The 71,342-nt window shown below is 39.4% G+C and overlaps 7 protein-coding genes and 5 pseudogenes across 11 annotated transcripts in view; 11 read left to right on the top strand and 1 right to left on the bottom strand.

Annotated features, from left to right (window-relative positions):
- The window catches only part of pank4 (pantothenate kinase 4 (inactive)), a 17,401-nt gene extending 12,511 nt beyond the window's left edge, over nucleotides 1-4,890 (bottom strand). For 4 of the 5 annotated variants that reach the window (XM_042089425.1, XM_042089426.1, XM_042089427.1 and 1 more), the window contains exons 1-6: nucleotides 4,745-4,889; nucleotides 3,885-3,967; nucleotides 3,039-3,247; nucleotides 2,445-2,628; nucleotides 2,230-2,322; nucleotides 610-763 (exon numbers count right to left, since the gene is read on the bottom strand). In XM_042089425.1, coding sequence (XP_041945359.1) covers nucleotides 610-763; nucleotides 2,230-2,322; nucleotides 2,445-2,628; nucleotides 3,039-3,247; nucleotides 3,885-3,967; nucleotides 4,745-4,865 — 844 coding nt within the window. In that variant the 5' untranslated portion in view covers nucleotides 4,866-4,889. Of the gene's footprint in view, nucleotides 1-609; nucleotides 764-2,229; nucleotides 2,323-2,444; nucleotides 2,629-3,038; nucleotides 3,248-3,884; nucleotides 3,968-4,744 lie in introns of all 5 variants that reach the window. The other variant, XR_006031243.1, reaches the window with a different exon arrangement.
- Nucleotides 4,891-13,170: 8,280 nt separating this feature from the next.
- LOC121707398 (transcription factor HES-5-like) lies at nucleotides 13,171-13,933 on the top strand. Its single transcript, XM_042089931.1, has 2 exons — nucleotides 13,171-13,251; nucleotides 13,363-13,933. Exons 1-2 carry the CDS (start codon nucleotides 13,189-13,191, stop codon nucleotides 13,765-13,767), a joined length of 468 nt encoding a protein of 155 aa, XP_041945865.1. The 5' UTR covers nucleotides 13,171-13,188; the 3' UTR covers nucleotides 13,768-13,933.
- A 4,193-nt stretch (nucleotides 13,934-18,126) lies between these two features.
- On the top strand, nucleotides 18,127-18,784 carry LOC121707475 (transcription factor HES-5-like). Its single transcript, XM_042090081.1, has 2 exons — nucleotides 18,127-18,207; nucleotides 18,319-18,784. Exons 1-2 carry the CDS (start codon nucleotides 18,145-18,147, stop codon nucleotides 18,721-18,723), a joined length of 468 nt encoding a protein of 155 aa, XP_041946015.1. The 5' UTR covers nucleotides 18,127-18,144; the 3' UTR covers nucleotides 18,724-18,784.
- A 4,056-nt stretch (nucleotides 18,785-22,840) lies between these two features.
- LOC121706999 (transcription factor HES-5-like) lies at nucleotides 22,841-23,360 on the top strand. Its single transcript, XM_042089193.1, has 2 exons — nucleotides 22,841-22,913; nucleotides 23,025-23,360. The coding sequence occupies exons 1-2, from the start codon at nucleotides 22,851-22,853 to the stop codon at nucleotides 23,358-23,360; spliced, it is 399 nt and encodes a 132-aa protein (XP_041945127.1). The 5' UTR covers nucleotides 22,841-22,850.
- Nucleotides 23,361-27,414: 4,054 nt separating this feature from the next.
- Nucleotides 27,415-27,934, top strand: LOC121706998 (transcription factor HES-5-like). The gene is made up of 2 exons (XM_042089192.1): nucleotides 27,415-27,487; nucleotides 27,599-27,934. Exons 1-2 carry the CDS (start codon nucleotides 27,425-27,427, stop codon nucleotides 27,932-27,934), a joined length of 399 nt encoding a protein of 132 aa, XP_041945126.1. The 5' UTR covers nucleotides 27,415-27,424.
- Nucleotides 27,935-31,989: 4,055 nt separating this feature from the next.
- Nucleotides 31,990-32,568, top strand: LOC121707310 (transcription factor HES-5-like). The gene is made up of 2 exons (XM_042089781.1): nucleotides 31,990-32,052; nucleotides 32,164-32,568. The coding sequence occupies exons 1-2, from the start codon at nucleotides 31,990-31,992 to the stop codon at nucleotides 32,566-32,568; spliced, it is 468 nt and encodes a 155-aa protein (XP_041945715.1).
- A 4,299-nt stretch (nucleotides 32,569-36,867) lies between these two features.
- Nucleotides 36,868-37,513, top strand: LOC121706997 (annotated as a pseudogene).
- Nucleotides 37,514-41,564: 4,051 nt separating this feature from the next.
- On the top strand, nucleotides 41,565-42,204 carry LOC121706996 (annotated as a pseudogene).
- A 4,077-nt stretch (nucleotides 42,205-46,281) lies between these two features.
- LOC121707516 (transcription factor HES-5-like) lies at nucleotides 46,282-46,877 on the top strand. The gene is made up of 2 exons (XM_042090160.1): nucleotides 46,282-46,362; nucleotides 46,473-46,877. The coding sequence occupies exons 1-2, from the start codon at nucleotides 46,300-46,302 to the stop codon at nucleotides 46,875-46,877; spliced, it is 468 nt and encodes a 155-aa protein (XP_041946094.1). The 5' UTR covers nucleotides 46,282-46,299.
- Nucleotides 46,878-56,567: 9,690 nt separating this feature from the next.
- Nucleotides 56,568-57,207, top strand: LOC121707649 (annotated as a pseudogene).
- A 3,985-nt stretch (nucleotides 57,208-61,192) lies between these two features.
- On the top strand, nucleotides 61,193-61,875 carry LOC121707647 (annotated as a pseudogene).
- Nucleotides 61,876-67,011: 5,136 nt separating this feature from the next.
- On the top strand, nucleotides 67,012-68,412 carry LOC121707645 (annotated as a pseudogene).
- Nucleotides 68,413-71,342: the final 2,930 nt, after the last annotated feature.

Below are 71,342 nucleotides of genomic sequence, written 5' to 3'. Positions count from 1 at the left end.
AGATATTCACAGAAAACTGTGTCTGCCCTACCCTCCTTTCGGGGGGTGCAGTCCAGCGGGGGGGCTACAGATCAAAACGAAAAACGATGGTTCCATGTTATCCATATGGGGTTACATGCCCACCAAGTTTCGTCTACCCCGGTCTTTCAGTGTCCCGGGAATCCTTGACGGAAATTTGGACATGCGAAAAAGAAAAATAAATAAATAAATAAAAAATAAAATAAAAATCTGACTAAACCTATATGACCGCCGCTTCGCTGCGCGGCGGTCATAATAACTTTACATGACCAGCAACTAGTTTGGCTGATTTATGGTGTTTTATGGAGTGGACAACTGCTTTGGTGCAGTTTGGTGCTGTGAGTCTGTGCTCTGCTGACTCTATCATAGCCCTACAAGTGGATTTTTATGGGTATTTTCTACTTGAGTATTTACTATTATACATTAATTACTATTAATGTATAATATTATTACATATTACATTACTATATACATATTCACAATATAGTAATATATAGTCATTTTCTATATTCTTACAAAGTAAGTCTACCTTTACTTGAGTGCAGCTTTTGCTTACTCTACCCATTATGAGATTTAAGAATCCAGACTCACGTTTGTCTGTAGTGGCTGATTTCCCAAAGCTGCTGGCGATGAGGTCACCAGTTAAGCCCAAGGACTCGTAGGCCCCCCCATAGATATCCTTGACCAGCATGTCCACATTGGAGTGCTGCCCTTTGGATGCCAGCTGAAGCAGCTCGTCAAACCTCTGGAGGAGGGGGGGGGGGGGGGGGGGGGGAGATAGAGAGAAAGAGAAATTGTGTCATGGTTGAATGTCGGCCTGGACAGGCTTGGGGGAAATGCATAGTTAAGCCAGTTTGTATGCCAGAGGTGGTTCACAGAGTACCGAAAAAAACAATCTCCCACCCACTTCATTCTTTCTAATACAATGTAGACCATATGACAAAAAGATTACATAAAAGACACAGGATATCACACAACTAGGCCGTGCAATACTACATTGATATAATTTCATTTAGCAGATGCCTTTATTGAATCGATTTACAAAATGAGGACTAACATTCAAGCTACACTGCAAGGATACCTCAGGGTAACAATATATAGTAGTAGAAAAAGATGAGAGGTAGTGCATGGTAAGTGCATTTTAGATGTGTTGGGTTATTAGATGTGTTGGATACGTGTTATCAAGAGGAAGAACTCCAGGAACAGTTGAGTCTTCAAGACCTTCTTGAAGATAGAGAGGGACAGCTGGTAGCACCTTCCACCTAGCCTGACGAGCCAGACCCACATTAAAATGTAGGGTCTGGGCACTCACCGTTGGCAGTGCTCAGTCCGAGGGGCGGGATAATCGGTTGTCTTTAAAATTCCCTCTGCACGCAATAGTACAGCGCTATGAGTCCCATGCGTTTTCCCACCAGCGGAGCTAGTTGGCTAGTTCAAACTTTTGCTAACTTAAAAAAAGCTTAACTCGTGTCATGCTGTTCGCCAACAGCAACATCCATCTTCTTAGTTTTGAAGTAGCAGGGAATTCAAGCCAAACCGTTGCAACTCTGCCATCAATCATTATGTTAAGCCCGCCTAACGTCTCTATGCACGATTTGATTGGCCTGATAGAAGTTTAATGAAGTTTAACGGAGAATTGCTAGACTAGCCCAAATGTAATTTGCTGCCACTAGGGTGCGTCTAGATTTCTAGGCTACCTTCCACCACTGGGGAACTACAGATGAAAATAATCTGGATTGCCGTGTGTGTAGGGGCAGCAGAGCCAGACAATGCTCCATGGAGGAACGCAACGGTCAAGGGTAACATAAACCTTTGAGAGATCGTTAAATAAGGGGGAGCAGACCCAGCACTTTGTAGGCAAGAATTTGATGCAGGCAGGTAATAGTAGCCAATGGAGTTCAATGAACAGCGGGGTAACATGTGCCCTTTTGGGATGGTTGAAAAACAGTCAGTCAAACTGAAAACCTGATAGCTGCCACTTTCTCAGGGAAGACTGTGTGTCAGTGGAAACTTACAGAACTGCAATGCATCATATTAAAAAAAAATGAAACACTGGTCAAGGTCAGAGCAAAAGGCAATAAAACCCATAATGACATAGCTTCCTTAGAGTTAAGTTTCAGATGACCATGAGCCAAAAACAAGAAATAATTTTAACCCAAGTCATATTAAGATGAAACCACAGCAAATAGATGTAAGTGTCGAGTCAGTTACCTTTGTTTTGGTGAGCAAGGCCCCAAGTCCCCAGAAAGTCCCCCCACCAATGGAACTTCCTCCTATGCGCTCAAATTTGTCTTCCGATTCCACCTAAAGCCAGTCACAAACACACACCAAGATAAATAGTAGTAAACTGGACACCAAGATATATGCACAGGCAGTAGCCTAGTACTTACCTAGGTATCTTTCAGTATATAAAGAAAGCTGGTTACCTTAACGATGGACACCCCTGAGCCGATGTTGATAAGCAGGTAAGGGAAGATGTCGGGGTGTGTGTTCTGAAAGCGGAACTCTGGGTCCGCATGTTTGGCGTAAACAAAGGCCTCATGGGGGATGTTCTTCAGGACAAAGTTACAGCCTTTGATCAGGCATGTCATTTCATCCTCTTTGTCAACTCTTGATACAAAAAAACACAAAAGATTAGCCTACACCTACAAAAACAAGACACTTGTTTATCCATTTTTTAGATGCCACTACCATTCAGGTTGCTAAACATTCATGTTGCTAAACATTGCTAAACAAGAGCCTCTGAGAAAAGAAAAAAAATATTGGGTTTTGCAATCAGCAAGTAAACATTGCATCAGAGTCAGACAGACTGTTGTAATAAGTCTGGTGAATTCCTGAGAAACAGGCATCTTTGAATTTCTGGGCAATGCTCAAAGGCCAACCCTGGCAGGACTTACGGTAGAAGGAACTGTAGACTTTCAGCAACTTAACCTCATCTAACTGAAGAATGTTTCAGTTAAAATAAAACAGGGAAACACAACTGCAGGGGGTGGGCTACGTGTTGCATTGCATGCTCTCACTTGAGTTTGAGCTTCTTCTCGATCAGATCCTTGAACTTGTACGCTCCTCCACCTGTGGCTTTGATGACTTTGGTTTCCGTGTTAACCAGGTGGTCTTTAATGAAGTCCAGGCAGGTTTCGATGTACGCATTCTCAAACTTGATGAAGTGGAGTCGAGCGGTGATCTCTTCTTGTACAGAAATTTCATACAGAGGATCCCCCTCTGCTTCCTACATATGCAGAAGATGGTGATTAAATAGCCTATAGCAAACAACCACCGCAACTGCCTCCAGGGCTCCAGAATATCAGCCACACTGTATTCTTGAGTTGAAATCCACACCGACCCATGTATGTCCAGCCTCAGTTTGCAGCAGCAGCAGCCTACACACCGTCACAAGGACTAGCATTACCAACAAACTGGCACTGTTCGTATGAAGCTATTTATCACTGCGCATTGGGCCACTAGCCACAGTGACTTTTGCAGCTGCCTGAGTAGGCTCATTCCTCCTGAAAGAAAACATACATCTCCGCTTCAAGATAATCTGACACGGCTCAGTCCTGCCAAAACCAGGCATAGAGGAGCAATTGGGCAGCTAATGCCTTTATTTTCACAACACTGCAGTCTCATTCTGTGTGAGATGAATCTAGTGAGGTGGGTAAAATAGCCAGGATTGTTCAGCACAAGTCATTCAAACCTTATGGTTGAGATGCCACAAATTGTGCAGTGTCAGTTCAACTGTTTACCACTAAGGTTACTGCCTGTGAAGGTGTGAAGGGCCCTGGCTTTACACTCTGTTGACATCTTAATAGTTCGTAAATAATATTGCATTGAATAAAATAATAGCTGAGATTGAAAAGAAATCTCACCTTGACTGAATGATCAAATGACCTCACTTTGGCCACTTTGTGCTGCACCGTAGAATAATAAGCGAGCTTTGTCAATGAACCACCTGTCAGGTGAAAATAAAACACATAACGTTCAGCTGGAATTGGTCGCATTTAATTTGTAGGTCACTCAGAAGTGGTTCTGACTATGATGTCGACAGGTGATGGAATGATTTAGCTGTGTTTACATTGTCCATTTCACAAATGTGTCAAATTACATTGTACCAGTGCTCACACAAGGTGCGAGATAATGCACACAGGTTACATACCGAGGCGTTGTGATATTGCAATCAGATCTGTGACGCTAATATATTTGGACACCTAATCAACTGCAGATGGTCAGTGTCGCAATCGAGCTTTGACAGTCTGAAATGACTCGATTTATAAACGGTGAAATAACGATGGGCGAGTTGAAACATGGATATGTCGATGCTTTCCTAATCGTAATACCCATCGGGATCAAAGGAGCAAAGTTGATTTCCAACAGTCTCTCCCCACATAAATCCAGCATCTATCTTTCAGCTAAATAACTTCCAAACCGATATCGCTAGCTACCGAATGGGTTCCACAGGTATGTACATTCATTGGAGCTGTTGACAAAGGTCACTTATATCGTTACACGACGGCAAATCAAATGCATTTCAGCGTGTTGGCCAAGGACAGGACAGTTCATGAACTCATAAAAAACAATATCATATGACGGCTAACTTTTTGATGTTTGCTTTAACGTTAACATTACACCTTGCAGCCAATAACGTGAGTTAACATTAGTCATAAGAGCCCCGCATGTGCTCGTAATGACTAAAGCTATCACTGGAAAATGCAGTCCTGGAAATGCTTACCTATGTCAATAGCGAATCTCTTTGCATTTTCTAAATTCCGAAAGATTTCGTCCGGTGGGAGAGTAATGCTTTTATCCATGCTATTACTTCCCCCTTCACTCCCACCAACGTGGCCCGCCATATTGGAAAACTTGTTTGCCAACAGCACGCAGCATGCGTAAAGAACTTACGTATTGACGCACAGTAATACAGACTTTACCAGGTCTGTCACTGAAAACGTTGAATGGGTACTAGCATTACTGAATGAACGTACAACCAATTACTCTCATGTCATGCACAGCTTTCTTTGTTACATTCTAAAAACGTGCATGATGAAAAGACCACTCAAATATCATTTATCGTTTACATGTTAGATTATCTTCTGAATGGCATCAACAAGACATGGATGTAGCCATCCAAGGAAGAGAGAGAGAGGCGTTAGTTAGGCCTGAAGAACCTCTGTTTACTGGAGTGGCATTCAGTCAGTTGTGGAGAAGCCTCTCAGTAGGCTAATGCTGGATTGTATCTGGTTGATATCTCCTTGTCTCTAGTGTGAACATGGCACCTGACGTATAATGTGGGGGACACAGACGTCACACCATAGAAGAAAGGTGTCCACTTGAAAATCCCAGTAATACCTAATACACAGTAAGACTTAGTTGTTGCTGGCACCCTAAAGCCCTCCTTACACCAGAAGACTTTGGCAATATTTGGGAAAGATTCTTGAAAGATTGTAGTCTTTTGAGTAAAGCTTGAATGGGGGGCATTAGTTAAAATACTGCAATCTTTCAAGAATCTTTCCCAAATCTTGTCAAAGTCTTCTGATGTATGGGTAGCATTAGGTGCTATAGGTTGTTGGATATGGCCTACTTGCATGCAACAGTAATTTTGATCTCTCTCAATCTCCTTGCACACTGATACCACTGTTTACCACCCCAACATTTCAGGGATACAGATAGATAGATAGATAGATAGATAGATAGATAGATAGATAGATACTTTATTGATCCCCAAGGGGAAATTTAACAAAGGTACAGGAAAGTACAATAGAGTATTTTTTCCTTAGTCAAACTAATTATTTTTCACCAACTGTGTCCATATATTTAATTTTCTTCCTTAACATGATTTATATCTTCCTTTTCAGGTAAAGAACAGAAGAAATGGAAAATCTGCAGGTCATAGACCTTAGGCAAAGTAGTAGGTCATAGACCTTTCTCAGGCAAAGAAACAGAGTAGGTCTATGGCCTACTACTCTGCCTAAGAAAGGTCTATGACCTACTACTCTGCCTGAGGAAGGTCTATGACCGAAAGCTTGCAGATTTTAAATAAATAAAAGAAAGTACAGATCTGAGTGTGCAGATTTTCCATTTATTCTGTTCTTTACCTGAAAAGGAAGATATAAATCATGTTAAGGAAGAACATTAAAATGAAATGTTATGTTAAGGAAGAAAATTATGACCAAGTTCCAGCACCTCAGTTACCATGAGTAGCCGAGGCCGAATAGTAAAATAGTATAATTGAAATAATAAAAGTATTTATTAATTCAAGACAGATGTAATTACAAGCCAGACAATATCCAATGATAAAAGCACACATTAAGCAAAACACTGAACATGCAGATGGCATTGACAGTAAAAGGCAGATGGCTAAGACTAGCCTTTTTCTTGGAAGGTTCAACTAAATTATTGTAAATTCATCTTTCAATTGAAACAACCTCCAGGGGGCGACATTGCTTTGACTCTTCTATTGTTGCCCTCAGTAGAGGGCAGGCTTGTCTCTGTTCTATCCCATGGGTTATTGCACAATGATACTCACGGTGCTATTCTCGTTAGCGGGCCAGCAGAGGGAGGCATGCTTTGGCACGTATGCTTTGGCTTTTGTTGTTGTCTCGCCCCTTTGCTCCCACCTTGTAAAACGCAATCCTTTCCTTTAGTGACTCATAAGCAGTCCAGTGGTGAAGTTACAGTGTTGTTAGTGCTGATAAGATTCTAGAAGAATAGAATAGAATAGATCTTTATTGTCATTGTCACAGGTACAACAAAATTTAAAGTGCTCTCCAGTCAGTGCATCATTCATAAAAAAGGAAATATAAATAAATGTAAAAATGTGTTACCTAAAAATAAATAGAAACATATAACATCATTAGCAGCATACATAGACACACACAGTCATAGACACCCAGTCATTGCATAAATAAAGAATGAACACAGTCATTACATGAAAACAGAACATTTATCTGCAGGCATGCCTTCTGTCATTGTATTGATTCATTTAATATCTGAGTCCATATTGCACATTATTTTTTTGCAGCATTGAGGGTGGTTATTGCAGTTGGATAAAAACTGTGTTTGAGTCTATTTGTCCTTGCTTTAATTGATCTGTACCGCCTGCCTGAAGGCATCAATTCAAACAGGGAGTGACCAATATGGTGGTTGTCCTTTATAATGTTCTGGGCTTTTTTGAGGCAACCGGAACTGTGTAGTTCTTCCAGTGTGCGGAGAGGGCAGGCGACAATCTTTTGAGCGGTGTTGATGGAGCACATTCCTCTGAGCCACTGTGCAGTTGGTGTACCATACGCATATGCAGTATGTTAGTATGCTCTCAATGGAGACACGGTAAAAGGACACCAGCAGTCTTTGTGTGACTGTAATCTCAGGAAGTACAGTCTCTGCTGGGCCTTTTTCAACAGCTCAGAGGTGTTCACAATCCAGGATAGGTCCTCCTCGATATGGACTCCAGCAGAAGTCTGCCACCCTCAGTCCCCGCTATATGATTAATAGTGGGATCTCTGTTTTCTTTCTCTTGTAGTCTATGATGAGTTATTTAGTCTTTAAGGTGTTGAGGAGCAGGTTGTTGTACCATGTTGACAGCCGCTCCGCCTCATCACTGTAGGCAGACTCGCCGTCCCCCCTGGAGATGAGCCACCACTGTGGTGTCATCTGCAAACTTCACCATGGTGTTGCTGTGATGGACAGGTGTAGAGGGAGTAGAGCAAGGGACTCAGCACACAGCCCTGGGAAGAGCCCGTACTGAGGCGTAGGGCCGTGGATGTGTGATGGCCCACTCTGAACCTCTGTCTGTGGTCAGAGAGGAAGCTATTTATCCACATGCAGGTGGTGTGTGGAAGCCCCAGGTCCCCCAGTTTGACTACTAGCCTGTGAGGGAGGAATGCAGAGCTATAATCCTTTCATAGCCCCTGCCAGACCTGGCAATCAACTTCTTCTATATTCATAGAACTGCTTTAATAATTTGATAACTCTAGCTTGATGACTGTAGCAAGGTAAAGAAGGGCTACTAGGCTCTGCTGGCTTATCAAACAACAGTTGCAATTTGGTGGTGCAAGTGCAGTTCATAAAAATCACCAAATCCCGGTGAATCTAGAAATCTAGCTTGATGAATTTGTTTTGTTCTTTAACAACAGCTTTAACAGCTGCAATGAACATACATTTGTGAATAGTTGTTCATGAATAATATGATATGTAAACTTTTGTCTTCTCTAGCTTTTTGCCTTGTGTGTAGAGGAATATGGGTTGGACATCAACAAGGTCTCCCTGCACATGTGCAGATTCAGAGTCTGAGAAGCGCTTAAACTGTCTACCCTGTGTTCCGCCACATCTCCATACGAATGTGTGAGTCCTGGCTAGGTTGGAGTTTCACACACTTTATGGCCTATGGCCAAACCTCAGGGGACACTGCACAATATGGGCCTGCCACATGCTCAACTGGGGGGGTCACTGGCCATACATTAGGGGACAAGGTGCTGGGATAGGGTTGATGGAGAGGGACCCACAGAGCTAAAGGGTGAATGTGGGAAAGGCATGACCCTACAGAGAGAATTAATATGCTGCCTAATGTTTAGATCATGTCAGAAGGTGACCACATTCCTTATCATGAATTTGTATTTGAGAAGAATGCATTTTTAAAATATATACATGTTCTGGGAATTTTATTATTTATGAAAATGACATTTTTTTTCTCATGTTGAAATATTAATGAATTGTAGACACAAAATTTGAGATACTATCTGTCATGAAATACAAGTCATACTTTCCATCGCTCCTGGCAAAACATTCGTTCTCCCCTATACTCAAAATAGCCCCCGTGCTCCATGACAGCACCCCCTCCTTTTTCCCCTGAAGCTGGGAAACATCGAGGCACAAGGCTTCCCACACGTCTGCATTCACCCCCATTCAGCCCCCAGGGACAAAAGAAGTGTGTCAGTTCTCTCAGCCCTTTGGCCCAGGCTGACCCAAGGGAATCACAAGGTTCAGGTGTAGCTTCAGTGTGAGAACATCAGTGCAGTATTTTTTGTGTTTTGTGCAAATAAAAATAGAAAAATGTATTTTAAATGTATACATTTATCTCTCATCAAATTCAGTATATCATTCTTTAGGTTTAACTTTACATTTCATAGGAACTGATCAATTTACATCCTGATAAGCAATTTGCCTATTCTCATATAGCTGACAATTTATCAAGATTTGCAAACAAATAGTACAAATACTGAATCAGAAAGTCAACCAACACAGATTACAATAACATATCTTGACCCTGGTATGACAACAAAATTATTTCTACTTTTGAGGCAAATTTTTATATACAAAATGTATTACCAGTGGCATTTTCAGGCACATTTTCATACAGTATAATTAAATAATCACACTAAAATATTTTGTATAAATAATTTTGTAAATAATTTTGAATTTTATGTGCATCGTGTCAAATGAGAATGCTTTGTTTGTATTTACAAGACTGGTTGTCCTTATTATGTAAATCATTGGAGATTATTTCACGCTGTACATAATTAATCCAGGGGTCGTGGGTAGCTTGTCTACAGGCTTTTTCCCACAGAAAACATGACTGTCCCTTCCAACAGATGGCACAGAGGACCACCTCCCCTCCCATCCAGCTTGGGCAAAACCTTTCATGCTCTAACTGACAGGAGAGAATCATGTGTCGACCATTGTCCCACGATCCAGCAGCTCTGATTGGTTCTCAAATGCCCCGAGCATCAAGAAGGAGTATAAATAGATCCCTATCTGCCTTCAGAAAATCAATCTCGCTGAGGACCATCCTTCTAACAGCTACTTCCACCTGCTCAACTGAGACCAAGACTTCAGGAAACATGCCGGAATACACGAACATCCTTCTCCAGGACAGCATCAAGGCCCAGACACCAAGGTGAGATAGAAGCAAAAACAGAAAGATAATACTTAAATAAACTGAACTAACCTATGCTAAGTTTGGATTGATGCAAGTGGCTAACCAATATTTCTATTGTCTTGGTTGCAGGTGTAAACTCCAGAGACTGGAGAGCAAGTGTCTGAGGACTGTTGAAAAACTGAGGGCCGCTCTTGAGGAGCACCTGCAGAATGGCGTCCCCACTGCCGAGATGCTGGAAAAGACAGTCTCTCTATTGACCATGAAGAAGGCCCTGCTCTTCCCAAACGGCTACTCCAGGTGTTCCCGAGACATCCTGCGGCTCTTCCCCTCGCCCGATGACGACATCACGCCCTTGCTCTGCCAGAACTGACTGTCACGTGTCTTCTGGAGGAGGAGCCAGGAGTGGAGGCCAAAGTGATTTAAAAACATCCTATGGATTTTTCAGACCCCATCAGAGAATTTCTCACTCTGTCGTTGCACTGCTGTGATATACAACTGAAAAAATACTCACTAGTGAAAAAAAACTCACTAGTTATGAACAGAATGCTGAATAACATGCTGCTTACTTACTAGTTATTCAAAGCAAAGTTGCCATATGTTTGCAATGAAATGTGATGCTAGCATTTATTTCTTTGCGTTATTAATGATATATTCTCTCACAGAGAAAATTATTTTTATGTAGATATTCTTTTTGTTAAGAAAACTGGCATTCTCCTAAAAACAAGCCATGGTGCTATGGCTTAATTCTATGCCTTTGTGTAAAGGTACTTTGGATGGTTATCGTTCTGCTGAGAGATTTATAATGCTTGTGATTTATAATGTTTAATGTTTAATGACGAAATGTATGTGCTGTCAAAAATAATGATATTATCATTAAAAATTCTTATTATTGAACTTATGTTGCCGCAATCTCTTCTTGTTTTTATTCCCCTTCTTGATTTTAGTTCCCAAGAATGAAAGATATTCTATACATATCTTTGACCTAGATGGAAAATCAAAGTAATTTCTTGAAAGCAATATCAGAGGTATATCCTGCCTATACACTTATGTAATATGTTGCTCCAAACTGACTCAGTCGATAAGGAAATATCAGTACATTGATTGCACTGTGATCATTTTCATTAGCACCTTGTGTATACTGCTGATTAAATCCTGGACAAATGATAAAATCATTTCACTGCATATTGTCCAGAACATTACAATATCTCTGTAGATTTAAAGAAAGAAAAAGAAAAGATCAACTTCTTTTGAGACATAACAGAATTATTGTAGGCCGAGAGGTGAAGCCGTTTCTGAAATAATTAGTATTTCTGAATCAAATAGTTAAAGATAAGGAGGGTGGCAGACTTCTGATGTCATTTATATGTAATTTATTTACTATTGAAAATCATTTACAATTTCAGATGTTCATATGTGAATATTTTTTTTTCTCCTGGAGATTGAAAGTGTGCAATTATTGCATAGTACTATCATTTTATATTTATTGTTACATTACTACTTTAATATATCACAGTATGCAATTTGTTTGATAATATGAAGTTGTTAATTTGGCTCTAAATTATTGTAGCAGAAGTTAACCATTACATCTTTCTCAATCTCATGGTTGTGAACACCATTTCTTGAGATATATTGTCATTGTCATTAACAAGGCACACTTCAATTATTCACATGGGAATTCCTGTCAATGGGCAGAGTGTGGGAAAGCTCTGAAGAGGAGAATCTCAGAAGCTAGGTCATTAGCATACACATCCCCAATGCCACAAGTAGGCCTATGGCAAGTTGCGAGTGACATTAATTAGAGATGTTATATAAACAATGCTTGTTTGCTCAGCAAAATCATTTAATGAGTACTAAAACTATAAGCAGAAAACACAATAATGATGCATTTAAGCATACTGACTGTAGACACATCACCTCTCCCAGTGCTGTTTACATTTAAGTTTATGTTTACATTTGCATCGCATACATAAACTAAGCATCACAATTATGACCTTTGTAATCCTATTTCTAGATTTGAATAAAACAAATCATATTCAATTCTAATTCATAATTCAATCATCGCAGCATCCATAATTCTCATCCACGCAAATTACGCTGGAGCATGTCGAGCATATTTATGTAAAGATTTTATACAAATAATAGAGTCAAAATACATCCAAATAACAAATATTTGGATTTAATGAGTGAATTAGCAAAGTAGTAGCAAAGTAGCAAATTAGCCTTTTATTTAATTTTAAATCCCCAGCATCTACAATCTGCATTAGTATAATCTACTGATCTCCGTGCCTGTGGGACATCCACAATCCAGCATGTTATGTAATCAAGAACATACTGAGAGGAAAGATCAGACAGTGGTACTCTCTCCCTCCAGATGGAGGGTGCCGGGAGGTTCTGTCCATTAAATAACACCCAGCCATTAACTGTCACTAATGGTCCATTCAGTGGTCTTGAAAGCCTTTTTGTATGTACTTTTCAGTTCCAGTGACCACAGCATGCAAGGTTGAGGGCTCAGCGTGGGAACCCTGATGGAAGCTCTGCACACTAGTACTAGTAACATCTGGCCACCTTTTAGAGTCAGCCCTTTGACCAAGCAGACCTGATGTGGACAAGTCTAGGAAAGATATAGGGTATACTGTACAACTAGGAAGGGCTAGAGCAAATATGTATTATGACTGGGCATGACAGAATGATAAATAAATATCTTGTAAAATCATAAGGTCTTACGAGAACATAGGCCTATAAATTACATACATTACATTAATTAGCTTTATCCCTGCTTTAAGGCATCAATATTCTTCCTTTAAATACTTTCACATACCATTTGTTTGATAATATATGTTTTCCCAGCTTTAAAGGGTTGTATGCTCAATATTGAAAATTTGACTCAGGTCAGTGACATGTATGAGAACAGACCACCACACGTGTGTGTACAGTGGTGGACAACGTGTGCCCTGTCAGCATCATTGACCCCAACATCAGGCAGCAGATTAACTGTCCTCAAAGAGTCAGTCCTTTCCCACATCCACACAGTGGGTCTGTGGGTCTCTCTCAATCACCCCCAACCCAGCACCTGTTCCCCTGAGGTTTGACCATTGTGCCCCAGCAATGGGAGAATTCAGCATTTGGCAGCTCCACACTCCTCATTGTCCTCTGCAGCTCAGCCATTGGCTGCTGACTGTGAGAAACTCCAACGAGCCCAAGACCCACACATTCATATGGAGATCTGGGAGTATAAATAGAGGACATAAAGCCAGTGCTGATCAGATTCACTCTACACAGAGAGATCTACAGCAGCTACAGCAATGGCACCTACAATCACTTCCTCAGCAGGCTACTCAAAGGAACATTTGAGTCTGAACCTTAAGGTAAATATTGTACCCAATCTCTTTCAGATTTTCCAAAAACGTTCATTGACTTCACACTCTGTGCATATTTAAAGACCAAATGTATTAATGACATCTACTTCCTATTTGCAGATAAGAAAACCCATTGTGGAGAAGATGCGCAGGGATCGCATTAACAAAAGTATTGAGGACCTCAAGGATCTCCTGGGTCCACAGCTCCTCAACCAGCAGCCCGACTCCAAGCTGGAGAAAGCTGACATCCTGGAGATGACCGTTTGCCTCCTGAGACGACAGCTCCAGCATAAGACTCTGCCTTCATCTGATGATGTTCTTCAGGGATTCTCCACGTGTGCCAAAGAAGATGTTCACTTCCTGTCAAAAAGTCATGGAACTGTGCTGAGCCACTTCCAGACCCAGAAGCCGTCCTCTGATGAGGACATGCCAGATCAAGCCCTGCCTCAGATTAGTGTGCTGAATCAGCACACACTGAGCAAAGAGAAGAGTCCAGCCAAGAGCGCCCCCTGGAGGCCTTGGTAGAAAACTGAAGTATAGTTCAACATGAACTAAGACTGTCATTGGTTAAGCCTGCAAATGCAGGCGTTATGTTTTCTTTTTATCTGAAAAGAATGTAAGATCATTTCCAGGAGGAAATATGGAATACCATATCTGTGATATGGACTGCCAATTGTCTTCAGCGAAGACTTTCTTACACGTGGCAAGTTCTATATTTTGCAAAATAGCCATATTGGTGATATTTTCACAGCTGAAAATAACTCAAATGCTATGTTATTGAAATAATGACTACAACCTGTTTACTAAGTAAACTGTTGTCTCTTTGGAAACTGCACTGACTTCATTAATGGAGTTTTCTCAATGAGGGATTTTTTTTTTATCTCAACAATGAGAAATGTAAAACTTTCTTAACATTTAAGAAACATGAATGTTGTGCTTTCAATGAAATGCATCTCTTATGTGCTGTAATAACAACAAATAGCATTGATGTAAAGCTTCCATTGTCTTTTATAAAGACCTGTTATGTTTGTCTCATTAGAGATCAACTTGTTGATTAATGTCACATAGACAAGGATTTTGTTTTAAGATGTTAGAAACTGATTTAATTTACGGGAATTCTCAAGGAGGGAGGTTTTCTCACGTACCGTAACAATGGGAGAAATTTTTAACTTTCTTAACATTTAAGAAACTTGAATGTTGTGTTTTCAATGAAATGCATCTCTTATGTGCTGTAATAACCACAAATAGCTTTGATATGAAGCTTCCATTGTCTTTTATAAAGACCTGTTATATTTGTCTCAGTAGAGATCAACCTGTTCAACAATGTCAATAGACAATCATTTTGTTCTAAGTTGTTAAACATTTTTATTGATTTCAAATGGCTTAATTATCAAGCCAGAAAAGTACAATAAATCAATCTCTGCATATTTGACTCTCGCTTGTCTCTCTTTTATCAATAGTTACTATTAATAGTCATGTAGCTCTAGTTTAAGGAAAGTCAGACTTAAAAATAGTCAATAGACAGCTGTGTTAAGTAAACACTGTCAATTGCCAGCCTTTTTTAATCTGAACCACTCCTTGCTGCACATCATAAAGCCCAAACCTCACCCAAGCTTCCCCATAACTGTTTGCTTTTGTATCATAAAGAATGCATTGTTTACATATATTTTCTTAGCAGAAATCTAGCTAGACAGTGTGTGTAATAAATGTCAACAAATAGTTACCTCTGCAGTAAAGTAACTTCAGAAGGTACATTTCTTTATCCATATCATTAGTAAAAAAATAACAGTATGCTCAGATGGTCAGCATCTGTGGGCTGGAAAGTAGCTGTACCTGAATTTCAATTCCACATCATTTCATTAACAACCTTGAGATTTGGAGATGTTTTTGCATCATTGTTAAGCCAACTATTGGATCCAGTGGCACCTGTTGAAACACACTGTGATTTGATGTTCACGGTGTGTCTATGAAGAACCAAGCAATTATGTCACTGGGTAAGTGATTGTGGCTTCCAGATGTTTAAATTAGACAGTTCATGACAGAAGCGGTTAGAGCTGACATGATAGTATACACTAAATGATTTATCTAACTGCTCTGGCATGTTTTCGTCTGTATAATTAAAATCCCTTTTGACTGTACACATTCACAGAAATGAAGTACAAAAGTAGTAAAATACAGGATTATTTTACAATATTCCAATTAAATGCAAAATGGTTCTATCTATTTGTTTCTGATGTGTGTTGAAACCAACACAATTTCATCAACAATGATAGACTGCTTCTACTATTGCATGCATGTTCGCTGTTTTGGCAATGAAACCAAAATGCAGGATTGGTTCACTGATCTTTTCATTCATGCTGATCATATTGGAACATTACAGCTTTCAAAACACTATACAAATGTGATAGTGAAGGAAAATGATATATCAAGTAGAAAAAGGCATCATCTTTGTTTTACAGTCGTCATACAGGCTCATAAAATATGCTTGAGTATGACATTATGAATGTGGATAGTGTTTCTTGCCTTAAAGTATCATAATGAATTTGAAGAAATGTTATATCTCATATTATTCATACTCGATGGTTGTTAAATCAAAACAATTCATAAATGTAATCTAATCCAGTGGTTGCATAGAAACTGAATTAGACCCCAGTGCTCTCACTGTCAGCTGGGCAGCAGGGGGATGAAGCTCCTTGACTAATGTGGAGGGTAATGAGACACACTTCTATTGTTCCCCCATTGAAGAGCAGAGAATGGAGAGAGTGTGGGAAAGTGTGGTGGACTCTCTCACAGACCTCCTGTGGGACAATTGACACAATCTTGAAACATCAGAATTTGCTTAGTGTTCTACAAAAAACTGTGATGCTAATATCAGGGCAGAATCTGTAGAGCTCTTCAGTAAATAAAGGGTCAAATCAAATGATGTTTACTAAACAACATACATGTACTGTACACCTGTTTTGTATACGATTCTGAGAACAAATGAGAAATGTTTCAGTTTGTTCAAAACTGAAATGCATGCATCTCAAAGTCAGGAGGCCTGTACAATTTCTACCACTGCAAGAAGGACACTTAACCTGAAGATCCATTGTAAACAGCTTAATTATGGTTGAGATTAAATGTTAGTCTTGATGCCCTTATCCAGTCGTGATGAGGCACACTTCCATTATTCACAGGGGACTGTCAATGGTCAAAGTGTGGGAAAGCTCTGGAGAGGAGAGTCTCAGTTCCTGGTCATTGACATCCACAGTCCCACTGGTGATTCAACAAATACACAAGGGAATAGGCGTGTGTGCTATACTAATAATCAGGGGCGTAGTGCTAAAATAAGAGGTGGGGTAAACTATGAATTCTGTGATCACAGTAAGGTGGACTGCGCCATGCGGTATCAGATTTTTTTCTGAAGACATTCAGAACATGTTTGAAGATGGTAGAGATTATTGTCCAATATTTATAACAATACCAGTGGTAATGGTTCTTAGAGTGTTGATGAGTGTACATATTGTGAATGTGGATAATACAGTTTGATGTTTGAATGTTAAAAGTTGCAATTGGTAACACTTTTGAGTGGTGGAAAACCTCTAATAAGAGCTGGATATACTATATTTCTGAAATTTCAGAGGTGGATAAACTGAGTTTACTTGTGTTGAGCGTCCACTGCAGCTCTGATAATAATGAAATCATTTCTTAAAAACTGCATATCATCAAGACTTTACTTTATGACCAACGTCAGAGCCATGCACTGCAGTGTGTTCAAGCCAAGGTAAAAATTTAGCATGCATGAATGGCATAATTAAACAATCAAGAAGAAATCTCTGATGTACTGAGGAATGAGTACACTAGTCTCTGTCAGTATTAATGTATTCATACAGAAACTAAAAAGTCTAAACTCATATGAATCCTTCTTCAAACCAACTCCAGTTTGGTCTTGAATTTTGACGTCGAAATCATGAATTTGGTGAATCACATCAAAGCTCAGCCAATAAGATTCTTTCCCTCCAGATGGTTTGTGATGTCATTCTCTGAGCTGATAGTCACCATTCCTCAACATGGGTGATTAGAGAAGCTTTTGTAATGCATAGAGGCCTGAGTGTGGGAAACTCAAATGACCGCTCTACCAGCAACATGACAGAGGAAGACATCTGGTACATCTGCAGAACAGAGAGGGAAGGGAATGTTCCGAAGACAATTTCCCCTCCATATTGTTATTTTCACAAAGATTTGATTACAAAATGCACCACAGCAGTGCAGCAACATGGAAACAATTGTCATTCTTATTGCATTTTTTAAATTAATGAGTTCACAAAAGCACTGAGCTTGACAAAAGTGAAAGCTTGCATGAATGCATAAAAACTCCAAGAGTTTTCAGACTCGTTGTAGTTGTTGAATGTTTCAAGAATTCTGTAGTAAAATTACTTAAAGATCTCAGACATGTTTTCTCAGCCTATCATTAAAGGATAGTGCACAATATTTGAATCCTCAAACAGAAAGACTATGACATGCATGAACACACCACCACACGTGTGTATACAGTGGTGGGCTACATGTGCCCTGTCAGCATCAATGACCCCAACATCAGGCAGCAGATTAACTCTCCTCACAGGGTCAGTCCTTTCCCACATCCACACAGTGGGTCTGTGGGTCTCTCTCCATCACCCCCAACCCAGCACCTGTTCCCCTGAGGTTTGACCATTGTGCCCCAGCAATGGGAGAATCCAGCATGTGGCAGCTCCACACTCCTCATTGTCCTCTGCAGCTCAGCCATTGGCTGCTGACTGTGAGAAACTCCAACCAGCCCAAGGCCCACACATTAATATGGAGATCTGGGTGTATAAATAGAGGACATGAAGTCAGTTCTGATCAGATTCATTCTACACAGAGAGATCTACTGCAGCTACAGCAATGGCACCTACAATCACTTCAACAGCAGATTACCCAAAGGAACACCTGAGTCTGAATCTTAAGGTAAATATTGTAACCAAACTCTTTCAGATTTTCCAAAAACGTTCATTGACTTCACACTCTGTGCATATTTAAAGACCAAATGTATTAATGACATCTACTTCCTATTTGCAGATAAGAAAACCCATTGTGGAGAAGATGCGCAGGGATCGCATTAACAAAAGTATTGAGGACCTCAAGTATCTCCTGGGTCCAAAGCTCCTCAACCAGCAGCCCGAGTCCAAGCTGGAGAAAGCTGACATCCTGGAGATGACCGTTTGCCTTCTTAGACGACAGCTCCAGCATAAGACTCTGCCTTCATCTGATGATGTTCTTCAGGGATTCTCCACGTGTGCCAAAGAAGATGTTCACTTCCTGTCAAAAAGTCATGGAACTGTGCTGAGCCACTTCCGGACCCAGAAGCCGTCCTCTGATGAGGACATGCCAGATCAAGCCCTGCCTCAGATTAGTGTGCTGAATCAGCACACACTGAGCAAAGAGAAGAGTCCAGCCAAGAGCGCCCCCTGGAGGCCTTGGTAGAAAACTGAAGTATAGTTCAACATGAACTAAGACTGTCATTGGTTAAGCCTGCAAATGCAGGCGTTATGTTTTCTTTTTATCTGAAAAGAATGTAAGATCATTTCCAGGAGGAAATATGGAATACCATATCTGGGATATGGACTGCCAATTGTCTTCAGCGAAGACTTTCTTACACGTGGCAAGTTCTATAATTTGCAAAATAGCCATATTGGTGATATTTTCACAGCTGAAAATAACTCAAATGCTATGTTATTGAAATAATGACTACACCCTGTTTACTAAGTAAACTGTTGTATCTTTGGAAATTGCACTGACTTCATTAATGGAGTTTTCTTAATGAGGGATTTTTTTTTTATCTCAACAATGAGAAATGTAAAACTTTCTTAACATTTAAGAAACATGAATGTTGTGCTTTCAATGAAATGCATCTCTTATGTGCTGTAATAACCACAAATAGCATTGATGTAAAGCTTCCATTGTCTTTTATAAAGACCTGTTATGCTTTTTCTCATTAGAGAACAACTTGTTGACTAATGTCACATAGACAAGGATTTTTTTCTAAGATGTTAGAAACTGATTTAATTAATGGGAATTCTCAAGGAGGGAGGTTTTCTCACTTACCTTAACAATGGGAGACATTTTACACTTTCTTAACATTTAAGAAACTTGAATGTTTTGTTTTCAATGAAATGCATCTCTTATGTGCTGTAATAACCACAAATAGCTTTGATATGAAGCTTCCATTGTCTTTTAGAAAGACCTGTTATATTTGTCTCAGTAGAGATCAACCTGTTCAACAATGTCAATAGACAATAATTTTGTTCTAAGTTGTTAAACATTTTTATTGATTTCAAATGGCTTAATTCTCAAGCCAGAAAAGTACAATAAATCAATCTCTGCATATTTGACTCTCGCTTGTCTCTCTTTTATCAATAGTTACTATTAAAGAAGTAAAGTAACTTCAGAAGGTACATTTCTTTATCCATATCATTAGTAAAAAAATAACAGTATGCTCAGATGGTCAGCATCTGTGGGCTGGAAAGTAGCTGTACCTGAATTTCAATTCCACATCATTTCATTAACAACCTTGAGATTTGGAGATGTTTTTGCAACATTGTTAAGCCAACTATTGGATCCAGTGGCACCTGTTGAAACACACTGTGATTTGATTTTCACGGTGTCTATGAAGAACCAAGCAATTATCTCAGTGGGTAAGTGATTGTGGCTTCCGGATGTTTAAATTAGATAGTTCATGCCAGAAGCGGTTAGAGCTGACATGATAGTATACACTAAATGATTTATCTAACTGCTCTGGAATGTTTTCGTCTGTATAATTAAAATCCCTTTTGACTGTACATATTCACAGAAATTATGTACAAACGTAGTAAAATACAGGATTATTTTACAATATTCCAAATAAATGCAAAATGGTTCTATCTATTTGTTTCTGATGTGTGTTGAAACCAACACAATTTCATCAACAGTGATAGACTGCGTCTACTATTGCATGCATGTTCGATGTTTTGGCAATGAAACCAAAATGCAGGATTGGTTCACTGATCTTTTCATTCATGCTGATCATATTGAAACATTACAGCTTTCAAAACACTATACAAATGTGATAGTGAAGGAAAATGTTATATCAAGTATAAAAAGGCATCATCTTTGTTTTACAGTCGTCATACAGGCTCATAAAATATGCTTGAGTATGGCATTATGAATGTGGATAGTGTTTCTTGCCTTAAAGTATCATAATGAATTTGAAGAAATGTTATATCTCATATTATTCATACTCGATGTTTGTTAAATCAAAACAATTCATAAATGTAATCTAATCCAGTGGTTGCATAGAAACTGAATTAGACCCCACTGCTCTCATTGTCAGCTGGGCAGCAGGGGGATGAAGCTCTTTGACTAATGTGGAGGGTAATGAGACACACTTCTATTGTTCCCCCATTGAAGAGCAGAGAATGGAGAGAGTGTGGGAAAGAGTGGTGGACTCTTTCACAGACCTCCTGTGGGACAATAGACACAATCTTGAAACATCAGAATTTACTTGGTGTTCTACAAAAAACTGTGATGCTAATATCAGGGCAGAATCTGTAGAGCTCTTCAGTAAATAAAGGGTCAAATCAAATGATATTTACTAAACAACATACATGTACTGTACATATACCTGTTTTGTATACAATTCTGAGAACAAATGAGAAATGTTTCAGTTTGTTCAAAACTGAAATGCATGCATCTCAAAGTCAGGAGGCCTGTAAAATGGCTACCACTGGAAGAAGGACACTTAACCTGAAGATCCATCGTAAACAGCTTAATTATGGTTGAGATTAAATGTTAGTCTTGATGCCCTTATCCAGTCCTGATAAGGCACACTTCCATTATTCACAGGGGACTGTCAATGGTCAAAGTGTGGGAAAGCTCTGGAAAGGAGAGTCTCAGTTCCTGGTCATTGACATCCACAGTCCCACTGGTGATTCCACAAATACACAAGGGAATAGGCGTGTGGGCTATACTAATAATCAGGGGAGTAGTGCTAAAATAAGAGGTGGGGTAAACTATGAATTCTGTGATCACAGTAAGGTGGACTGCGCCATGCGGTATCAGATTTTTTTCTGAAGACATTCAGAACATGTTTGAAGATGGTAGAGATTATTGTCCAATATTTATAACAATACCAGTGGTAATGGTTCTTAGAGTGTTGATGAGTGTACATATTGTGAATGTGGATAATACAGTTTGATGTTTGAATGTTAAAAGTTGCAATTGGTAACACTTTTGAGTGGTGGAAAACCTCTAATAAGAGCTGGATATACTATATTTCTGAAATTTCAGAGGTGGATAAACTGAGTTTACTTGTGTTGAGCGTCCACTGCAGCTCTGATAATAATGAAATCATTTCTTAAAAACTGCATATCATCAAGACTTTACTTTATGACCAACGTCAGAGCCATGCACTGCAGTGTGTTCAAGCCAAGGTAAAAATTTAGCATGCATGAATGGCATAATTAAACAATCAAGAAGAAATCTCTGATGTACTGAGGAATGAGTACACTAGTCTCTGTCAGTATTAATGTATTCATACAGAAACTAAAAAGTCTAAACTCATATGAATCCTTCTTCAAACCAACTCCAGTTTGGTCTTGAATTTTGACGTCGAAATCATGAATTTGGTGAATCACATCAAAGCTCAGCCAATAAGATTCTTTCCCTCCAGATGGTTTGTGATGTCATTCTCTGAGCTGATAGTCACCATTCCTCAACATGGGTGATTAGAGAAGCTTTTGTAATGCATAGAGGCCTGAGTGTGGGAAACTCAAATGACCGCTCTACCAGCAACATGACAGAGGAAGACATCTGGTACATCTGCAGAACAGAGAGGGAAGGGAATGTTCCGAAGACAATTTCCCCTCCATATTGTTATTTTCACAAAGATTTGATTACAAAATGCACCACAGCAGTGCAGCAACATGGAAACAATTGTCATTCTTATTGCATTTTTTAAATTAATGAGTTCACAAAAGCACTGAGCTTGACAAAAGTGAAAGCTTGCATGAATGCATAAAAACTCCAAGAGTTTTCAGACTCGTTGTAGTTGTTGAATGTTTCAAGAATTCTGTAGTAAAATTACTTAAAGATCTCAGACATGTTTTCTCAGCCAATCATTAAAGGATAGTGCACAATATTTGAACTCTCAAACAGAAAGACTATGACATGCATAAACACACCACCACACGTGTGTATACAGTGTGAGCAACGTGTGCCCTGTCAGCATCATTGACCCCAACATCAGGCAGCAGATTAACTCTCCTCACAGGGTCAGTCCTTTCCCACATCCACACAGTGGGTCTGTGGGTCTCTCTCCATCACCCCCAACCCAGCACCTGTTCCCCTGAGGTTTGACCATTGTGCCCCAGCAATGGGAGAATCCAGCATGTGGCAGCTCCACACTCCTCATTGTCCTCTGCAGCTCAGCCATTGGCTGCTGACTGTGAGAAACTCCAACCAGCCCAAGACCCACAAATTCATATGGAGATCTGGGAGTATAAATAGAGGACATGAAGCCAGTTCTGATCAGATTCACTCTACACAGAGAGATCTACAGTACTGCAGCTACAGCAATGGCACCTACAATCACTTCAACAGCAGATTACCCAAAGGAACACCTGAGTCTGAACCTTAAGGTAAATATTGTACCCAATCTCTTTCAGATTTTCCAAAAACGTTCATTGACTTCACACTCTGTGCATATTTAAAGACCAAATGTATTAATGACATCTACTTCCTATTTGCAGATAAGAAAACCCATTGTGGAGAAGATGCGCAGGGATCGCATTAACAAAAGTATTGAGGACCTCAAGGATCTCCTGGGTCCACAGCTCCTCAACCAGCAGCCCGACTCCAAGCTGGAGAAAGCTGACATCCTGGAGATGACCGTTTGCCTCCTGCGACGACAGCTCCAGCATAAGACTCTGCCTTCATCTGATGATGTTCTTCAGGGATTCTCCACGTGTGCCAAAGAAGATGTTCACTTCCTGTCAAAAAGTCATGGAACTGTGCTGAGCCACTTCCGGACCCAGAAGCCGTCCTCTGATGAGGACATGCCAGATCAAGCCCAAGGTTCAACATGAACTAAGACGGTCATTGGTTAATCCTGCAAATGCAGGCGTTATGTTTTCTTTTTATCTGAAAAGAATGTAAGATCATTTCCAGGAGGAAATATGGAATACCATATCTGGGATATGGACTGCCAATTGTCTTCAGCGAAGACTTTCTTACACGTATAATTTGCAAAATAGCCATATTGGTGATATTTTCACAGCTGAAAATAACTCAAATGCTATGTTATTGAAATAATGACTACACCCTGTTTACTAAGTAAACTGTTGTATCTTTGGAAATTGCACTGACTTCATTAATGGAGTTTTCTTAATGAGGGATTTTTTTTTATCTCAACAATGAGAAATGTAAAACTTTCTTAACATTTAAGAAACATGAATGTTGTGCTTTCAATGAAATGCATCTCTTATGTGCTGTAATAACCACAAATAGCATTGATGTAAAGCTTCCATTGTCTTTTATAAAGACCTATTATGTTTGTCTCATTAGAGAACAACTTGTTGACTAATGTCACATAGACAAGGATTTTGTTATTTTGTTCTAAGATGTTAGAAACTGATTTAATTAATGGGAATTCTCAAGGAGGGAGGTTTTCTCACTTACCTTAACAATGGGAGAAATTTTACACTTTCTTAACATTTAAGAAACTTGAATGTTGTGTTTTCAATGAAATGCATCTCTTATGTGCTGTAATAACCACAAATAGCTTTGATATGAAGCTTCCATTGTCTTTTATAAAGACCTGTTATATTTGTCTCGGTGGAGATCAACCTGTTCAACAATGTCAATAGACAATAATTTTGTTCTAAGTTGTTAAAAATTTTTATTGATTTCAAATGGCTTAATTCTCAAGCCAGAAAAGTACAATAAATCAATCTCTGCATATTTGACTCTCGCTTGTCTCTCTTTTATCAATAGTTATATTAAAGAAGTAAAGTAACTTCAGAAGGTACATTTCTTTATCCATATCATTAGTAAAAAAATAACAGTATGCTCAGATGGTCAGCATCTGTGGGCTGGAAAGTAGCTGTACCTGAATTTCAATTCCACATAATTTCATTAACAACCTTGAGATTTGGAGATGTTTTTGCAACATTGTTAAGCCAACTATTGGATCCAGTGGCACCTGTTGAAACACACTGTGATTTGATGTTCACGGTGTCTATGAAGAACCAAGCAATTATGTCACTGGGTAAGTGATTGTGGCTTCCGGATGTTTAAATTAGACAGTTCATGCCAGGAGCGGTTAGAGCTGACATGATAGTATACACTAAATGATTTATCTAACTGCTCTGGCATGTTTTTGCCTGTATAATTAAAACCCCTTTTGACTGTACACATTCACAGAAATTAAGTACAAAAGTAGTAAAATACAGGATTATTTTACAATATTCCAATTAAATGCAAAATGGTTCTATCTATTTGTTTCTGATGTGTGTTGAAACCAACACAATTTCATCAACAGTGATAGACTGCGTCTACTATTGCATGCATGTTCGCTGTTTTGGCAATGAAACCAAAATGCAGGATTGGTTCACTGATCTTTTCATTCATGCTGATCATATTGAAACATTACAGCTTTCAAAACACTATACAAATGTGATAGTGAAGGAAAATGTTATATCAAGTAGAAAAAGGCATCATCTTTGTTTTACAGTCGTCATACAGGCTCATAAAATATGCTTGAGTATGGCATTATGAATGTGGATAGTGTTTCTTGCCTTAAAGTATCATAATGAATTTGAAGAAATGTTATATCTCATATTATTCATACTCGATGTTTGTTAAATCAAAACAATTCATAAATGTAATCTAATCCAGTGGTTGCATAGAAACTGAATTAGACCCCACTGCTTTCACTGTTAGCTGGGCAGCAGGGGGATGAAGCTCCTTGACTAATGTGGAGGGTAATGAGACACACTTCTATTGTTCCCCCATTGAAGAGCAGAGAATGGAGAGAGTGTGGGAAAACGTGGTGGACTCTCTCACAGACCTCCTGTGGGACAATAGACACAATCTTGAAACATCAGAATTTGCTTGGTGTTCTACAAAAAACTGTGATGCTAATATCAGGGCAGAATCTGTAGAGCTCTTCAGTAAATAAAGGGTCAAATCAAATGATATTTACTAAACAACATACATTTACTGTACATATACCTGTTTTGTATACAATTCTGAGAACAAATGAGAAATGTTTCAGTTTGTTCAAAACTGAAATGCATGTATCTCAAATTCAGGAAGACTGTAAAATTTCTACCACTGGAAGAAGGACACTTAACCTGAAGATCCATTGTAAACAGCTTAATTATGGTTGAGATTAAATGTTAGTCTTGATGCCCTTATCCAGTCGTGATAAGGCACACTTCCATTATTCACAGGGGACTGTCAATGGTCAAAGTGTGGGAAAGCTCTGGAAAGGAGAGTCTCAGTTCCTGGTCATTGACATCCACAGTCCCACTGGTGATTCAACAAACACTCAAGGGAATAGGCGTGTGTGCTATACTAAAAATCAGGGGAGTAGTGCTAAAAGAAGAGGTGGGGTAAACTATGAATTCTGTGATGTGGTAAGGTGTACTGCACCATGCGGTATCAGATTTTTTAAAAAGACATTCAGAACATGTTTGAAGATGGTAGAGGTTATTGTCCAATATTTATAACAATACCAGTGGTAATGGTTCTTAGAGTGTTGATGAGTGTACATATTATGAATGTGGATAATACAGTTTGATGTTTGATATTACAAATTGCAATTGGCAAATAAACACTTTTGAGTGGTGGAAAAACTCTAATGAGTGCTGGATAAACTATATTTCTGAAATTCCAGAGGTGGATGAACTGAGTTTACTTGCAGCCCTGATAATAATGAAATGATTTCTCAAAAAATTGCATATCATCAAGACTTTACTTTATGACAAACGTCAGACCCACGCACTACAGTGTGTTCAAGCCAAGGTAAAAAGTTAGCATGCATGAATGGCATAATTAAACATTCAAGAAGGAAACTCTGATGTACTGAGGAATGAGTACACTAGTCTCTGTCAGTATTAATGTATTCATACAGAAACTAAAAAGTCTAAACTCATATGAATCCTTCTTCAAACCAACTCCAGTTTGGTCTTGAATTTTGACGTTGAAATCATGAATTTGGTGAATCACATCAAAGCTCAGCCAATAAGATTCTTTCCCTCCAGATGGTTTGTGATGTCATTCTCTGAGCTGACAGTCACCATTCCTCAACATGGGTGATTAGAGAAGCTTTTGTAATGCATAGAGGCCTGAGTGTGGGAAACTCAAATGACCGCTCTACCAGCAACATGACAGAGGAAGACATCTGGTACATCTGCAGAACAGAGAGGGAAGGGAATGTTCCGAAGACAATTTCCCCTCCATATTGTTATTTTCACAAAGATTTGATTACAAAATGCACCACAGCAGTGCAGCAACATGGAAACAATTGTCATTCTTATTGCATTTTTTAAATTAATGAGTTCACAAAAGCACTGAGCTTGACAAAAGTGAAAGCTTGCATGAATGCATAAAAACTCCAAGAGTTTTCAGACTCGTTGTAGTTGTTGAATGTTTCAAGAATTCTGTAGTAAAATTACTTAAAGATCTCAGACATGTTTTCTCAGCCTATCATTAAAGGATAGTGCACAATATTTGAATTCTCATACAGAAAGACTATGACATGCATGAACACACAACCACACGTGTGTATACAGTGGTGGGCTACATGTGCCCTGTCAGCATCAATGACCCCAACATCAGGCAGCAGATTAACTCTCCTCACAGGGTCAGTCCTTTCCTGGGTCTCTCTCCATCACCCCCAACCCAGCACCTGTTCCCCTGAGGTTTGACCATTGTGCCCCAGCAATGGGAGAATCCAGCATGTGGCAGCTCCACACTCCTCATTGTCCTCTGCAGCTCAGCCATTGGCTGCTGACTGTGAGAAACTCCAACCAGCCCAAGACCCACAAATTCATATGGAGATCTGGGAGTATAAATAGAGGACATGAAGCCAGTTCTGATCAGATTCACTCTACACAGAGAGATCTACAGTACTGCAGCTACAGCAATGGCACCTACAATCACTTCAACAGCAGATTACCCAAAGGAACACCTGAGTCTGAACCTTAAGGTAAATATTGTACCCAATCTCTTTCAGATTTTCCAAAAACGTTCATTGACTTCACACTCTGTGCATATTTAAAGACCAAATGTATTAATGACATCTACTTCCTATTTGCAGATAAGAAAACCCATTGTGGAGAAGATGCGCAGGGATCGCATTAACAAAAGTATTGAGGACCTCAAGGATCTCCTGGGTCCACAGCTCCTCAACCAGCAGCCCGACTCCAAGCTGGAGAAAGCTGACATCCTGGAGATGACCGTTTGCCTCCTGCGACGACAGCTCCAGCATAAGACTCTGCCTTCATCTGATGATGTTCTTCAGGGATTCTCCACGTGTGCCAAAGAAGATGTTCACTTCCTGTCAAAAAGTCATGGAACTGTGCTGAGCCACTTCCGGACCCAGAAGCCGTCCTCTGATGAGGACATGCCAGATCAAGCCCAAGGTTCAACATGAACTAAGACGGTCATTGGTTAATCCTGCAAATGCAGGCGTTATGTTTTCTTTTTATCTGAAAAGAATGTAAGATCATTTCCAGGAGGAAATATGGAATACCATATCTGGGATATGGACTGCCAATTGTCTTCAGCGAAGACTTTCTTACACGTATAATTTGCAAAATAGCCATATTGGTGATATTTTCACAGCTGAAAATAACTCAAATGCTATGTTATTGAAATAATGACTACACCCTGTTTACTAAGTAAACTGTTGTATCTTTGGAAATTGCACTGACTTCATTAATGGAGTTTTCTTAATGAGGGATTTTTTTTTATCTCAACAATGAGAAATGTAAAACTTTCTTAACATTTAAGAAACATGAATGTTGTGCTTTCAATGAAATGCATCTCTTATGTGCTGTAATAACCACAAATAGCATTGATGTAAAGCTTCCATTGTCTTTTATAAAGACCTATTATGTTTGTCTCATTAGAGAACAACTTGTTGACTAATGTCACATAGACAAGGATTTTGTTATTTTGTTCTAAGATGTTAGAAACTGATTTAATTAATGGGAATTCTCAAGGAGGGAGGTTTTCTCACTTACCTTAACAATGGGAGAAATTTTACACTTTCTTAACATTTAAGAAACTTGAATGTTGTGTTTTCAATGAAATGCATCTCTTATGTGCTGTAATAACCACAAATAGCTTTGATATGAAGCTTCCATTGTCTTTTATAAAGACCTGTTATATTTGTCTCGGTGGAGATCAACCTGTTCAACAATGTCAATAGACAATAATTTTGTTCTAAGTTGTTAAAAATTTTTATTGATTTCAAATGGCTTAATTCTCAAGCCAGAAAAGTACAATAAATCAATCTCTGCATATTTGACTCTCGCTTGTCTCTCTTTTATCAATAGTTATATTAAAGAAGTAAAGTAACTTCAGAAGGTACATTTCTTTATCCATATCATTAGTAAAAAAATAACAGTATGCTCAGATGGTCAGCATCTGTGGGCTGGAAAGTAGCTGTACCTGAATTTCAATTCCACATAATTTCATTAACAACCTTGAGATTTGGAGATGTTTTTGCAACATTGTTAAGCCAACTATTGGATCCAGTGGCACCTGTTGAAACACACTGTGATTTGATGTTCACGGTGTCTATGAAGAACCAAGCAATTATGTCACTGGGTAAGTGATTGTGGCTTCCGGATGTTTAAATTAGACAGTTCATGCCAGGAGCGGTTAGAGCTGACATGATAGTATACACTAAATGATTTATCTAACTGCTCTGGCATGTTTTTGCCTGTATAATTAAAACCCCTTTTGACTGTACACATTCACAGAAATTAAGTACAAAAGTAGTAAAATACAGGATTATTTTACAATATTCCAATTAAATGCAAAATGGTTCTATCTATTTGTTTCTGATGTGTGTTGAAACCAACACAATTTCATCAACAGTGATAGACTGCGTCTACTATTGCATGCATGTTCGCTGTTTTGGCAATGAAACCAAAATGCAGGATTGGTTCACTGATCTTTTCATTCATGCTGATCATATTGAAACATTACAGCTTTCAAAACACTATACAAATGTGATAGTGAAGGAAAATGTTATATCAAGTAGAAAAAGGCATCATCTTTGTTTTACAGTCGTCATACAGGCTCATAAAATATGCTTGAGTATGGCATTATGAATGTGGATAGTGTTTCTTGCCTTAAAGTATCATAATGAATTTGAAGAAATGTTATATCTCATATTATTCATACTCGATGTTTGTTAAATCAAAACAATTCATAAATGTAATCTAATCCAGTGGTTGCATAGAAACTGAATTAGACCCCACTGCTTTCACTGTTAGCTGGGCAGCAGGGGGATGAAGCTCCTTGACTAATGTGGAGGGTAATGAGACACACTTCTATTGTTCCCCCATTGAAGAGCAGAGAATGGAGAGAGTGTGGGAAAACGTGGTGGACTCTCTCACAGACCTCCTGTGGGACAATAGACACAATCTTGAAACATCAGAATTTGCTTGGTGTTCTACAAAAAACTGTGATGCTAATATCAGGGCAGAATCTGTAGAGCTCTTCAGTAAATAAAGGGTCAAATCAAATGATATTTACTAAACAACATACATTTACTGTACATATACCTGTTTTGTATACAATTCTGAGAACAAATGAGAAATGTTTCAGTTTGTTCAAAACTGAAATGCATGTATCTCAAATTCAGGAAGACTGTAAAATTTCTACCACTGGAAGAAGGACACTTAACCTGAAGATCCATTGTAAACAGCTTAATTATGGTTGAGATTAAATGTTAGTCTTGATGCCCTTATCCAGTCGTGATAAGGCACACTTCCATTATTCACAGGGGACTGTCAATGGTCAAAGTGTGGGAAAGCTCTGGAAAGGAGAGTCTCAGTTCCTGGTCATTGACATCCACAGTCCCACTGGTGATTCAACAAACACTCAAGGGAATAGGCGTGTGTGCTATACTAAAAATCAGGGGAGTAGTGCTAAAAGAAGAGGTGGGGTAAACTATGAATTCTGTGATGTGGTAAGGTGTACTGCACCATGCGGTATCAGATTTTTTAAAAAGACATTCAGAACATGTTTGAAGATGGTAGAGGTTATTGTCCAATATTTATAACAATACCAGTGGTAATGGTTCTTAGAGTGTTGATGAGTGTACATATTATGAATGTGGATAATACAGTTTGATGTTTGATATTACAAATTGCAATTGGCAAATAAACACTTTTGAGTGGTGGAAAAACTCTAATGAGTGCTGGATAAACTATATTTCTGAAATTCCAGAGGTGGATGAACTGAGTTTACTTGCAGCCCTGATAATAATGAAATGATTTCTCAAAAAATTGCATATCATCAAGACTTTACTTTATGACAAACGTCAGACCCACGCACTACAGTGTGTTCAAGCCAAGGTAAAAAGTTAGCATGCATGAATGGCATAATTAAACATTCAAGAAGGAAACTCTGATGTACTGAGGAATGAGTACACTAGTCTCTGTCAGTATTAATGTATTCATACAGAAACTAAAAAGTCTAAACTCATATGAATCCTTCTTCAAACCAACTCCAGTTTGGTCTTGAATTTTGACGTTGAAATCATGAATTTGGTGAATCACATCAAAGCTCAGCCAATAAGATTCTTTCCCTCCAGATGGTTTGTGATGTCATTCTCTGAGCTGACAGTCACCATTCCTCAACATGGGTGATTAGAGAAGCTTTTGTAATGCATAGAGGCCTGAGTGTGGGAAACTCAAATGACCGCTCTACCAGCAACATGACAGAGGAAGACATCTGGTACATCTGCAGAACAGAGAGGGAAGGGAATGTTCCGAAGACAATTTCCCCTCCATATTGTTATTTTCACAAAGATTTGATTACAAAATGCACCACAGCAGTGCAGCAACATGGAAACAATTGTCATTCTTATTGCATTTTTTAAATTAATGAGTTCACAAAAGCACTGAGCTTGACAAAAGTGAAAGCTTGCATGAATGCATAAAAACTCCAAGAGTTTTCAGACTCGTTGTAGTTGTTGAATGTTTCAAGAATTCTGTAGTAAAATTACTTAAAGATCTCAGACATGTTTTCTCAGCCTATCATTAAAGGATAGTGCACAATATTTGAATTCTCATACAGAAAGACTATGACATGCATGAACACACAACCACACGTGTGTATACAGTGGTGGGCTACATGTGCCCTGTCAGCATCAATGACCCCAACATCAGGCAGCAGATTAACTCTCCTCACAGGGTCAGTCCTTTCCTGGGTCTCTCTCCATCACCCCCAACCCAGCACCTGTTCCCCTGAGGTTTGACCATTGTGCCCCAGCAATGGGAGAATCCAGCATGTGGCAGCTCCACACTCCTCATTGTCCTCTGCAGCTCAGCCATTGGCTGCTGACTGTGAGAAACTCCAACCAGCCCAAGACCCACACATATGGAGATCTGGGAGTATAAATAGAGGACATAAAGCCAGTGCTGATCAGATTCACTCTAGACAGAGAGATCTACTGCAGCTACAGCAATGGCGCCTACAATCACTTCAACAGCAGATTACCCAAAGGAACACCTGATTCTGAACCTTAAGGTAAATATTGTAACCAAACTCTTTCAGATTTTCCAAAAACGTTCATTGACTTCACACTCTGTGCATATTTAAAGACCAAATGTATTAATGACATATACTTCCTATTTGCAGATAAGAAAACCCATTGTGGAAAAGATGCACAGGGATCGCATTAACAAAAGTATTGAGGACCTCAAGGATCTCCTGGGTCCACAGCTCCACAACCAGCAGCCCGACTCCAATCTGGAGAAAGCTGACATCCTGGAGATGACCGTTTACCTCCTGAGACGACAACTCCAGCATAAGACTCTGCCTTCATCTGATGATGTTCTTCAGGGATTCTCCACGTGTGCCAAAGAAGATTTTCACTTCCTGTCAAAAAGTCATGGAACTGTGCTGAACTACTTCCAGACCCAGAAGCCGTCCTCTGATGAGGACATGCCAGATCAAGCCCTGCTTCAGTTCAGTGTGCTGAATCAGCACACACTGAGCAAAGAGAAGAGTCCAGCCAATAGTGCCCCCTGGAGGCCTTGGTAGAAAACTATGAAGTATAGTTCAACATGAACTAAGACTGTAATTTGTTAAGCCTGCAAATGCAGGTGTTATGTTTTCTTTTTATCTGAAAAGAATGTAAGATCATTTCCAGGAGGAAATATGGAATACCATATCTGTGATATGGACTACCAATTGTCTTTAGCGAAGACTTTCTTACAAGTGGCAAGTTCTATAATTTGCAAAATAGCCATATTGGTGACATTTTCACAGCTGAAAATAACTCAACTGTTATTGAAATAATGACTACACCATGCTTACTTTTAAAGTAAACTGTTGTTTCTTAGGAAACTGCACTGACTTCATTAATGGAATTCTCTCAATGAGGGATTTTTTTTATCTCAACAATGAGAAATGTAAAACTTTCTTAACATTTAAGAAACATGAATGTTGTGCTTTCAATGAAATGCATCTCTTATGTGCTGTAATAACCACAAATAGCATTGATGTAAAGCTTCCATTGTCTTTCATAAAGACCTATTACGTTTGTCTCATTAGAGATCAACTTGTTGACTAATGTCATATAGACAGAGATTTTGTTCTAAGATGTTAGAAACTGATTTAATTAATGGGAATTCTCAAGGAGGGAGGTTTGCTCACTTACCTTAACAATGGGAGACATTTTAAACTTTCTTAACATTTAAGAAACTTGAATGTTGTGTTTTCAATGAATGCATCTCTTATGTGCTGTAATAACCACAAATAGCTTTGATATGAAGCTTCCATTGTCTTTTATAAAGACCTGTTATATTTGTCTCAGTAGAGATCAACCTGTTCAACAAAATTGTTTTTATCAATTTCAAATGGCTTAATTCTCAAGCCAGAAAAGTACAATAAATCAATCTCTGCATATTTTACTCTCGCTTGTCTCTCTTTTATCAATAATTACTATGAATGGTTATGCAGCTTAAGGAAAGTCAGACTTAAAAATAGTCAATATATAGCTGTGTTTAGTAAACTCACTGTCAATTGCCAGCCTTTTTTAATCTGAACCACTTGCTGTACATCATAAAGCCCAAACCTCACCCAAGCTTTCCCATAACTGTTTGATTTTGTATCATAAAGAATGCATTGTTTACATATATTTTCCAAGCAGAAATCTAGCTAAACAGTGTGTGTAATAAATGTCAACAAATGGTTACCTCTGCAGTAAAGTAACCAGGTACATTTCTTTATCCACATCATTAGTAATAACTTAACAGTATGCTCAGATTGTCAGCATCTGTGGGCTGGAAAGTAGCTGTACCTGAATTTCAATTTCACATCATTTCATTGTGAGAGTATTCCAACAACCTTGAGATTTGGAGATGTTTTTGCAACATGTTTAGCCATTGGATCAAGTGGCACTTGTTGAAACACACTGTGATTTGATGTTCACGGTGTCTATGAACAACCAGGCAATTATGTCACTGGGTAAGTGGTTGTGGCTTCCGGCTGTTTAAATGAGACAGTTCATGCTAGAAATCAAATCAGAGAGCAGTTAGAGCTGACATGATAGTATACACTAAATGATGTATCTAACTGCTCTGGCATGTTTTCGTCTGTATAATTGAAACCCCTTTTGACTGTACACATTCACAGAAATTAAGTACAATAGTACAATAAAGGAATATTATTTTATCTACAAGATTCCAATTAAATACAAAATGGTTCCATCTATTTGTTTCTGATGTTTAGCAATGTTGAAATTAACACAATTTCATCAACAGTGATAGACTGCATCTACTATTGCATACATGTTTACAATGTTTTGGCAATTAAACCAAGATGCAGGATTGGTTCACTGATCTTTTCCTTCATGGTCATATTGAAACAAAACACTACACAAATGTGATAGTGAAGGAAAATGTTATATCAAGTAGAAAAAGGCATCATATTTGTTTTACAGTCGTCATACAGGCTCATAAAATATGCTTGAGTATGGCATTATGAATGTGGATAGTGTTTCTTGCCTTAAAGTATCATAATGAATTTGAAGAAATGTTATATCTCATATTATTCATACTCGATGTTTGTTAAATCAAAACAATTCATAAATGTAATCTAATCCAGTGGTTGCATAGAAACTGAATTAGACCCCACTGCTCTCACTGTCAGCTGGGCAGCAGGGGGATGAAGCTCCTTGACTAATGTGGAGGGTAATGAGACACACTTCTATTGTTCCCCCATTGAAGAGCAGAGAATGGAGAGAGTGTGGGAAAGTGTGGTGGACTCTCTCACAGACCTCCTGTGGGACAATAGACACAATCTTGAAACATCAGAATTTGCTTGGTGTTCTACAAAAAACTGTGATGCTAATATCAGGGCAGAATCTGTAGAGCTCTTCAGTAAATAAAGGTTCAAATCAAATGATGTTTACTAAACAACATACATGTACTGTACATATACCTGTTTTGTATACAATTCTGAGAACAAATGAGAAATGTTTCAGTTTGTTCAAAACTGAAATGCATGCATCTCAAAGTCAGGAGGACTGTAAAATGGCTACCACTGGAAGAAGGACACTTAACCTGAAGATCCATCGTAAACAGCTTAATTATGGTTGAGATTAAATGTTAGTCTTGATGCCATTATCCAGTCCTGATAAGGCACACTTCCATTATTCACAGGGGACTGTCAATGGTCAAAGTGTGGGAAAGCTCTGGAAAGGAGAGTCTCAATTCCTGGTCATTGACATCCACAGTCCCACTGGTGATTCCACAAATACACAAGGGAATAGGCGTGTGGGCTATACTAATAATCAGGGGAGTAGTGCTAAAATAAGAGGTGGGGTAAACTATGAATTCTGTGATTACAGTAAGGTGGACGGCGCCATGCGGTATCAGATTTTTTTCTGAACACATTGAGAACATGTTTGAAGATGGTAGAGATTATTGTCCAATATTTATAACAATACCAGTGGTAATGGTTCTTAGAGTGTTGATGAGTGTACATATTGTGAATGTGGATAATACAGTTTGATGTTTGAATGTTAAAAGTTGCAATTGGTAACACTTTTGAGTGGTGGAAAACCTATAATAAGAGCTGGATATACTATATTTCTGAAATTTCAGAGGTGGATAAACTGAGTTTACTTGTGTTTAGCGTCCACTGCAGCTCTGATAATAATGAAATCATTTCTTAAAAACTGCATATCATCAAGACTTTACTTTATGACCAACGTCAGAGCCATGCACTGCAGTGTGTTCAAGCCAAGGTAAAAATTTAGCATGCATGAATGGCATAATTAAACAATCAAGAAGAAATCTCTGATGTACTGAGGAATGAGTACACTAGTCTCTGTCAGTATTAATGTATTCATACAGAAACTAAAAAGTCTAAACTCATATGAATCCTTCTTCAAACCAACTCCAGTTTGGTCTTGAATTTTGACGTTGAAATCATGAATTTGGTGAATCACATCAAAGCTCAGCCAATAAGATTCTTTCCCTCCAGATGGTTTGTGATGTCATTCTCTGAGCTGACAGTCACCATTCCTCAACATGGGTGATTAGAGAAGCTTTTGTAATGCATAGAGGCCTGAGTGTGGGAAACTCAAATGACCGCTCTAGCAGCAACATGACAGAGAAGGACATCTGGTACATCTGCAGAACTCCTGAAGAGAGAGGGAAGGGAATGTTCCGAAGACAATTTCCCCTCCATATTGTTATTTTCACAAAGATTTGATTACAAAATGCACCACAGCAGTGCAGCAACATGGAAACAATTGTCATTCCTATTGCATTTTTTAAATTAATGAGTTCACAAAAGCACAGAGCTTGACAAAAGTGAAATCTTGCATGAATGCATAAAAACTCCAAGAGTTTTCAGACTCGTTGTAGTTGTTGAATGTTTCAAGAATTCTGTAGTAAAATTACTTAAAGATCTCAGACATGTTTTCTCAGCCAATCATTAAAGGATAGTGCAAAATATTTGAACTCTCAAACAGAAAGACTATGACATGCATGAACACAGCAGCACACGTGTGTATACAGTGTGAGCAACGTGTGCCCTGTCAGCATCATTGAGCCCAACATCAGGCAGCAGATTAACTCTCCTCACAGGGTCAGTCCTTTCCCACATCCACACAGTGGGTCTGTGGGTCTCTCTCCATCACCCCCAACCCAGCACCTGTTCCCCTGAGGTTTGACCATTGTGCCCCAGCAATGGGAGAATCCAGCATGTGGCAGCTCCACACTCCTCATTGTCCTCTGCAGCTCAGCCATTGGCTGCTGACTGTGAGAAACTCCAACCAGCCCAAGACCCACAAATTCATATGGAGATCTGGGAGTATAAATAGAGGACATGAAGCCAGTTCTGATCAGATTCACTCTACACAGAGAGATCTACTGCAGCTACAGCAATGGCACCTACAATCACTTCAACAGCAGATTACCCAAAGGAACACCTGAGTCTGAATCTTAAGGTAAATATTGTAACCAAACTCTTTCAGATTTTCCAAAAACGCTCATTGACTTCACACTCTGTGCATATTTAAAGACCAAATGTATTAATGACATCTACTTCCTATTTGCAGATAAGAAAACCCATTGTGGAGAAGATGCGCAGGGATCGCATTAACAAAAGTATTGAGGACCTCAAGGATCTCCTGGGTCCACAGCTCCTCAACCAGCAGCCCGAGTCCAAGCTGGAGAAAGCTGACATCCTGGAGATGACCGTTTGCCTTCTTAGACGACAGCTCCAGCATAAGACTCTGCCTTCATCTGATGATGTTCTTCAGGGATTCTCCACGTGTGCCAAAGAAGATGTTCACTTCCTGTCAAAAAGTCATGGAACTGTGCTGAGCCACTTCCGGACCCAGAAGCCGTCCTCTGATGAGGACATGCCAGATCAAGCCCTGCTTCAGATTAGTGTGCTGAATCAACACACACTGAGCAAAGAGAAGAGTCCAGCCAAGAGCGCCCCCTGGAAGGCCTTGGTAGAAAACTGAAGTATAGTTCAACATGAACTAAGACTGTCATTGGTTAATCCTGCAAATGCAGGCGTTATGTTTTCTTTTTATATGAAAAGAATGTAAGATCATTTCCAGGAGGAAATATGGAATACCATATCTGGGATATGGACTGCCAATTGTCTTCAGCGAAGACTTTCTTACACCTGGCAAGTTCTATAATTTGCAAAATAGCCATATTGGTGATATTTTCACAGCTGAAAATAACTCAAATGCTATGTTATTGAAATAATGACTACACCCTGTTTACTAAGTAAACTGTTGTATCTTTGGAAATTGCACTGACTTCATTAATGGAGTTTTCTTAATGAGGGATTTTTTTTTATCTCAACAATGAGAAATGTAAAACTTTCTTAACATTTAAGAAACATGAATGTTGTGCTTTCAATGAAATGCATCTCTTATGTGCTGTAATAACCACAAATAGCATTGATGTAAAGCTTCCATTGTCTTTTATAAAGACCTGTTATGTTTGTCTCATTAGAGAACAACTTGTTGACTAATTTCACATAGACAAGGATTTTGTTCTAAGATGTTAGAAAATGATTTAATTAATGGGAATTCTCAAGGAGGGAGGTTTTCTCACTTACCTTAACAATGGGAGAAATTTTACACTTTCTTAACATTTAAGAAACTTGAATGTTGTGTTTTCAATGAAATGCATCTCTTATGTGCTGTAATAACCACAAATAGCTTTGATATGAAGCTTCCATTGTCTTTTAGAAAGACCTGTTATATTTGTCTCAGTAGAGATCAACCTGTTCAACAATGTCAATAGACAATAATTTTGTTCTAAGTTGTTAAACATTTTTATTGATTTCAAATGGCTTAATTCTCAAGCCAGAAAAGTACAATAAATCAATCTCTGCATATTTGACTCTCGCTTGTCTCTCTTTTATCAATAGTTACTATTAAAGAAGTAAAGTAACTTCAGAAGGTACATTTCTTTATCCATATCATTAGTAAAAAAATAACAGTATGCTCAGATGGTCAGCATCTGTGGTCTGGAAAGTAGCTGTACCTGAATTTCAATTCCACATCATTTCATTAACAACCTTGAGATTTGGAGATGTTTTTGCAACATTGTTAAGCCAACTATTGGATCCAGTGGCACCTGTTGAAACACACTGTGATTTGATGTTCACGGTGTCTATGAAGAACCAAGCAATTATGTCACTGGGTAAGATATTGTGGCTTCCGGATATTTAAATTAGACAGCTCATGCCAGAAGCGGTTAGAGCTGACATGATAGTATACACTAAATGATTTATCTAACTGCTCTGGCATGTTTTTGTCTGTATAATTAAAATCCCTTTTGATTGTACACATTCACAGAAATTAAGTACAAAAGTAGTAAAATACAGGATTATTTTACAATATTCCAATTAAATGCAAAATGGTTCTATCTATTTGTTACTGATGTGTGTTGAAACCAACACAATTTCATCAACAGTGATAGACTGCGTCTACTATTGCATGCATGTTCGATGTTTTGGCAATGAAACCAAAATGCAGGATTGGTTCACTGATCTTTTCATTCATGCTGATCATATTGAAACATTACAGCTTTCAAAACACTACACAAATGTGATAGTGAAGGAAAATGTTATATCAAGTAGAAAAAGGCATCATCTTTGTTTTACAGTCGTCATACAGGCTCATAAAATATGCTTGAGTATGGCATTATGAATGTGGATAGTGTTTCTTGCCTTAAAGTATCATAATGAATTTGAAGAAATGTTATATCTCATATTATTCATACTCGATGTTTGTTAAATCAAAACAATTCATAAATGTAATCTAATCCAGTGGTTGCATAGAAACTGAATTAGACCCCACTGCTTTCACTGTTAGCTGGGCAGCAGGGGGATGAAGCTCCTTGACTAATGTGGAGGGTAATGAGACACACTTCTATTGTTCCCCCATTAAAGAGCAGAGAATGGAGAGAGTGTGGGAAAGCGTGGTGGACTCTCTCACAGACCTCCTGTGGGACAATAGACACAATCTTGAAACATCAGAATTTGCTTGGTGTTCTACAAAAAACTGTGATGCTAATATCAGGGCAGAATCTGTAGAGCTCTTCATTAAATAAAGGGTCAAATCAAATGATATTTACTAAACAACATACATTTACTGTACATATACCTGTTTTGTATACAATTCTGAGAACAAATGAGAAATGTTTCAGTTTGTTCAAAACTGAAATGCATGTATCTCAAATTCAGGAAGCCTGTAAAATTTCTACCACTGGAAGAAGGACACTTAACCTGAAGATCCATTGTAAACAGCTTAATTATGGTTGAGATTAAATGTTAGTCTTGATGCCCTTATCCAGTCGTGATAAGGCACACTTCCATTATTCACAGGGGACTGTCAATGGTCAAAGTGTGGGAAAGCTCTGGAAAGGAGAGTCTCAGTTCCTGGTCACTGACATCCACAGTCCCACTGGTGATTCCACAAACACTCAAGGGAATAGGCGTGTGTGCTATACTAAAAATCAGGGGAGTAGTGCTAAAAGAAGAGGTGGGGTAAACTATGAATTCTGTGATCACAGTAAGGTGGACTGCGCCATGCGGTATCAGATTTTTTAAAAAGACATTCAGAACATGTTTGAAGATGGTAGAGGTTATTGTCCAATATTTATAACAATACCAGTGGTAATGGTTCTTAGAGTGTTGATGAGTGTACATATTATGAATGTGGATAATACAGTTTGATGTTTGATATTACAAATTGCAATTGGCAAATAAACACTTTTGAGTGGTGGAAAAACTCTAATGAGTGCTGGATAAACTATATTTCTGAAATTCCAGAGGTGGATGAACTGAGTTTACTTGCAGCCCTGATAATAATGAAATGATTTCTCAAAAAATTGCATATCATCAAGACTTTACTTTATGACAAACGTCAGACCCACGCACTACAGTGTGTTCAAGCCAAGGTAAAAAGTTAGCATGCATGAATGGCATAATTAAACATTCAAGAAGGAAACTCTGATGTACTGAGGAATGAGTACACTAGTCTCTGTCAGTATTAATGTATTCATACAGAAACTAAAAAGTCTAAACTCATATGAATCCTTCTTCAAACCAACTCCAGTTTGGTCTTGAATTTTGACGTTGAAATCATGAATTTGGTGAATCACATCAAAGCTCAGCCAATAAGATTCTTTCCCTCCAGATGGTTTGTGATGTCATTCTCTGAGCTGATAGTCACCATTCCTCAACATGGGTGATTAGAGAAGCTTTTGTAATGCATAGAGGCCTGAGTGTGGGAAACTCAAATGACCGCTCTACCAGCAACATGACAGAGAAGGACATCTGGTACATCTGCAGAACTCCTGAAGACAGAGGGAAGGGAATGTTCCAAAGACAATTTCCCCTCCATATTGTTATTTTCACAAAGATTTGATTACAAAATGCACCACAACAGTGCAGCAACATGAAAACAATTGTCATTCCTATTGCATTTTTTAAATTAATGAGTTCACAAAAGCACAGAGCTTGACAAAAGTGAAAGCTTGCATGAATGCATAAAAACTCCAAGAGTTTTCAGACTCGTTGTAGTTGTTGAATGTTTCAAGAATTCTGTAGTAAAATTACTTAAAGATCTCAGACATGTTTTCTCAGCCAATCATTAAAGGATAGTGCAAAATATTTGAACTCTCAAACAGAAAGACTATGACATGCATGAACACACAACCACACGTGTGTATACAGTGGTGGGCTACATGTGCCCTGTCAGCATCAATGACCCCAACATCAGGCAGCAGATTAACTGTCCTCACAGGGTCAGTCCTTTCCCACATCCACACAGTGGGTCTGTGGGTCTCTCTCCATCACCCCCAACCCAGCACCTGTTCCCCTGAGGTTTGACCATTGTGCCCCAGCAATGGGAGAATCCAGCATGTGGCAGCTCCACACTCCTCATTGTCCTCTGCAGCTCAGCCATTGGCTGCTGACTGTGAGAAACTCCAACCAGCCCAAGACCCACAAATTCATATGGAGATCTGGGAGTATAAATAGAGGACATGAAGCCAGTTCTGATCAGATTCACTCTACACAGAGAGATCTACTGCAGCTACAGCAATGGCACCTACAATCACTTCAACAGCAGATTACCCAAAGGAACACCTGAGTCTGAATCTTAAGGTAAATATTGTAACCAAACTCTTTCAGATTTTCCAAAAACGCTCATTGACTTCACACTCTGTGCATATTTAAAGACCAAATGTATTAATGACATCTACTTCCTATTTGCAGATAAGAAAACCCATTGTGGAGAAGATGCGCAGGGATCGCATTAACAAAAGTATTGAGGACCTCAAGGATCTCCTGGGTCCACAGCTCCTCAACCAGCAGCCCGAGTCCAAGCTGGAGAAAGCTGACATCCTGGAGATGACCGTTTGCCTTCTTAGACGACAGCTCCAGCATAAGACTCTGCCTTCATCTGATGATGTTCTTCAGGGATTCTCCACGTGTGCCAAAGAAGATGTTCACTTCCTGTCAAAAAGTCATGGAACTGTGCTGAGCCACTTCCGGACCCAGAAGCCGTCCTCTGATGAGGACATGGCAGATCAAGCCCTGCCTCAGATTAGTGTGATGAATCAACACACACTGAGCAAAGAGAAGAGTCCAGCCAAGAGCGCCCCCTGGAGGCCTTGGTTTTAAAACTGAAGTATAGTTCAACATGAACTAAGACTGTCATTGGTTAATCCTGCAAATGCAGGCGTTATGTTTTCTTTTCATCTGAAAAGAATGTAAGATCATTTCCAGGAGGAAATATGGAATACCATATCTGGGATATGGACTGCCAATTGTCTTCAGCGAAGACTTTCTTACACGTGGCAAGTTCTATAATTTGCAAAATAGCCATATTGGTGATATTTTCACAGCTGAAAATAACTCAAATGCTATGTTATTGAAATAATGACTACACCCTGTTAACTAAGTAAACTTTTGTATCTTTGGAAATTGCACTGACTTCATTAATGGAGTTTTCTTAATGAGGGATTTTTTTTTTATCTCAACAATGAGAAATGTAAAACTTTCTTAACATTTAAGAAACATGAATGTTGTGCTTTCAATGAAATGCATCTCTTATGTGCTGTAATAACCACAAATAGCATTGATGTAAAGCTTCCATTGTCTTTTATAAAGACCTGTTATGTTTGTCTCATTAGAGAACAACTTGTTGACTAATGTCACATAGACAAGGATTTTGTTTTAAGATGTTAGACACTGATTTAATTAATGGGAATTCTCAAGGAGGGAGGTTTTCTCACTTACCTTAACAATGGGAGAAATTTTACACTTTCTTAACATTTAAGAAACTTGAATGTTGTGTTTTCAATGAAATGCATCTCTTATGTGCTGTAATAACCACAAATAGCTTTAATATGAAGCTTCCATTGTCTTTTATAAAGACCTGTTATATTTGTCTCAGTAGAGATCAACCTGTTCAACAATGTCAATAGACAATAATTTTGTTCTAAGTTGTTAAACATTTTTATTGATTTCAAATGGCTTAATTCTCAAGCCAGAAAAGTACAATAAATCAATCTCTGCATATTTGACTCTCGCTTGTCTCTCTTTTATCAATAGTTACTATTAAAAAAGTAAAGTAACTTCAGAAGGTACATTTCTTTATCCATATCATTAGTAAAAAAATAACAGTATGCTCAGATGGTCAGCATCTGTGGGCTGGAAAGTAGCTGTACCTGAATTTCAATTCCACATCATTTCATTAACAACCTTGAGATTTGGAGATGTTTTTGCAACATTGTTAAGCCAACTATTGGATCCAGTGGCACCTGTTGAAACACACTGTGATTTGATGTTCACGGTGTCTATGAAGAACCAAGCAATTATGTCACTGGGTAAGTGATTGTGGCTTCCGGATGTTTAAATTAGACAGTTCATGCCAGAAGCGGTTAGAGCTGACATGATAGTATACACTAAATGATTTATCTAACTGCTCTGGCATGTTTTTGTCTGTATAATTAAAATCCCTTTTGACTGTACACATTCACAGAAATTAAGTACAAAAGTAGTAAAATACAGGATTATTTTACAATATTCAAATTAAATGCAAAATGCTATCTATTTGTTTCTGATGTGTGTTGAAACCAACACAATTTCATCAACAGTGATAGACTGCGTCTACTATTCCATGCATGTTCGATGTTTTGGCAATGAAACCAAAATGCAGGATTGGTTCACTGATCTTTTCATTCATGCTGATCATATTGAAATATTACAGCTTTCAAAACACTATACAAATGTGATAGTGAAGGAAAATGTTATATCAAGTAGAAAAAGGCATCATATTTGTTTTACAGTCGTCATACAGGCTCATAAAATATGCTTGAGTATGGCATTATGAATGTGGATAGTGTTTCTTGCCTTAAAGTATCATAATGAATTTGAAGAAATGTTATATCTCATATTATTCATACTCGATGTTTGTTAAATCAAAACAATTCATAAATGTAATCTAATCCAGTGGTTGCATAGAAACTGAATTAGACCCCACTGCTCTCACTGTCAGCTGGGCAGCAGGGGGATGAAGCTCCTTGACTAATGTGGAGGGTAATGAGACACACTTCTATTGTTCCCCCATCGAAGAGCAGAGAATGGAGAGAGTGTGGGAAAACGTGGTGGACTTTCTCACAGACCTCCTGTGGGACAATAGACACAATCTTGAAACATCAGAATTTGCTTAGTGTTCTACAAAAAACTGTGATGCTAATATCAGGGCAGAATCTGTAGAGCTCTTCAGTAAATAAAGGGTCAAATCAAATGATGTTTACTGTACACCTGTTTTGTATACGATTCTGAGAACAAATGAGAAATGTTTCAGTTTGTTCAAAACTGAAATGAATGCATCTCAAAGTCAGGAGGCCTGTAAAATTTCTACCACTGCAAGAAGGACACTTAACCTGAAGATCCATTGTAAACAGCTTAATTATGGTTGAGATTAAATGTTAGTCTTGATGCCCTTATCCAGTCGTGATGAGGCACACTTCCATTATTCACAGGGGACTGTCAATGGTCAAAGTGTGGGAAAGCTCTGGAGAGGAGAGTCTCAGTTCCTGATCATTGACATCCACAGTCCCACTGGTGATTCAACAAATACACAAGGGAATAGGCGTGTGGGCTATACTAATAATCAGGGGAGTAGTGCTAAAATAAGAGGTGGGGTAAACTATGAATTCTGTGATCACAGTAAGGTGGACTGCACCATGCGGTATCAGATTTTTTTCTGAACACATTGAGAACATGTTTGAAGATGGTAGAGGTTATTGTCCAATATTTATAACAATACCAGTGGTAATGGTTCTTAGAATGTTGATGAGTGTACATATTGTGAATGTGGATAATACAGTTTGATGTTTGAATGTTAAAAGTTGCAATTGGTAACACTTTTGAGTGGTGGAAAACCTATAATAAGAGCTGGATATACTATATTTCTGAAATTTCAGAGGTGGATAAACTGAGTTTACTTGTGTTTAGCGTCCCCTGCAGCTCTGATAATAATGAAATCATTTCTTAAAAAATTGCATATCATCAAGACTTTACTTTATGACCAACGTCAGAGCCATGCACTGCAGTTTGTTCCAGCCAAGGTAAAAAGTTAGCATGCATGAATGGCATAATTAAAGAATCAAGAAGGAATCTCTGATGTACTGAGGAATGAGTAGACTAGTCTCTGTCAGTATTAATGTATTCATACAGAAACTAAAAAGTCTAAACTCTTATGAATCCTTCTTCAAACCACTTCCAGTATGGTCTTGAATTTTGACGTCGAAATCATGAATTTGGTGAATCACAAAGCTCAGCCAATAAGATTATTTCCCTCCAGATAGTTTGTGATGTCATTCTCTGAGCTGATAGTCACCATTCCTCAACATGGGTGATTAGAGAAGCTTTTTTAATGCATAGAGGCCTGAGTGTGGGAAACTCAAATGACCGCTCTACCAGCAACATGACAGAGGAAGACATCTGGTACATCTGCAAAACTCCTGAAGACAGAGGGAAGGGAATGTTCCAAAGACAATTTCCCCTCCATATTGTTATTTTCACAAAGATTTGATTACAAAATGCACCACAGCAGTGCAGCAACATGGAAACAATTGTCATTCTTATTGCATTTTTTTAATTAATGAGTTCACAAAAGCACAGAGCTTGACAAAAGTGAAAGCTTGCATGAATGCATAAAAAGAGTTTTCAAATTCGTTGTAGTTGTTGAATGTTTCAAGAATTCTGTAGTAAAATTACTTAAAGATCTCAGACATGTTTTCTCAGCCAATCATTAAAGGATAGTGTACAATATTTGAACTCTCAAACAGAAAGACTATGACATGCATGAACATACCACCACACGTGTGTATACAGTGGTGGGCTACATGTGCCATGTCAGCCTCATTGACCCCAACATCAGGCAGCAGATTAACTCTCCTCACAGGGTCAGTCCTTTCCCACATCCACACAGTGGGTCTGTGGGTCTCTCTCCATCACCCCCAACCCAGCACCTGTTCCCCTGAGGTTTGACCATTGTGCCCCAGCAATGGGAGAATCCAGCATGTGGCAGCTCCACACTCCTCATTGTCCTCTGCAGCTCAGCCATTGGCTGCTGACTGTGAGAAACTCCAACCAGCCCAAGACCCACACATTCATATGGAGATCTGGGAGTATAAATAGAGGACATGAAGCCAGTGCTGAACAGATTCACTCTAGACAGAGAGATCTACTGCAGCTACAGCAATGGCACCTACAATCACTTCAACAGCAGATTACCCAAAGGAACACCTGAGTCTGAATCTTAAGGTAATATTGTAACCAAACTCTTTCAGATTTTCCAAAAACGTTGATTGACTTCACACTCTGTGCATATTTAAAGACCAAATGTATTAATGACATCTACTTCCTATTTGCAGATAAGAAAACCCATTGTGGAGAAGATGCGCAGGGATCGCATTAACAAAAGTATTGAGGACCTCAAGGATCTCTTGGGTCCACAGCTCCTCAACCAGCAGCCCGAGTCCAAGCTGGAGAAAGCTGACATCCTGGAGATGACCGTTTGCCTTCTTAGACGACAGCTCCAGCATAAGACTCTGCCTTCATCTGATGATGTTCTTCAGGGATTCTCCACGTGCGCCAAAGAAGATGTTCACTTCCTGTCAAAAAGTCATGGAACTGTGCTGAGCCACTTCCGGACCAAGAAGCCGTCCTCTGATGAGGACATGCCAGATCAAGCCCTGCCTCAGATTAGTGTGCTGAATCAGCACACACTGAGCAATGAGAAGAGTCCAGCCAAGAGCGCCCCCTGGAGGCCTTGGTAGAAAACTGAAGTATAGTTCAACATGAACTAAGACTGTCATTGGTTAAGCCTGCAAATGCAGGCGTTATGTTTTCTTTTCATCTGAAAAGAATGTAAGATCATTTCCAGGAGGAAATATGGAATACCATATCTGGGATATGGACTGCCAATTGTCTTCAGCGAAGACTTTCTTACACGTGGCAAGTTCTATAATTTGCAAAATAGCCATATTGGTGATATTTTCACAGCTGAAAATAACTCAAATGCTATGTTATTGAAATAATGACTACAACCTGTTTACTGAGTAAACTGTTGTCACTTTGGAAACTGCACTGACTTCATTAATGCAGTTTTCTCAATGAGGGATTTTTTTTTTTATCTCAACAATGAGAAATGTAAAACTTTCTTAACATTTAAGAAACATGAATGTTGTGCTTTCAATGAAATGCATCTCTTATGTGCTGTAATAACCACAAATAGCATTGATGTAAAGCTTCCATTGTCTTTTATAAAGACCTGTTATGTTTGTCTCATTAGAGATCAACTTGTTGACTAATGTCACATAGACAGATTTTGTTCTAAGATGTTAGAAACTGATTTAATTAATGGGAATTCTGAAGGAGGGAGGTTTTCTCACTTATCGTAACAATGGGAGACATTTTAAACTTTCTTAACATTTAAGAAACTTGAATGTTGTGTTTTCAATGAAATGCATCTCTTATGTGCTGTAATAACCACAAATAGCTTTGATATGAAGCTTCCATTGTCTTTTATAAAGACCTGTTATATTTGTCTCAGTAGAGATCAACCTGTTCAACAATGTCAATAGACAATAATTTTTTTCTAAGTTGTTAAACATTTTTATTGATTTCAAATGGCTTAATTCTCAAGCCAGAAAAGTACAATAAATCAATATCTGCATATTTTACTCTCGCTTGTCTCTCTTAATTAATAGTTACTATTAATAGTTATGCAGCTATAGTTTAAGGAAAGTCAGAGTTAAAAAATAGGCAACAGAAAGCTGTCAAGTAAACTCACTATCAATTGCCAGCCTTTTTAATCTGAAGCACTCCTTACTGTACATCATAAACCCCAAACCTCACTCTTCCCCTCTTTTGTATCATAAAGAATGCATTGTTTACATATATTTTCTTAGCAGAAACCTAGCTAAATAGTCTGTGTAATAAATGTAAACAAATAGTTTCCTCTGCAGTAAAGTAACTTGATAATTTCTTTATGCATATCATTAGTAAAATGTAACGCTCAGATTGTCAGCATCTGTGAGCTGGAAAGTACCTGAATTTCAATTTCACATAATTTCATTGTGAGAGCATTCCAAAAACCTTGAGATTTGGAGATGTTTTTGCAACATGTTTAGCCATTTGATCCAGTGGCACTTGTTGAAACACACTGTGATTTGATGTTCACAGTGTCTATGAACAACCAGGCAATTATGTCACTAGATAAGTGGTTGTGGCTTCCAGATGTTTAAATGAGACAGTTCATGCTATAAGTCAAATCAGAGAGCGGTTAGAGCTGACATGATAGTATACATTAAATGATGTATCTAACTGCTCTGGCATGTTTTCGTCTGTATAATTAAAACCCCTTTTGACTGTAGACATTCACAGAAATGAAGTACAATAGTACAATGAAATATTTTTTTATCTACAAGATTCCAATTAAATGCAAAATGGTTCCATCTACTTGTTTCTGATGTGTATTGAAACTAACACAATTTCATGAACAGTGAGAGACTCCATCTACTATTACATGCATGTTTACAATGTTTTGGCAATTAAACCAAAATGCAGGATTGGTTCACTGATCTTTTCCTTCATGGTCATATTGAAACATTACACTATACAAATGTGATAGTGGAGGAAAATTTTATATCAAGTAGAAAAAGGCACTTTGTTTTACAGTTGTCAAGTCCATAACATATGTGAATATGGCATTATGAATGTGGATAGTGTTTCTTGCCTTAAAGTATCATAATGAATTTGAAGAAATGTTCTCATATTATTCATACTCGATGTTTGTTGCATTAAATCAAAACAGTTTACAAATGTAATCTAATCCAGTGGTTGCATAGAAACTGAATTAGACCCCACTGCTCTCACCGTCAGCTGGGCAGCAGGGGGATGAAGCTCCTTGACTAATGTGGAGGGTAATGAGACACACTTCTATTGTTCCCCCATTGAAGAGCAGAGAATGGAGAGAGTGTGGGAAAGTGTGGTGGACTCTCTCACAGACCTCCTGTGGGACAATAGACACAATCTTGAAACATCAGAATTTGCTTGGTGTTCTACAAAAAACTGTGATGCTAATATCAGGGCAGAATCTGTAGAGCTCTTCAGTAAGAAAATAAAGGGTCAAATTAAATGATGTTTACTAAACAACATACATGTGCAATACATATACCTGTTTTGTATACAATTCTGAGAACAAATGAGAAATGTTTCAGTTTGTTCATAACTGAAATGCATGCTTCTCAAAGTCAGGAGGCCTGTAAAATTGCTACCACTGGATGAAGGACACTCAACCTGAAGATCCATTGTAAACTGCTTAATTGTAGGTGAGAATAAATGTTTGCCTTGATGCCGTTATCCAGTCCTGATAAGGCACACTTCCATTATTCACAGGGGACTGCCAATGGTCAAAGTGTGGGAAAGCTCTTTCTACCAGAAAGACTCAGTAGACAGAATAGAATCAGTTAACAATTTAATTAGTAAAGGAACGGCTTGGATGCAAGCATGATAGAGTCCTGAATAGGTAACAGTCTTTGGCGTAGGCCCCGTCTCGGATCCGTCCAGCGATGAGAGGATCTCGTCTCCTGCCGATGGATGAAGGCAGGGGCGGGGAGCCTACCCCCAAAAGGATGAGTGATGCCCGCCAGGGCGGTGACTCAGTAATCTGGTTCTGAGAGGAGCAGAGACATTAGTATACATACAAGATGAATTAAACAGCATGACTGGGCCGGGGTGAAAACGTTGTGCCAGGACGCCGACAGAATTTTAAAGTAGCTAGGTGTTAACCATAAACCTAGGGTTGTAGTGGGGCCCGCAGCATGCTTTCGCTTTAGTGGGATTTAGAAGCTTGACGAGCTGGGCAACCAGCGTCTAGGGCAACCTAGACCAATGCGACGGCCGGGCAACCGGCGTCCAGGGCAACCTGGACCATAAGCACTTCACGATCTGGGCGCCCAGTGACTAGCAAGCTAGTACATCGTGACGAGCCAGGCCACCAGCATCCAGAGCAACCTGGACTTTAGTGCTTATGCGAGCTGGGCAACCAGCGTCTAGGGCAACCTAGACCACGAGACGTGCCGGGCTACCGACGTCCAAGGCAACCTGGACCATTAGCTGGGCAACCAGCGTCTAGGGCAACCTAGACCAACGTGACGGCCGGGCGACCGGCATCCAGGGCAACCTGGACCGAACTGGGCAACCAGCGTCTAGGGCAACCTAGACGAGCGTCACGAGCCGGGCAACCGGCGTACGACGCGACCGGAACCATGAGCTGGGCAACCAGCGTCTAGGTCAACCTAGACAGACATGACGGCCGGGCAACCGGCATCCAGGGCCACCTGGACCAAACTGGGCAACCAGCGTCTAGGGCAACCTAGACGAGCGTCATGAGCCAGGCAACCGGCGTCCAAGGCAACCTGGACAGTGAGCTGGGCAACCAGCGTCTAGGGCAACCTAGACCAACGTGACGGCCGGGCGACCAGCATCCAGGGCAACCTGGACCGAACTGGGCAACCAGCGTCTAGGGCAACCTAGACGAGCGTCACGAGCCGGGCAACCGGCGTACGGTGCGACCTGAACCATGAGCTGGTCAACCAGCGTATAGGGCAACCTAGACCAATGTGATGGCCGGGTGACCGGCATCCAGGGCAACCTGGACCAAACTGGGCAACCAGTGTCTAGGGCAACCTAGACGTGCATCACGAGCCGGGCGACCGGCGAGAAGTGACCTGAACCATAAGCGTCGAACGAGCTGGGCAACCAGTGAAAAGGGCAACATGCCCATGGCTGAGACTAAATCGCCACAAGCTACCGGCATGCTGGGCCCCAATATGTTTCAGCGATTAGTGCAAGGCGAATGCCAGAATTTAACCACCGCCACCAGGATTTGTGAAGGTAAAATGAGGTACCTGAGTTAACATGGGAGAGCAACTTCTGAGCATCGAAAATGTCAAGAGGAGTTAGTTTGATGCATCCTGATGGATGACGTGGATAGCCCTTTTTGGGCGGCAGTCTTGGCTGCGCCGATGCGGAATGAGTGAGAAGTGAACCTCTTTGAAGAGAGGTTACATTTAAGCAGCACGTTAGCTAGATGGCTGCTGAAAATCAGGTAAAGTGTGAGCCGTAGTTTAAGGTAGTGAACGGGGACCAGGGAAGCAAAACATGGTTAGGGTTAAAAGGTTAAACATGATGTACTCAGGATCAATGCAGGGGAATAGAGCTTGTGGTTGCAGATGCTTGGGACCAGAGCAATGAGTTAGTTGATATGGGTGCTTGAGTATATTCGCATCAAAGTCATGTGGTTTAATATTTAGGATAGATTAGCATTAGGATAGCATTATGACTAGTTTTGTAGAAGACTAGTGCTTGTGAAGCCAGATGTGTGTTCTGGTTCGATAGCTCACCTGCAGCGGCTAGTGAGATGAATGCATTGAGCTGCAGACCCAAGGCCAAGATGGATGCGTGTGAGCTACACCTTAGCACCTGCTCTTGGAAAGCCCCCCAAAATAAGATGAGCAGCATCAGTAATGCGAGGGAAGCATGACCTTGCGACGTAGACAAAGGACTTCAGGACAATTCATGCCTGTATGTGACAGGAGGAAGAAACATGTAACTGAAATATGACGAGACAACGAACAGATGAGTGCTGGGGTACCACCATGGTGCTTATGCATCTCAGAGTGCAGAGGAGCTCTGAGAATGACTTAACGCGAGCTTGCTAAACCAGCTGCACCACTGTGGCAGGATAGTACAGTTTAGAACTGGCTGCTGGAGAGACAATGAGTAAAGGTAGCAATGAGGAGAGAATAAGCAATACATATCGCCCAACTGGATGCAGAAATTATATTAGTCATGCGCCAAGCACTGGCCCCTGAGTGAGTGGAGGGGTGTGCATTCACGTGACATTCCATGTGGCCAGGACATTTTTAATCAAAGCGACTGACAATGTACCCTGGGAATCCAGAGTTCACGGAAGCGTTTGCTCAGGGAGAGACTCGAGTCTGGCAAGGAGTATGATGCACGTAACTTTTGCCCCTTGCATCGCGGGGAACCAATATATGTGTAGCTGATATAGCGGGCCAGAGGCGATCTAAACAGATGACAGACGTAGTGTCATCCAATTGCGTCAAAGACCGGAATCAGGCAGTTAACATTGACCATATAGCGGTATCCTGAACCATGAGCTGGGCAACCAGCGTCCAGGGCAACCCAGACAGACATGACGGCCGGGCAACCGGCATCCAGGGCCACCTGGACCAAACTGGGCAACCAGCGTCTAGGGCAACCTAGACGAGCGTCATGAGCCGGGCAATCGGCGTCCAAGGCAACCTGGACAGTGAGCTGGGCAACCAGCGTCTAGGGCAACCTAGACCAACGTGATGGCAAACAGGTTAAAGCTAAAACAATTCTCCCACAATGCCAGTGCAATTAAAAACAATTTACAAGGTAGAGCACAATAACGAAAGTGCATCAGTGAGTGCCGGTTTTACACAGTCAAGAGTCAGTTCTAGCCAGGTGATAAGTGCTGGGATTAGGAAGGCTAGTTTTAAGCCGTGCTACAAGAGGAGATATCCTCGAAAGCGCTGGCCTTCGGGAGATTTGTGAAGACGGAGGGATGACCCCCCTCCAGTATGAACTGGAAACATGATCCACACGATTGCGTGATTCTGTGAACCGGCACTGCCATCCCTGTAAGAAAGTAGATGTTAGTGTGATATGTGGAACTGCTTCTCCATTGACGAACTGCATCCCCTCAACGGAAGAGGGGAGGCATGATGCACCTGCAGGGGTTAGCAATTAAAGATTGGGAGGAGAATGTAAAAGGAACTTGCACGTCCTCCCTGGCGCGATCACTTCGGGTGAGCATATCTGCCAAAAACAAAACAGCCAAGGCAAAATAGGAGAATGGAAATTAGAGTACACATTTGCAGAGGATCCTGCTAAAACGGCAATTCGAGTCAGCAATCAATGTGACTGATGGCGTGACTAGATGGGCTGAAATCACGTGGACACGCAGAGACCCGTTGTGTCTAAAGAGAGTGCATGAAGGGCGCGGCGTTGGCCTGAAGGAGACTTGAGTCTGCCAGTGATGATGGACCGCTCCGTTCGACCTGCGAGAAGGAAGGAGTGGTTAGACAGGCGACATGTAGCATCGTCATCGGTAAAACAACCAGCCAACGGCTACGTTGGTAGTCGTGATCAACGAACTTCCAGCATAGGCCACCATTTAAACCACAACTAGCAAAATGTAAAATTGCCGACATAATCATGAACAGCCGGTAACCATTAAAACCAATATATGGAGTGCTGAAGCGACCCACTGGTGGGCAGTGAGCAAAGTGAGGCCTGCCATAGAATTCCTAGGAACCCAATACACGATACGGAATCAGAAAAGACATTTTAAACATACTAAAGACGCTAGAAGGATATGTTACATACACAAATGACACAGCTTCTTAATTAAAAGCTCAACCATGTGGGCATGAGCCCACACTGTGGTGTCAGCTCATGAACACTGACATAATACGGGCATTGAAAAGAAAACACCTATTATTGCCTAGATAATAGCTTGTGTGACATACTGGCAATTGATGACCATGGGCCGGCGTGCCGTCATTTTGGTTCGAGCTTTGGTGTAAGACCCCCCAAAATTGAGAACCCAGATAGCTGAGAATGTCGGGGACGTCACGGCATACCTGGGACATCACAGATCAGCGGTAGCTGAGAGTAGTTTGAGCAACGGCAAGTGCATGCAGAGAATCACCCGAGGAAGGCCGTGTAGACTTCCTACCAGAAGGTATGGGACGCAATCCCAGATGATTAAACGAATGCAACGATGAACTGGCTTCCCGCAGCCATGCACAAGGAGTAATACCTGAACCGAAGGTCCAGCAGACCAGAGTAGCCTAGCCTAAAGCCTATGCAGCCCAACGAGCAGCGAGGCAAATTAAGAGGCTACACAAAAAGACAACTGGTTTGACGACGCTCAACCAAGGTAGACATTGAGATAACCACAGTGAGTGTAGAACATCAATTAAACAGGTCTTAATACAGGGTTGGGTTCAACGGCAGCGTGGTGCAGGCCAGTAATTTACAGCACGAATCGCAAGGATTATAAAATCAGCAGGAATTATGTAAGGAGGCTTAAGTGAAAGTTAAACCGTGTCAGACAAGTCAGTTTGTTTGCTGCCCGCCGAATATCGTTGGCAAGCAGGTTGCATGACTGTGGGTAGAGTGTAGCCCAGCTCGAGGAGCTTGGGAAGAGAGCACGATAACCTTACCAACCAGACGCTGAAGCTTGAGAAATTGTTGCCGAAAACGACATGGGCCTGCAACAGAGTAGCGCGAGGACGGCGACCCGGCACTAGGCTATCGTGAATTGAAGGCTGCAACAGCGTGAGCGTGACTGGCTCCGATAGGCAGAGATTAGCGATGAAGCGACATGCAGTGGCCCTGACTGAAGGACGCACAGGTCTGAACAGCGCAGCAAACGAGCGCGGTAGGATTGTAACAAGTAACGCCACTGAGGGCAGAAGGGGCGAATGTAAAAATGCAGAGAGCCCAGGTCCACGCGGAAGCCTGAGCTAGGACGTCAAAGTCAGCGTATTGAGAAGCAGAAGCAGTGTTAGGTGGTACATATTTAAAGAGCCCACTGAATTCCTATAGGCTAGCGCTGATTGAATGAGCAGATTGCAGGGCTTTCCCGAAAGTAGGCAACGCTAAGATTGGCTCCGTGTAAGCATGGGAGGAGTAAGCTACACTACGAGTCTTCCTAGTAGAACTTTCGCTGAAGCTATCATGGAGAGGAGAGTCTCAGTTCCTGGTCATTGACATCGACAGTCCCACTGGTGATTCCACAAACACTCAAGGGAATAGACGTGTGTGCTATACTAATAATCAGGGGAGTAGTGCTAAAATAAGAGGTGGGGTAAACTATGAATTCTGTGATGTGGTAAGGTGTACTGCACCATGCGGTATCAGATTTTTTAAAAAGACATTCAGAACATGTTTGAAGATGGTAGAGGTTATTGTCCAATATTTATAACAATACCAGTGGTAATGGTTCTTAGAGTGTTGATGAGTGTACATATTATGAATGTGGATAATACAGTTTGATGTTTGAATGTTACAAATTGCAATTGGCAAATAAACACTTTTGAGTGGTTGAAAAACTCTAATGAGTGCTGGATAAACTATATTTCTGAAATTCCAGAGGTGGATAAACTGAGTTTACTTGCAGCCCTGATAATAATGAAATGATTTCTCAAAAAATTGCATATCATCAAGACTTTACTTTATGATAAATGTCAGACCCACGCACTGCAGTGTGTTCAAGCCAAGGTAAAAAGTTAGCATGCATGAATGGCATAATTAAACATTCAAGAAGGAAACTCTGATGTACTGAGGAATGAGTACACTAGTCTCTGTCAGTATTAATGTATTCATACAGAAACTAAAAAGTCTAAACTCATATGAATCCTTCTTTAAACCACTTCCAGTATGGTCTTGAATTTTGACATTGAAATCATGAATTTGGTGAATCACATCAAAGCTCAGCCAATAAGATTCTTTCCCTCCAGATGGTTTGTGATGTCATTCTCTGAGCTGACAGTCACCATTCCTCAACATGGGTGATTAGAGAAGCTTTTGTAGTCCATAGAGGCCTGAGTGTGGGAAACTCAAATGACCGCTCTACCAGCAACATGACAGAGAAGGACATCTGGTACATCTGCAGAACTCCTGAAGACAAAGGGAAGGGAATGTTCCGTCCCCCCCCCCCCCCCATATTGTTACTTTCACAAAGATTTCTATTACAGACTACACTGCAGCAGTGCAGCAACATGGCAAAATTTGTCCTTCCTATTGCATTTTTTTAATTCATGAGAGTTCACAAAAGCACAGACAGAGCTTGACAAAAGTGAAAGCTTGCATGAATGCATAAAAACTCCAAGAGTTTTCAGACTTGTTGTAGTTGGTGAATGTTTCAAGAATTCTGTAGTAAAATTACTTAAGATCTCAGATATGTTTTCTCAGCCAGTCATTAAAGGAGAGTGCACAAAATGACTCTCAAACAGAAAGACTATGACATGCATGAACACACCACCACACGTGTGTATACAGTGGAGAGCAACGTGAGCATCATTGACCCCAACATCAGGCAGCAGATTAACTGTCCTCACAGGGTCAGTCCTTTCCCACATCCACACAGTGGGTCTGTGGGTCTCTCTCCATCACCCCCAACCCAGCACCTGTTCCCTTGAGGTTTGACCATTGTGCCCCAGCAATAGGAGAATCCAGCATGTGGCAGCTCCACACTCCTCATTGTCCTCTGCAGCTCAGCCATTGGCTGCTGACTGTGAGAAACTCCAACCAGCCCAAGGCCCACACATTAATATGGAGATCTGGGAGTATAAATAGAGGACATGAAGCCAGTGCTGATCAGATTCACTCTAGACAGAGAGATCTACTGCAGCTACAGCAATGGCGCCTACAATCACTTCAACAGCAGATTACCCAAAGGAACACCTGAGTCTGAACCTTAAGGTAAATATTGTAACCAAACTCTTTCAGATTTTCCAAAAACGTTCATTGACTTCACACTCTGTGCATATTTAAAGACCAAATGTATTAATGACATATACTTCCTTTTTGCAGATAAGAAAACCCATTGTGGAAAAGATGCGCAGGGATCGCATTAACAAAAGTATTGAGGAGCTCAAGGATCTCCTGGGTCCACAGCTCCACAACCAGCAGCCCGACTCCAATCTGTAGAAAGCTGACATCCTGGAGATGACCGTTTACCTCCTGAGACGACAACTCCAGCATAAGACTGCCTTCATCTGATGATGTTCTTCAGGGATTCTCCACGTGTGCCAAAGAAGATGTTCACTTCCTGTCAAAAAGTCATGGAACTGTGCTGAGCCACTTCCGGACCCAGAAGCCGTCCTCTGATGAGGACATGCCAGATCAAGCCCTGCCTCAGATTAGTGTGCTGAATCAGCACACACTGAGCAAAGAGAAGAGTCCAGCCAATAGCGCCCCCTGGAGGCCTTGGTAGAAAACTATGAAGTATACTTCAGCATGAACTAAGACTGTAATTTGTTAAGCCTGCAAATGCAGGTGTTATGTTTTCTTTTTATCTGAAAAGAATGTAAGATCATTTCCAGGAGGAAATATGGAATACCATATCTGTGATATGGACTACCAATTGTCTTCAGCGAAGACTTTCTTACAAGTGGCAAGTTCTATAATTTGTAAAATAGCCATATTGGTGACATTTTCACAGCTGAAAATAACTCAAATGTTATTGAAATAATGACTACACCATGCTTACTTTTAAAGTAAACTGTTGTTTCTTAGGAAACTGCACTGACTTCATTAATGGAATTCTCTCAATGAGGGATTTTTTTTATCTCAACGATGAGAAATGTAAAACTTTCTTAACATTTAAGAAACATGAATGTGCTTTCAATGAAATGCATCTCTTATGTGCTGTAATAACCACAAATAGCATTGATGTAAAGCTTCCATTGTCTTTCATAAAGACCTATTACGTTTGTCTCATTAGAGATCAACTTGTTGACTAATGTCATATAGACAAGGATTTTGTTCTAAGATGTTAGAAACTAATTAATGGGAATTCTCAAGGAGGGAGGTTTGCTCACTTACCTTAACAATGGGAGAAATTTTAAACTTTCTTTAACATTTAAGAAACTTGAATGTTGTGTTTTCAATGACTGCATCTCTTATGTGCTGTAATAACCACAAATAGCTTTGATATGAAGCTTCCATTGTCTTTTAGACCTGTTATATTTGTCTCAGTAGAGATCAACCTGTTCAACAAAATTGTTTTTATCAATTTCAAATGGTTTAATTCTCAAACCAGAAAAGTACAATAAATCAATCTCTGCATATTTTACTCTCGCTTGTCTCTCTTTTATCAATAATTACTATGAATAGTTATGCGGAAAGTCAGACTTAAAAATAGTCAATATATAGCTGTGTTTAGTAAACTCACTGTCAATTGCCAGCCTTTTTAAATCTGAACCACTTGCTGTACATCATAAAGCCCAAACCTCACCCAAGCTTCCCCATAACTGTTTGATTTTGTATCATAAAGAATGCATTGTTTACATATATTTTCTTAGCAGAAATCTAGCTAAACAGTGTGTGTAATAAATGTCAACAAATGGTTACCTCTGCAGTAAAGTAACCAGGTACATTTCTTTATCCATATCATTAGTAATAACTTAACAGTATGCTCAGATTGTCAGCATCTGTGGGCTGGAAGCAGATGTACCTGAATTTCAATTTCACATCATTTCATTGTGAGAGCATTCCAAAAACCTTGAGATTTGGAGATGTTTTTGCAACATGTTTAGCCATTGGATCAAGTGGCACTTGTTGAAACACACTGTGATTTGATGTTCACGGTGTCTATGAACAACCAGGCAATTATGTCACTGGGTAAGTGGTTGTGGCTTCCGGCTGTTTGAATGAGACAGTTCATGCTAGAAATCAAATCAGAGAGCAGTTAGAGCTGACATGATAGTGTACACTAAATGATGTATCTAACTGCTCTGGCATGTTTTCGTCTGTATAATTAAAACCCCTTTTGACTGTACACATTCACAGAAATTAAGTACAATAGTACAATAAAGGAATATTATTTTATCTACAAGATTCCAATTAAATACAAAATGGTTCCATCTATTTGTTTCTGATGTTTAGCAATGTTGAAATTAACACAATTTCATCAACAGTGATAGACTGCATCTACTATTGCATACATGTTTACAATGTTTTGGCAATTAAACCAAGATGCAGGATTGGTTCACTGATCTTTTCCTTCATGGTCATATTGAAACAAAACACTACACAAATGTGATAGTGAAGGAAAATGTTATATCAAGTAGAAAAAGGCATCATCTTTGTTTTACAGTCGTCACACAGGCTCATAAAATATGCTTGAGTATGGCATTATGAATGTGGATAGTGTTTCTTGCCTTAAAGTATCATAATGAATTTGAAGAAATGTTATATCTCATATTATTCATACTCGATGTTTGCTAAATCAAAACAATTCATAAATGTAATCTAATCCAGTGGTTGCATAGAAACTGAATTAGACCCCACTGCTCTCACTGTCAGCTGGGCAGCAGGGGGATGAAGCTCCTTGACTAATGTGGAGGGTAATGAGACACACTTCTATTGTTCCCCCATTGAAGAGCAGAGAATGGAGAGAGTGTGGGAAAGTGTGGTGGACTCTCTCACAGACCTCCTGTGGGACAATAGACACAATCTTGAAACATCAGAATTTGCTTGGTGTTCTACAAAAAAACGGTGATGCTAATACGAGGGCAGAATCTGTAGAGCTCAGTAAGACAATAAAGGGTCAAATCAAATGATGTTTACTAAACAACATACATGTACTATACATATACCTGTTTTGTATACGATTCTGAAAACAAGTGAAAAATGTTTCAGTTTGTTCAAAACTCAAATGCATGCATATCAAAGTCAGGAGACCTGGCAAAAATACTAACCACTGGAAGAAGAACAAGATCCATTGAAAATTGCTTAATTATGGATGAGAATAAATATCAGAATTGATGCCATTATCCACTCCTGATAAGACACACTTCCATTATTCACAGGGGACTGTCAATGGTCAAAGTGTGAGAAAGCTCTGGAAAGGAGTCTCAGTTCATTGACATCCACAGTCCCACTGGTGATTCCACAAACACACAAGGGAATAGGCGTGTGTGCTACAATACTGGTAATAATTAAATCATTTCTCAAAAATGTACATATCATCAAGGCTGTACTTTTTCAACAACGTCATGCACTTCAGAGTGTTCAAGGTAATGTGTTAGTATGCATGAATGGTATAACTTAATAAACCAAATCAAGAAGGAATATCTTATGTACTGAGGAATGAGTAGACTAGTCTCTAAAATGAAATGTCTAAAGTTATCTTCTAAATCCTTGTTCTTCAGTCCAATTGCAGTATATTCTTGAATGATGACGTTAAAATCAAACATTTGGTGAATCACATCAAAGCTCAGCCAATAAGGGTTTTTTTTCCCCTCCAGATGGTTTGTGATGTCATTGTCTGTTTACAGCACAACATAGACGTCATTCCTCAACATGGGTGACTTGAGAAGCTTTTGTGGCCTGAGTGTGGGAAACTCAAAGCTCTACCAGCAACATGACAGAGGAGGACATCTGTTACATCTGCAGAACTCCTGAAGACAATTTTCCCTCCATATTTTCACCAAGATGTCATTACAAACTGCACTGCAGTATTTCTGCAATACAGAAAAAAGAGCAAAAAATATTTTTTTATTTGATATCTATCTTGATGCATGAACCGCCCCAACAATTCTTGTATGTTGCAAAAGACATGAAAATATTTTTCTCAAGAATTCTGAAAATATTACTTCTCGAATATGAATGTTTGAACTCTCAAACTGTAAAGTCTGTGTCATTTTCACAAAGATTGTATTACAAACTGCACTGCAATTTGGAACAAGCTGTTATTTTTATTGCATTTTTCTGATTAAAGAATTCACAAAACCACAGAGCTTGAAAAAAAGTTATAGCTTGCATGAATGCTTAAAAAAATTTAACAAGAATTTTAAAACTTCTTGTGGCATGTTTCAAGAATGCTGTAGTAAATATTGCTTTAAGATCTTATATTTTCACAATATTTGAACTCTCAAACACTAAAGGATGTGACATGCATGAACACACCACCACACGTGTGTATACAGTGGTGAGCAACGTGTGCCCTGTCAGCATCATTGACCCCAACATCAGGCAGCAGATTAACTCTCCTCACAAGGTCAGTCCTTTCCCACATCCACACAGTGGGTCTGTGGGTCTCTCTCCATCACCCCCAACCCAGCACCTGTTCCCCTGAGGTTTGACCATTGTGCCCCAGCAATGGGAGAATCCAGCATGTGGCAGCTCCACACTCCTCATTGTCCTCTGCAGCTCAGCCATTGGCTGCTGACTGTGAGAAGCTCCAACCAGCCCAAGACCCACACATTCATATTGAGATCTGGGAGTATAAATAGAGGACATGAAGCCAGTTCTGATCAGATTCACTCTACACAGAGAGATCTACTGCAGCTACAGCAATGGCACCTACTATCACTTCAACAGCAGATTACCCAAAGGAACACCTGAGTCTGTACCTTAAGGTAAATATTGTAACCAATCTCTTTCAGATTTTCCAAAAATGTTAATTGACTTCACACTCTGTGCATATTTAAAGACCAAATGTATTAATGACATCTACTTCCTATTTGCAGATAAGAAAACCCATTGTGGAAAAGATGCGCAGGGATCGCATTAACAAAAGTATTGAGGACCTCAAGGATCTCCTGGGTCCACAGCTCCTCAACCAGCAGCCCGACTCCAAGCTGGAGAAAGCTGACATCCTGGAGATGACCGTTTGCCTCCTGAGACGACAACTCAGCATAAGACTCTGCCTTCATCTGATGATGTTCTTCAGGGATTCTCCACGTGTGCCAAAGAAGATGTTCACTTCCTGTCAAAAAGTCATGGAACTGTGCTGAGCCACTTCTGGACCCAGAAGCCGTCCTCTGATGAGGACATGCCAGATCAAGCCCTGCCTCAGATTAGTGTGCTGAATCAGCACACACTGAGCAAAGAGAAGAGTCCAGCCAAGAGCGCCCCCTGGAGGCCTTGGTAGAAAACAATGAAGTATAGTTCAACATGAACTAAGACTGTCATTGGTTAAGCCTGCAAATGCAGGTGTTATGTTTTCTTTTTATCTGAAAACATAATTTCCAGGAGCAAATATGGAATACCATATCTGTGATATGGACTGTCAATTGTCTTCAGCGAAGACTTTCTTACAAGTGGCAAGTTCTATAATTTGCAAAATAGCCATATTGGTGATATTTTCACAGCTGAAAATAATTGAAATACTATGTTATTGAAATAATCACTACACCCTGCTTACTTTTAAAGTAAACTGTTGTTTCTTAGGAAACTGCACTGACTTCATTAATGGAATTCTCTCAATGAGGGATTTTTTTTTATCTCAACAATGAGAAATGTGAAACTTTCTTAATATTTAAGAAACATGAATGTTGTGCTTCCAATTAAATGCATCTCTTATGTGCTGTAATAACCACAAATAGCATTGAACAAAGAGAAGAGTCCAGCCAAGAGCACCCCCTGGAGGCCTTGGTAGAAAACTGAAGTATAGTTCAACATGAACTAAGACTTTCATTGGTTAAGCCTGCAAATACAGGCGTTATGTTTTCTTTTTATCTGAAAAGAATGTAAGATCATTTCCAGGAGGAAATATGGAATACCATATCTGTGATATGGACTGCCAATTGTCATAAGCGAATACTTTCTTACAAGTTTTAAAAAAAAGTTATTTCTAAGATAGCTTTTGTTTAAGCCTGCAAATGCAATTGTTTGTTTTTATTTTCATTTCAAAAGAATGTCAATGATTCCAGATAGTAACCTATAAGTAATAGATGTTTTGAAGAAAGGGATAAATGTCCTGATTTTGTTATGGTTATACATGTTATGGTAACACACTTGAATACTATTTCATTGATATGCAATGAATCAATTATGCTTCATTTTGAAAAGCACATTTTTGTTTCCTTTGAAACATAACCTTATGGATAGAAACTGTAGGTGTACTTTCTTTCTACTGAACATTTTGAGACAATAATGTAATTTTCATGGTTGTACATGAAAACTTTGTCATAATCACATGATATCCAAGCAATCAATTATGCTTTATTTTAAAAGCAAATGTTATTTTTCCTAGGAAGCACCACTGAGGCCTTGGAGATAATGGAGAAATATAAGACTATCTTAATATTTAAGAAATCTGAATGCAATGTCTATAATACTGTGCTTTCTATGAAATGCATTTATTCTTCTGTAATGACGTCAAATAGCTTTGATATGAAGCTGCCCTTGTCGTTTGTAAAGATACTAGATTTTCAGTTCAATTCAATTTCAGTTAATGACTGTTTTATTTGTTCTTAAATTGAAATTGCTTAATGATGCTATGCAAAAAGAACAATATCAAATAAAACAAACAATCATCTCAAATATTTGGCTCGGTTTGTCATTACATTTCAACTTAGGGGACCATATCCTCTTAAGTCAGTTGATAGGTGTCATACCTGTCAGTGAACTGATACGTGGGCACTAGGGGGAGGCAGGAAGTATTTAGTATTTATTCAACTTCTTTACTCAAGTAAAAGTAAGAAAATACAGGCTCTAATAATATTTTCTGAAAGTATAAAAGTAAAAAGAGTACTAGAATTTCTGAGAGACTACGTTAATTCTGTTAAAAGGAGCCAACTGTAGTCTACATAGATATTCCAATTTATTAACTGTAACTTTTTACAGTCCCTAGAAATACCAGACAAGCTTGTTGCTCTTTACTAAACCAAGGATGAACTTGCAGAGAAACAAACATTCTGCTTGAGGTAGGCTTGCTGGCAGAATAGGCCCAGTAAACGACAAACAAAACAACAGTTTTGTCATGTCCTGATAAAGCACTAAAAAGTTTTCGCCAAAACTTAATACGTTTTCCGTCATCATGTAGCCTTACCATTGTTTTTTGCACTTGACTTTCTGTGTCACCCCTGCTGCAGAAGCACTGTGCCGAAATTGTCCCATTCATTTAGGTTGAGATTGGCCTTGGGAAGATGATGGCCGTGATGGGAAGGCATGCAATGACATGAAATAAAAAATAATCGATAACTCCTCTTAAATGCATGTAAACAACGATTTAAAAAAAGTAAGGAGTAGAATGTACAGATATTTTATTTCAAATGTAGGTGAGCAAAGGTAAAAAAATGTCAGAATAATTAGTACTCAGGTAAACCAGATACTAGTTGAGTATTTGGGCAACACTTTATGGTAAGAGTAGCCTACATGAATTTACATGAATTCATTCATAAATTAATTCATGATTTATGTATTACTTCATTCCTTAATATCTTATGAAGGAATCAGGAATTGACATGAGTTTATAGTCTCTCATTCACGACCTTATGCATGAACAACATATCAACTAAAGCGTTAGGTACATTGGGTACACCATTATGATTAACGATTTCTTAAGCATGATCATCATGATTACATGAATACATGGGCGGATTATGAACTTTCGGGCCCCTGGGCCCATGTATTAAGGGCCCCCCACTCATTTTCGTATATGTGGGAGGGGGGTTTGGGGGTCCTCCCCCAGAAATTTTTTAATTTGTTTGATGTGATTTCCTGTATTCTGGTGCATTTTGGAGATGGCCAATACTAAATTCAATCAGATTCATAGCCTACATCCTGATTTGTTGATATTGAGGCAATGATTCCATGCAAAGGCTTGGGCTTCAGGGCCCCCTGACCCCTTGGGCCCCTGGGCCTGGGCCCAGTAGGCCCGTTAAGTAATCCATCCCTGCATGAATATAAGGTTTAATTTTAAATACTGATGAGTTCATGTCTGTGGCCCCTCAACTAAAGTTGTGAATAATGGCATGTGTTTAGAGAACTGCACAAATAGTGTTTATATCAGAATTTGAGTAGTGACCAAATTTTTAGCAGAAAAAGAAATCATTATGATCATTCTTAATAAATCATAATTCATAATGATGTGCCCACCATACCTAATGCTTTAGATGGTGCGAGGTTCATGTATGAGGTCTCATGTCAATTCCTGATGTTTCATAAAATATTAAGGAATGAAGTAATACATAAATCATGAATTAATTCATGTATGAATTCATGATAATTAATATACCCTTACCGTAAAGTGTTACCATTTGGGTACTTCATTACTTCCCATCTCTGGAACAGGCTTGAAGGTGTAGTTATTTCAATATGCTTCAAGTTCACAGTTTTAAGTTGTCTCCACACAGGTAATCCTGAAGTGCTAGACATGTCTGTGCCTGCAAGACTACGCCTATTTGTATTTTTTTACCATCATCAATACAGTGTCAACAAACATGTTTATGTATCAGTTTACCTTACCATAATGCTATGGTGTGTTTGTTTGTGTTGACATTGACAATCTTACAGTTTGCTAACCTTTTGGGCAAATAGCCAGCCAGGTAGCCACCATGATTGTTTGCTTCTCATGTCAGGTCTATAAAATCAACTAGCAGAATAAAGTGCTGAACTACTTTCTGATCCCTGTCATTTTTATTTAGGCCTACATTAAATATCAGATTTAGATGATTAATTACGATTGACCAAAAAATCTGAAGGATTAGTCAAACATCAAGTGGTTGGCCTGAAACTGAACTGCTCTCACCATCAGCTGGGCAGCAGGGGGATGAAGCTCCTTGACTAATGTGTAGGGTAATGAGACACACTTCTATTGTTCCCCCATTGAAGAGCAGAGAATGGAGACAGTGTGGGAAAGCGTGGTGGACTCTCTCACAGACCTCCTGTGGGACAATAGACACAAATACAATACAAGCCTTAAACATCAGTGCTGAAAAAAACATTCTTGGCTCTCAGTAATAATAAGTTATATGTTGATAATACACCTCCAGAAACATTTAGACCTCGTTATTCAATAACAAACTACATAACATATTTCAGAAATATATTCCACAAGACTTGCAAGGTCTGTATTTCCTTATCAGTTCAAATGTATCTATCTGTCCTATTTTTCAATACTCAAATGATAGAATATGAATGTCTGGAAGTTTGAAACATATTAACCGCAGAACATGTTTACCTGATAAATCTTTTATTGTGACTGTTCGATGATATTGCTTCGCTACGCGTAAATTAGCATTAATGAGGCACGTTTCTATTACTCACAGGGGACTCTATGGTTAAAGTGTGGGAAAGCTCTGGAGAGGAGTTTCAGTCCTGGGTCACTAGTGTCCACCGTCCCACAAACACACAAGGGAATAGGCACGCGCCTCTTTCCCTTACTATATGTATGTTGCCAATGCAAAGCACATCCTGAATCATTGTTTGGAATTATCTTCCAAGAAATACAATGTTATTTGTTATTACATGCACACCGCATGTAATAACAAATAACATTGTATTTCTTCGAAGATAATCAACTTTTTAAAATGTAATTTTATTTTATGGGAATTCAACTAAGAAAGCTCTGTGCTATAAATACTAATTCTGGGGCTTTACTGCACTAGCCAATGAGGATATTTCCCTCCAGATTGTGATGGCATTCTGTTCTTCTGACTCACAACAACAAAGCTGATAGCTGGATGGGGAGGACCTTTTGTAGTGTGGAAAAGTGCACTGCCAGCAACAAGACAGAGTACACATCTCTACACTCCTACTGTCACAGGTCTAGTGAGGAGAGTTTTCCTCCATTTAAGTGAAATTGAGAAGTAATTGACAAATCATCTCCCAAATGTACTGTCATCCAAATTAATATTAAAGCATTGAAGAATGAAGATACTCATTCTTCATCCTACATTTACATAAAATGAAAAAGCAAATGAACTGAGATCCATTGATGAAGAATCCTGCGTGACATAGTTCAAAGTGCTTCAAAACTGATGGCTACACTAATGTCTCACACGTCTCACACGTGTGAACAGTAATGATGAGCATGTGTCCTGTCACCCCTGTCTCCAACATTAGGCAGCAGATTAACTGTCCTCACAGGGTCAGTCCTTTCCCACATCCACACAGTGGGTCTGTGGGTCTCTCTCAATCACCCCCAACCCAGCACCTGTTCCCCTGAGGTTTGACCATTGTGCCCCAGCAATGGGAGAATACAGCATGTGGCAGCTCCACACTCCTCATTGTCCTCTGCAGCTCAGCCATTGGCTACTGACTGTGAGAAACTCCAACCAGCCAAGACCCACACATTCATATGGAGATCTGGGAGTATAAATAGAGGACATGAAGCCAGTGCTGATCAGATTCACTCTAGACAGAGAGATCTACTGCAACTACAGCAATGGCACCTACAATCACTTCAACAGCAGATTACCCAAAGGAACACCTGAGTCTGAACCACAAGGTAAATATTGTAACCTTACATCTTTTGAATTCAGTGTCAACATACTTTGTCAGCCTGATACTTTAACAGTAAAAGGACAAATGTATTCATGACATCTTCCTTATCTTTGCAGATAAGAAAACCCATAGTGGAGAAGAAGCGGAGAGATCGCATCAACAACTGCATCGAGCAGCTCAAGGATCTTCTGGGTCCACAGCTCCTCAACCAGCAGCCCGGCTCCAAGCTGGAGAAAGCTGACATCCTGGAGATGACCGTTTTCCTCCTGAGACAGCAGCTCCAGCTTAAGACTCTGCCCTCCTCTGATGCTGTTCATCAGGGATTCTCCAGGTGTGCCCAAAAGGTTGTTTACTTCCTGTCCGAAGATAAGGTCCAGACACAGTCCCATGGAACCGTGCTGAACCACGTCCAGACCCTGAAGCCGTCCTCTAATGAGGACACACCACAGCTGAGCATGCTGGACCAGCAGACACTGAGTAAAGAGAAGAGTCCAATCAAGAGGGCCCTCTGGAGGCCGTGGTAGGAAACTACAGTCGAAGATACACACCCAAGAAGTCATGTTTTGATAGGGTCAAAGTTTATGCCTGCAAATGCAGGTGTCTTATTTTCTTTTCATTTGAAAATAATAGACATTTATGTGTACAGATGGAGAAAACATTTGCAATTCAAACGTCCTTTGTGAGGGGTTTTTCAATTATTTAGTTATTACACGATTGTAGGCTACTTGGAACAAACTCAGATATTGTCATTAATATGTAATGACCAATCTTGGTTTTCTTTGAAACTTCATTAACTGTATGAAAATGTGCATGTCTTCAATGAAGACTCAGATTTCACAACATTATTTTCGATATTTGAAGCTGTAATCCTGTAATGATGTTCATGGTTTCAATGAACAATCCTTACTTGAGTCAGTGCTATGTCATGCTATGTGATGATTTTATTGTGCTTAAATTCTGAGCAAAGGTTGTGTCGTACAAAATGTTTTCAACTTCTTCCTTTAGAAAACATTTCCCTCTGTGAGGGAATAGTACTTTATAAGTTCTCAACAATGTGAGAAATCTGAAACTTTCTTAATATTTAAGAATAGTGAATGTAATCTCCTTTCTGTAGGAGTGATTTACTTGTGAACTATATTCACATGGTATTCATAATGGCCACAGCTGGCCCTGATATGAATCTGTCTGTGTCTTTCATAAAGACCGTTGAGTGAACTTGTTACTGAACTTTATACTGAACTAATTCTAGAATGCACCTAATAGTATGAAATGACTGTATCATGCACCGGAGAAAATGCATAAAATAAAAGTAAAAATACATTTTCATATCTTTGTTTAGTCCCTCATTCCATTTTTCATCTCAGGTGTATTATTCCCAATAGAAGAGTTATTCTGAATTGTTCCTTTATTTCCTTGACCATGATAGTCAATGGTTAGTGTGGTCCAATTACCAATGTTCATGCATTTTCAGAGATATTACATTATTGAATTGAAAAGTCAAAATCGATCATCCTTGTATGTAGCTATAGATATCGATTCTCCTTACAGAGTAACGGTTTGTACAACCCCAATTTTAAAAAAAGTTGGGAATGGGATGCTGTGTACATTTTTACAAAAACAGAACGTGATCATAAGCAAATCTCATAAAGCCATATTTAGCTGCAAAAAGGATATAGACAACATAGCAAATGTTGAAAGTGACCAATTTGATTATTTCATGTCAAATATAAGCTCATTTTGAGTATTCAAAAAAGTTGAGTCTCAAAAAAGTTCGGACGGAGTCAACAAAAGGCTGGAAAAATTCACAACTAATTAGGTTAACTGGCACCGTGATTGGTCACCACCATCTCGGTGACTGGTCTTAGTTCCCAAACATTTGCAGAATATTGTTAAATACAGAGATAAAGCAACACAGGGGTACTGTAAACATGCCCAACTGTCCCAACTTTTTTTAGTCATGTTACTCGCATTAAATTAAAAATGTATTTTCCCAAACAATTACATTTCTCTATACTTCAACAACTGATATGTAATTTTTTAATAATTTTATTGTACGACACTTTGGACACAAGTGTCTCCCAAGAACCATAAGCATAACCTGAACCATTACTATAGAATTAGAGTAGGCTATGACACATAGGGTTCTGCATATCCATTTTCTTATGATGGTAATTTTGATACCATAGATTTAATAGAGTCAGACCAATAGTATGAAAAATCAGGAACAGAGTTTATTTACAATGATGCGCATCAAGGGAGAGAAAGCATGACTTCACCTAAAGATCCATCAGCTGCTCTAACTATAGTCATTAGCATAATATTATTCATTCACTCAGATTGGTAAATGGTAGAATGTAGATTAAACTTTTTCTGAAATACTATATCTCGACTTTTAGAAGAAAAAGAAAAAAGATATTTAAAAGAATCTAGCTGACAGAACTGCTGAAAGAAACGCCACTCCAAGTATTCATACGGGCAGCAACACGGAGGTGAATGCTCCTCCATGGTAGGGGTAATGAGACACACTTCTATTGTTCCCCCATTACAGAGCAGCGGAGAGAGTGTGGGAAAGCGTGGTGGACTCTCTCACAGACCATCATGGGTCAATAGGCTCAGATGCAGACCAAAGACATAAAAGGATGAGAAAAGGAGTCTGTCTGGCAGTCAAAGAATTTTTCTTTAGACAACAAACTTCAAAAACTTCTCTGATTATTGTGTGTCAAAATAAAGTGAACTAAATCATATTAGCTTATACAAGACAAATGACTTACCAGTAAGTAACTAATCAACATTCCAAAAAGTAGGAACATTCCTATTTTAATTTCAGTCTTATTGCCATCAAGAACCTATCTTTCATTTTCTTATGATATAAGTAACCTGCATACACTTCTCGCACATTCAGTACTTGTTGGACCCATTTTAATAATTTAAAAACACTGCTCCACTCAAAAGGGTGTTAATTAGGGAAAAAAAATAGTTATTGCACAAACAAATCAAAGAAAGGAAAGTATAAGATAAAGACTTTCTTTTCAAAAATATTTTATTTGATTTTACTTTTACATTGTATTATAAAAGGGGTACATCCAATAAGACTCTTTCCCTCCAGATGGTTTGTGATGTCATTCTCTGTTTACAGCACAACACAGAGCTGATAGACATTCCTCAACATGGGTGACTTGAGAAGCTTTTGTGATGCATAGAGGCCTGAGTGTGGGAAACTCAAAGAGCGCTCTACCAACAACATGACAGAGGAGGACATCTGGTAGGCTACATCTGGAGAGCCTAAAGAGGAGTTTCCCTCCTTTTTTACAGGGGAATTCAGACAGAACTTCCAAAGTATTTTATACGAAAACACTGACATGATGGAATATGTCGGTTGGGACCCTGAATATACCAACAGTTTAAAAAAAGTATATATTTCTACGTTTTTAGATCATCACATGTATGGAAAGCCCACATAATGATACAACTATAATTAATAGCAATATCTTATAATAAGACAATAATAATATAGCATCAATGTATGCTATTTGTAATTATAAGCTGATGCTATTTGTACCCTGGTGTATAGTAATGTGTGCTATTTACACCCTGATTTGAGATTTTTCTTCTTCATTGTATCTTTTTAAACGGCGTGCCTTCTCTGCAGAAGAAACGGAGCACTTATATTTAGGGTAGCTACTTTTCTCAATCGTTCTAGCAAAAACATTTTTCACAAGAATCGACTCCAGTGTGCCACCCTGTTGTGCTAACCACTTATCTATGCTTCCATGAGTTTCTGAGTGTTGGCAAGGAAATTTAGAGTTCGTAGACCTGACCGCCATAATCATAAGCTTGCTGTTAACTAACAAAAGGATGTTTGTATGTATTCACTGAACAAAGATTATACAAATAAAACACAACTTTTCTACCAGAAAATTCATCAGAGGAAATATTAGTGGCGAAACCTTTCTGAATTCTTCACTTTCTGCTGTCGAAAAAACGTATGCCCGCCATGTTTATTTTGCTGTCACGCCTCATACAGAGTGCGAATAGCCCAGCTGTGTGGCCAAGGCTAATTGTACCAGGGGTGCAAATAGTCACTCCGTATATAGATATATATAATAATATTATTACATATAAAATATGTGTATGCTATTCAAAACTATGTCCTGTCTCTGGCATTGATCTCAGTATCAGGCAAGAGGGTCAGTCTCCTCACAGGGTCAGTCCTT

The sequence above is a fragment of the Alosa sapidissima genome, chromosome 4, assembly GCF_018492685.1.
Source record: "Alosa sapidissima isolate fAloSap1 chromosome 4, fAloSap1.pri, whole genome shotgun sequence".
Taxonomy (NCBI): Eukaryota; Metazoa; Chordata; class Actinopteri; order Clupeiformes; family Clupeidae; genus Alosa; species Alosa sapidissima.
This window is presented reverse-complemented; position numbering and strand designations above follow the sequence as displayed.

Excerpts from the sequence above, each read along its gene's own strand:
- LOC121706999 (XM_042089193.1), top strand. The coding sequence starts at position 22,851 with ATGGCACCTACAATCACTTCAACAGCAGATTACCCAAAGGAACACCTG. Across the intron at positions 22,914-23,024 it reads ACCTGAGTCTGAACCTTAAG|ATAAGAAAACCCATTGTGGA; the intron begins GTAAATATTGTA and ends TCCTATTTGCAG.
- LOC121707475 (XM_042090081.1), top strand. The coding sequence starts at position 18,145 with ATGGCACCTACAATCACTTCAACAGCAGATTACCCAAAGGAACACCTG. Across the intron at positions 18,208-18,318 it reads ACCTGAGTCTGAATCTTAAG|ATAAGAAAACCCATTGTGGA; the intron begins GTAAATATTGTA and ends TCCTATTTGCAG.
- LOC121706998 (XM_042089192.1), top strand. The coding sequence starts at position 27,425 with ATGGCACCTACAATCACTTCAACAGCAGATTACCCAAAGGAACACCTG. Across the intron at positions 27,488-27,598 it reads ACCTGAGTCTGAACCTTAAG|ATAAGAAAACCCATTGTGGA; the intron begins GTAAATATTGTA and ends TCCTATTTGCAG.
- LOC121707398 (XM_042089931.1), top strand. The coding sequence starts at position 13,189 with ATGGCACCTACAATCACTTCCTCAGCAGGCTACTCAAAGGAACATTTG. Across the intron at positions 13,252-13,362 it reads ATTTGAGTCTGAACCTTAAG|ATAAGAAAACCCATTGTGGA; the intron begins GTAAATATTGTA and ends TCCTATTTGCAG.
- LOC121707516 (XM_042090160.1), top strand. The coding sequence starts at position 46,300 with ATGGCACCTACAATCACTTCAACAGCAGATTACCCAAAGGAACACCTG. Across the intron at positions 46,363-46,472 it reads ACCTGAGTCTGAATCTTAAG|ATAAGAAAACCCATTGTGGA; the intron begins GTAATATTGTAA and ends TCCTATTTGCAG.
- LOC121707310 (XM_042089781.1), top strand. The coding sequence starts at position 31,990 with ATGGCGCCTACAATCACTTCAACAGCAGATTACCCAAAGGAACACCTG. Across the intron at positions 32,053-32,163 it reads ACCTGATTCTGAACCTTAAG|ATAAGAAAACCCATTGTGGA; the intron begins GTAAATATTGTA and ends TCCTATTTGCAG.